Genomic DNA, 72,089 nt, shown 5'->3' with positions numbered 1-72,089 from the left:
AATAATAAATGTGTACGTCTCCCACGGGAGACAAGACATTATGAAAGGAGAGTCAATTGAACCCACAATGAGAAGACCCTAGCACTAGGAATGTTATAAAAAAATCCCAGGAATGTGCGAAGTTGTGTTACACTCCAAAAAGGATATTGACACGAGGGATTTGGATCCCAAGATTATGTGGCTGAATAAGAGTAGAGAACTTATGGGGTTAATACCATGGGGACTTAAATCTCCCTAATAGTGAATCATATACATGATGACTAGAGATGTGAAACATGTGTTCCTCAAATTGCTAAATTCAAAAGGGTGTCGATATGTGTTTTGGAAAGTGTTTAGTAGTAAAGAGGAATTGTGAGAATGTTCACACGGGAAATAAAGTGGTTTCTTAAAATCCTATAAGACTTATAATGAGGAAAGAGGGTGGCTAAGAAAGGTCTGAGCACGATGTTACTTCACATATTGAGGCAATATCATGCAGGTTGATGTTATCAGGGTCTGCGCGCAAGTTAGTAGATGTTATTCATTTGAAACAGATGGTCCCATAAGAAAACTGACCTAGTAATGTCTTTTGTTGAGAAAAAGATGCAAGTACTAATAAGATTGTAACCGTATAAAGGAAAATTTTGTAGAACTCAATTCCTAGGAGGTCATATAGAAGAGAAATCTGACATAGATGCTCCACTAATGATGAAATGTGGCAAGATGATCGTTTATGGCTATAGGCAACTCAAGAATCATGAGAAAAACAATCTAACACATGACTTAGGACTTGCGGCTGTGATTTTACATTAAAAGTTTGGCGTCATTAATTATATGGGGTCCAGGTGGACATATTCACAGACCAAAGGATCCTTCAATATATTTGCAAATAGAAGAAATTAAATCTAAGGTAGAGAAGATGGCTTGAGTTACGTAAGGGTTACGATATCAATATTCTATATCATCAGGGGAAGCCAATGTTGTGGCGGATACTCTAAGCCGGAAATCTATGGGTAGTTTGGCTCACTTGGAGGCATGTCAAAGGCCGTTGTCCAAGGAAGTTCATCGTTTGGCTAGTTTGGGAGTTTGTATTGTAGACTCTAATGAAGGAGGGGTAATTGTACAAAATAGGGCTGAATCATCGCCTGTTGTGGAAGTCAAAGAGAAGCAATACAACGATCCATTTTTGGTGCAATTGAAGGAGGGGATTCTAAAACATAAAATAATGGTTTTTCTTTTGGCATGGATGATGGTACACTAAGGTACGAGGGCGTCTATTTGTTCCAAATGTGGGTGGTCTCCGGGAAAGAATTATGACTGAACCTCACACCTCTAGGTATTCCGTGCACCCAGGTTCTACGAAAATGTATCTTGATCTCAAGGAAGTCTATTGGTGGAATGATATGAAGAAGAATGTGGCAGACTTTGTGGCAAGATGTCCAAATTGTCAGCAAGTAAAGGCCGAACACCAGAGGCCCGGTGGGTTGGCACAGAACATAGAAATTCCAATGTGGAAGTGGTAGATGATCAATATGTACTTTGTGGTAGGATTATCGTGCACTCCGTGCAAGTTTGACTCAATTTGGGTGATTGTGGATCGACTCACAAAGTCATCACACTTTTTGCCGGTTAAGTCTACCGACACAGCGGAGCAGTATGCTCAGTTGTATATCAAAGAAATAGTCCGGTTGCATGGCACCCCAGTTTCCATCATTTCTGATCGGGGAGCACAATTCACGGCTAATTTTTGGAAGAAATTTCGGCAAGGTTTAGGTACTCAGGTGAATCTTAGTACAGCCTTTCACCTACAGACTGACGTGCAGTCAGAGTGGACTATTCAGACGCTTGAAGATATGTTGCATGCTTGTGTTCTAGACTTCAAAGGTAGATGGGATGATCATTTACCACTCATAAAATTTGCATACAATAATAGCTATCATGTAGCATTCAAATGGCACCGTTCGAGGCTTTATATGGTAAGAGATGTAGATCTCCCATTGGGCGGTTCGAAATTAGGGAAGTAGAGTTGATAGGGCCAGACCTCGTGCATTAGGCTATGAAAAAAGTTAAAATCATAAAAGAGAGGTTGAAAACTGCTCAGAGTCATCAGAAATCCTATTCGGATGTTCATCGTAGGGATTTAGAGTTCAAAGAAAATGATTGGGTATTCTTGAAAGTTTCCCCCATCAAGGGGTGTAATGCGATTCAGTAAGAAAGGAAAATTAAGTCCGAGGTATGTCGGACCATACAAAATCATTCAGAGGATCAGTGAGGTGGTGTACAAGCTTGAGCTACCACCTGAGATGTCATTAGTACACCCGGTGTTTCATATGTCCATGCTAAAGAAAGTAGTTGGAGACCCGATAGTCATTGTTCCAATTGAGACTATTGAGGTTAATGAAGAATTTACTTATGAAGAGATTCTGGTTTCTATTATTGACCGTCAAGTCCGAAAGTTGAGAATTAAAGAAATTACATCTGTAAAAGTGTTATGGAAAAATGAACAGGTTGAAAAGGCTACTTGGGAGGCCGAATAAGAAATGGAGAAAAGAAAGTATCCTTATTTGTTTGAATAGCCATGTATTTATAAAGTTGTGATCTATGAAAAATATTCTAAGAGTTGCTTTCTATGAATTTTGTATCATTTGAACAATTTGCGTTAACGGTGTTCCTTTTCGGAAATATATTGGTTATGAGGGCACAATTGGTGTTTATTTGTATGATGTTACATCGTTGGATTATGTATATGTTGTTAAGATTAGTTTCTGGGGTTCTCTGGCAGGTAGACAGGCCCAGTTACAGGGAAAACTCTGCCGAAATATTTACGAATTTGTAAAGATAGCCAAATTTTAAGGGCCATAAGTAAGTTAAAATTTTGGAAAGGAAGTATGAGATCGATGTAGTCATGTGTTCCTATGTATAATGGTTGGAGGTATAAGGATAACTCTATTCTTATAAGTGACTTGTGAAACATTCGAGGACGAATGTTCTTAAGTTGGGGAGGGTGTAACACCCCGGAAAATTTCGAAGTACTTAAGTGCTATTAAGAAAATTGATATGCGCTAATTATATTATTTTGTGTGCAGACGAGAACTATTAATGGGATGGATATCAATTGGATATAATAATAAGTGTACGAGTCATATTATAAGTTATGTGGGGTCTAGGGAGAGCCCTAAGTCCAAGTCAAGTTGGAAATTTCATGATAGACTAAAGTTCCAAATGAGTATGCACAAGACCGAACTTTTGGACTCCACATATATATAATTGGTTGTGTGATTTAATACCTATAAAATAAAATATCTTTGAGTCTATTTTCTAACGCTTCAAACCGTTTGTCATTTGGACATTCCTACAAGAAGTTATGACCAAATTACCAAAGGCTGGCGGAGGAGCCTGTAGATGCGAAGCATCCGAGACCGCGTCCGAAAGAGAGGCTGGCGGTGAAGTGCTGCCATAGCGTCCAGGACCGCATCCGAGCTTCAAAGAGGAGTGAAGTGGGGATGCGAATCATCCAGGGCCGTATCCAAAACCCAAAAATCTGGGCCTATAAATATAAGGTCGGGTAAAGAGGGTATTTTGTGTATTTGGGGGTTAGGGTTCTTGAAGTGAAGGGGCGATTTTGAGCTCAAATCAAGTCCAATCGACAAAGTTAAGTTGTTAATGATGTTTTGGGTTGATTATTACTCAATATACATGAGTTCTAACATCATTCTTACATCCAAATACAAGATTTCATCATCAAATCTTCAAGAACACAAAAATCACCAAAGTTGTGATTTTTCAAGATTGATCTACTAGAGGTAATTCCAATGCTTCAAACTCGTTTATTATGAGTAGTTATAAGTATTTGAAGCATTTTTTTACAAGTTTTAATGGTTGAAAGATTGGATTATAAAACTCTAGTTCATGGCATGAATAGTACTTTTGAGAAACTAAGAGAGAAGATGAATGGTAATCTTGGCGATGAAATTTATGAATACAATGAATCTATGGGATTTGTTACTAATATTGGTCTCATTGGATGTTGTTATTGTATATTGAAGTTGATTAGTGTAGTGCATCGTTGTAGTATCATTAAGGGAAGAATTTGAGGTATGTTGGCTAAACTTTCTCTCTTAGAATTGAATTCCATAATGTTTCCGTAAGATCAAGTATGATTGGCTCAAGATTCCTAACTCCTACATTCCGGGTTATTCCCTATAAATTTGATTATCCCGAATGAGCCTTATGTCGAAATATAGATGTTCAAAGTATGGGTTTTGTATTGATATGTTATGGCTTTGAGTCGTGTTTCAATGAAAGATAGTATGCCAAATTGTGTGAGAAAACTCAATATGATTAAGACTCTTAATTGCTCATATGTGTACCTAAATCCTTGATTGGAAATGTCTTACTGTTGATAATATATAAAGTTGTGAAAGAAGTATGAAATGTGATGATTGATTAAGTGAAAGTTTTACTTGTGGCCAATGGAGCCAATGAAATGAAATAATGTGAGAAAGGTTATAAAATGAGCCTTGATTCAACTATTCTGAATTGACTTCGAAAATAGAATTGCCTAAAATCCTATAAACTCAAGTTATGCTCATATGTGGCTGTTTTAACATACGTTATGATTTGTGAGTATCTTCAATGTGTTTTGCGTTCTTACATATTCGTGAGTGGAAATTGTGTATTGCCCTTTGTGGGGGGAAAATATGTCAAGAATAAATGGTGTGTTATTTGCTGATGATTTAAACTTGTGCATCAATTGCCAATCATTTTACTCCACTTCTCGGAAAGAAATCTATGGTGCTTAAATTGGTAATTTCTAATGAACTTAAAGTTGTTATTTCCGGAATATTATATGTATGTTGATATTTATGATGATGATACATGAGAGGGAAGAAATAAAAGTGTGGAATAACAAATATGGCCACCGTGCCTTGAATAAAGAATCTTGTGAATGGCCAAAAGAGCCCAGGAAATATTGTTGTTATTATTGGTTGAAAATACTAGTGGAGATTTATACAATATGGAAGATGATGAGGTAAATTCATTTATACCTATGTTATGTTTGTGAATTATTCCCCTTATTTGGGATGAGATTGATGTGATAAAATTATTCCTCTTAATTGGGATAATAGTGATTGATATAAAAGGGTTGATGTCTCAAATAAGACAGCCTAGCTGATCGGGTCATGATCGGACACCATGTCGCACACATGGTGGTGATTGTGCTTGAAATTTTAATTGAAATTGAGATTTTGGTTGATGTCTTCAAATAAGACAGCGTAGATGATCGGGTTGTGATCGGACTCCGTGCTAAAATTACGGTGGTATTGGTATTGATAGTAATTGTGGTTGATTCTCTAATGAGATAGCTTAGCTGATCGGGTCGTGGTCGGACTCCGTGTTAAAGACGGTGGTATTGATATTGAGAGTAATTGTGGTTGATGTCTCTAATGAGATAGCCTAGCCGATCGGGTCGTGATCGGACTTCTTACTGAGAATACGACGGTACTGGTATTGTGAATAATGATATTGTGGACAATGGTATATTGATGCTAAAGAAATCTCCCAATGTGAGATATGGAAATTAATTTGAACATTGTCTTGATCTTAAATTGAGGTTTGATGTTGATTAAGGTTTTCATTAATATTATGATAATCTTGTTTGTATTATTTGTCATTCTATTTAGAGGGTGTTTAGTTATACATACTAGTGCTATTCGACAGTACTAACGTCCCTTTTGCCGGGGGCGCTGCATCTTTCAATGGATGCAGGTGGTTCCACAACAGGAGATATTGTTAAGTGATAGCACTGCACCTTGTTCCCAGTTGACTTGGTGAGCCCCACTTCATCCCTGGGTCTTGTATCTTTTGTACCTTGTGTATTCCGTTTGAGTTATAGCCGGGGACTTGTTGCCGGCATTATCATTGTAGTCTTCTTTATCTATAGAGGCTCCATAGACATAGTGTGGGTTGTGTATTGGTGCCGGAAAAGACAAAATATGTTATGTTGTGGTTGTATTACTTGTCCATTTGAGACATTAAAAATGATAAAGCTATTGGAAATGAATTGGTATTATAGACGTGAACACCATTTTGTCTAATTAATGAATATATGTATTATCTCCATTCGCGGATGAGTTTGGGTAGAATGAAATCTAACAGGCTTGCTCGGTCAGGTTCATTCGATTGAGCGCAGGTCGCTCTCCTCGATTTTGGGGCGTGACATATAGTCCAGACTCTCGATGTCGATTTTGACACCATCACCACTTCTTTGGTGGCCAAAGGCAACGGTCCAGGACTGAAATCGGCCACAAAGTCATCCAAAATGTGTGACTTGATCGCAGTCCGGGGTTTTTACTCTATGTCAAATTCACTCATTTTGATTACCCACTTGGCCAGTCGACCTGAAAGTTCAGGTTTGTGAAGGATATTCCGCAGAGGAAAGGTTGTTACCATGGCATTGGAAATAAGGCCTAAGCTTTCGAGCGAAAACTATGAGAGCTAAGACCAATTTTTCGAGGTGTGGGTAGTGAGTTTCTGCTCTCGTTAAAATTTTACTAACATAATTGATAGAAAATTGCCTACCTTCATGTTCATGGAATAAAACGACGCTTACCGCTACCTCCGAGACCGCTAAGTAAATCAACAACTGTTCGCCTTCCTCCGATTTTGATAGTAACGAAGGGCTCAATAATACCTTTTCAAATCTTTCAAAGCCTCCTGGCATTCCGGAGTCCATTCGAAGTTGTTCTTCTTTTTCAGATGTGAGAAGAAGTGATGACATTTTTCCGAAGACCGAAAAATGAACCTGCTTAAAGCGGCCAGTCTTCCTGTTAGCATGTGAATCTCTTTCATATTTGATAGTTGGTCGGCAATGTCCTCGATGGCTTTAATTTTATCGGGATTGACTTCGATTCCCCTTTGTGTCACTAGGAACCCCAAGAACTTACCGTAGCCGACTCCGAATATATACTTTTCGGAGTTAAGCTTCATGTTATGCTTCCTTAGGATGTCAAAGGTTTCTTGGAGGTGTGTAAGATGATCACCTGCGTTCAAAGACGTAATCATCATATCATCTATGTAAACTTTCATTGTTTTTCCTATTTGTTTTTCAAACATTTTATTCACAAGCCTCTGATAAGTGGCTCCGGCATTCTTAAACCCGAAAGGCATCACTTATAGCAATATGTGCCAACGTTGTTATAAACGAAGTTTTTCATGATCTTCCGGGTTCATTTTGATTTGGTTGTACCCGGAATAGGCATTGAGAAAGCTCATCAACTCGTACCCGACCGATGCATTAATTATTTGATCAATGTTTGGCAATGAGAACGAGTCTTTTGGGCATGCCTTATTCAGATCCTTATAATCTACGCATATGCAAAATTTATTATTCTTTTTTTGGACTACTACTACATTAGCTATTGAGTTAGGGTACTTTACCTCCCGGATTGAACCGATATCAAGCAATCGAGTTACCTCTTCTTTGACAAACCTATTTTTGACCTCGGCAATAGGGCATTTCTTCTGCCTTATCGAAAACCGAGATAGCATTCATGTCCCTTGCCGCCAGTTGATATCCTCTTATTTGTTTAATTCCCTTTGGAGTTGGGAATTTCAGAAGTTGATGGTATATTGACAGCACAACCTTCATCTCGTGTTGCCATGGTCTTTCAAGAATAATGTTGTAGCCCATATCGCCGTCTACTACTTCAAATAAGGTCGTCTTCATTACCCCTTCGGCATTCGTGGGCAGTAGAATCTCCCCTCGGGTAGTCACGCTTGCAAATTTGAACCCAACGAGGATCTTTGTGGCCGGAATGATGTTCCGGTTAACTTGACTTGTTCCAGCACTCAGGGCATCATTGTGCGGAAGTAGGAGTCCATCATCGTCCTCTTCCGTAAAGGTGATATCATCCTCGGTGACTTCTCAGAGTCTTTTGCTATGGTTTACCGATACCTTTGTCTTTTTTGCGGCTAAGAAGGTTACACCATTGATCTCGTTTCCTTCGTAAATCATGTTGATCGTCAGACGAGGAGGGTCTTCTCCCATCTTTGAGGGCTCCGCATTATCTCAATCGCGACCGTAGTTATTTTTAGCCCGGTCGCTTAGGAACTCTCTAAGATGGCCATTTTTCCAACAACTCGCGCAAATTCCCCAGTTCGGTGGCCGTTGGTCTCATGATACTCACACCATATATTAGGATCCCTCTGACTAGGGTTGGATCTTATCGGCCTCGAGAACAGTGCTTTCTTAATGTTCCTCATCACCGATACTAGTTCCACCACACTGACATTGAAGTTGTACTCTAACAGTCTGGGGTAGGTGGAATCGTAGAAACCTGACGTTGCTCTATCCTGCAACAATCTATTATTTCGACCACAGTTATCTCTCCTATCGATAGCGAACCTTCCACGGAACAGAAACCTCTGCCGCATCCTTCAGCCCTGTTGTAGGGAAAAAACTAACATTTAGTCGACCGTCAATCTGCGTCAATATCATCCTTCAACTTTTCCTTATTCTTCTCTTGGTCCCGACCCTTGATTGACATCGGGAACCCGAGCTGGTCATACTCTATTCTTATCTTCGATTCGTAGCGGTTGTGGATATCCGCCCATGTTGTTTCCTAAATTCGAGAAGACTTTCTTTCAGTTTTTAGGAAGTGACAGAGCTCCTCAGGTTCGGCCCCTTAGTAAAATTATTTCCCTCATAAACCGCATGAGTTCGATTTTTAAGGGATCATTTTTATTATTGTTACTAGATCCGTTGTCGTTCCCCCCGGCCCTGTCAAAGCCGAACTCACCACTCGGGGTGTTGTTATTAACCCTTTGTGCTGTTTGGTTTGCGGGAGAAACGGGAGGAAATGGACCTTTTCCATTCGCATTGTTGGAAGCACCCGGCAATTCTTGCCTCAACTCTGTCATGACCTGATCTTGTCGCGAGAGATGGCCCATAATAGCCTTTTGTTGTTCCCTCAGGATTCTCACTGTTTCTACAATGTGCTCATCTTTAATGTCATCAGGGGTGGCCTCCCAAACATGTCGTGGATATTTTCCGCCATGGACCGGCATGTCTTTATGCCCCTCGTTGCGGGTATCGATGATCGAATCTTCATGTTTAGGGTGATTTCCTTAGGCCTCAACGTTGTGCGTGATGTTGACATCATTATCTGCCATTTTTTATAATTTTTTGCTAAGAAACAAAGAATTAAACAGGTTAGTAATAGATGCAAGGATCAACCCAATTACACAACTGTCTATGTCACACGGTGGGCGCCAAATCGTTTATCCGTAAAACGATACAATTTAATTTGTACCGTGGTTTATAGACAAGCGAATCGATTTTATCCTAAAATGATAAATAAATCAAATAAAATGCAATACTTAGTTTTAGAATCGAGATAAGGCAACAAATAGCGTGGTTCCAGGAGCATAGCTTCCGAAGGCAGTCATACAAATATCAATAGACAAGAAATAAAGTATTATTGAGCTCTTGAATAGTATATAACATAAGTTTATAAGAAAATTCCTATCCTTACAATGACTGTTGAAGTCACTATTTATAGTTTTCCCTAGGGAACAAGGTCCTAGGATCAAGCTCCTCTTAAATGACAATTATATTATTGAAGAATGTGTAACAGCAGGCTATGAATGCCAAAATACTCTATAACGGACTGTGTATTTAATACTGCAGAATATTCTTCATTGTATGCTATTGGGTGACAGACATTCGTTTGTCTTCACTAGCAATATTCCCTTTGGGGGCTTCTCGGTGCCAGCCGAAATAGTTGCCCCCGATCTTGATTTCCACCTGTTTCGCTTTCCATCTGTCTCTGATTCCACGTGTCGCTCTATTATATGAGTATTTAATATGAACCGATTTTACCCTATATATGAACAATAAAATAAGCTACAATAGGATTTGCAATATGATACCTCTTAGACATTTTTAGAGGGTGCAAATTCCTTACATATTCTGAAACCCTCTTGTTTACAATATTTGCTTTCGGGTGTAAATTTTCTTCTATGGATTTTATAGTTTCTTTTTTTATTCCTTACAGCTTTGAGAAGGGATCCAACACTTAGTAGTATGTAAATTTCTTTTTACATGCAACCACTGGATGCAATTATATGAATACCTTTTAGTTAATTTATAAAAGAAAAAGAAAAAAATAAAACTAAATATTGTGAATTCTTGGATGTTTTGCTTTAGCAACATTTTAGGTGATAGAGCAAAATGGAAAATAAAACATGTTGAGGAGCCCAGTCAAGTGAGATGTTATTGCTGAGGTGAACTGAAGGAAAACACTGTTTCATATTTTGCTTCGGAAGGCATGTGAAACTCTCGTCTTATATGCAATTTGGATGGTCTTATGTTTCATATTTTGCTTCGGAAGGCATGTGAAACTCTCGTCTTATATGCAATTTGGATAGTCTTGTGCACCTTACTTTGTTAGATGCTAAGCAAAGGTTAGGTGCTCAAGTTATAGAGTTTTCACTCTCCTTGAAAATTGGTTATGTGGTTTTAGCTTGTCTGTTTAATTTTGGGGTCATGATACTCTCAATCTCCCTCCGTTTGTCATTCTAAACTTCTATTTGTTGGGAAGAGTGTCAGGCTAATAGAAGAGAAAAATATATTTAGAGAAAAATAATAAATTGCATAAGACAAAACAAGACAAGATTTATGTGATTCGACAATTTTTGCCTACTCCACGGTCACACACAGAGTAACTTTATTGATATTGAGAAAGATGTGAGGTATGCTTTACAACTGACGAAGGGGATGCCGATTTATAGGCAAAACGTTTGCTAAAAAAGGTTTCAGCGAATGTGAATACGCGACAGGACGTCACCGCAAACTGCGCGCCCAATTCTTTCTTTCGCATTTGCAGCCCACCAACTTTGACTTTTTCTTTCTTCACTCATTTTCTTGTTTTTTCTCTTTGTCTTTTTCTACTTATTTTTTTCCTCTTTCTTTTATTTCTTAACCATATTCCAACAATAAAAACAACAACTATTCTCTAATGTGACGCCTTCACATTATTAGTTTTAGCGGCCAAGTGAGGCAATGCACATCCTCAGTTTGTCAACACCGACAACTTTGGTTAACATATCTGATAGATTCTTCGATCCGGTTATCTTCTGTAGGGAAAGAGTTCCTTCACTTATCAACTCTCGGATATGATGATACCTTAACTGGATATGCTTCGATCTTACATGAAACACTCGATATTTGGCAAGATGAATTGCACTCTGGCTATCGCTGAAAAGCTCACAATTGTCCTGCTCTTTACCTAACTCTTTAAGCAAATTTTCCATCCAAATCATCTCTTTTCCAACTTCTGAGATTGCCATATACTCTGCTTCAGTGGTAGATAGAGCACCCAAGGTGAACACACAACAGTACCACCCAAGGTGAACACACAACCTGTGGTACTTTTTCAACTATCTAGATCACCGCCTAAATTTGCATCAGCAAAACCTTGTAAGATAATATTGCTTCTTTTAAAACAAAGTGCTATACCTGAGGTGCCTTTGAGATATCGCAATATCCATTTTACACCTTCCCAGTGCTCTTTTCCTGGATCTGACATGTATCACTTACAACTCCAATTGCATGGGCTATGCCAGATCTTGTACAAACCATAACATACATCAAACTTCCTATTGCTGAAGCATATAGAACTTTGGACATGTACTTCCTTATTCATATGTCTTAGGCGATTGGTACTTTGACAGATTAAGATGGCTTTTGAGTGGAGTGCTTCTGGTCTTTGCATCATGAAGACTGAATCTGCTTAGTTCCTTCTGTATGTATTTTCTTGAGACAACTTTAAGGTTCCTTCAGACCTGTTTCTGTTAATCCTCACCCCCAAGCATTTACTTAGTTGGTCCTAAGTCTTTCATTTCAAACTTCTCTGCCAGTTGTTGCTTAACCCTGTTGATCTCATTTATTCTAGATCCTGCAATTAGTATATCATCAATGTACAACAATAAAATAATATAAGATTTATCAAGATTTTTGATATAACAATAATGGTCCATCTCACATTGTGTGAAACCATTGTTATGCATGAATCCATCAAATTTCTTGTACCATTGTCGGGAAGCTTGTTTCAAACCGTACAAACTCTTCTTCAACTTACACACAAGGTTTTCTTTACCAGAAACTTGAAAACCTTCAGGTTGCTTCATATAGATGTCGTCTTCAAGGTCACCATGCAAGAAAGCAGTTTTTACATCTAGCTACTCCAAATGTAAATTTTCTGCAGCTACGATACTTAGCATCAACCTGATAGTAGTTAATTTACCTATAGGAGAAAATATCTCGGTATAGTCAATTCCTTCATTCTGCTGAAAGCCTTTTTCTACTAATCATGCTTTGTATCTATTCTTACCATCATGCTCTTCTTTGACCGTGTACACCCACTTATTCTGTAATGCCTTCTTTCCTTTTGGTAACTCTGTAAATGTCCATATTTTATTCTTTTGGAGAAAATTCATCTCTTCTTTCATGGCTGTCTTCCACTTATCAGATTTTGTCACCTGCATTGCTTCTACAAAATGCTATGGTTCTCTACTATCAATCAGAAGTAAATAGTGGAAAGAGTGAGTTAACCTATCTCGAGTATTTGTGATTGTTTTAGATCTCTTTAATGTAGTTTTAGGAGCAACTGATCTCGAATTTGATTCAAGTCCTGACTCCAGATCTGATTTCGCATCTGATTCTATCTCTTGTCTTGGTTCTGATCTATATTCAGCTTCTGGTTCTGCATCTTCAATTTCAGAATAAGTTGTAATCTCTCTAGCCACTTCATTTTATGAGATGTCTTGTAACTCAACTGTTTCAGATGTCTGTCTGCTGGTGCTGGCTGGTTCTACTTGATAAGTAGGAATTTTGACTACTTATTAGCGCCTTTTTGCTTTTGTTTTAGTCCAAAAGTGCTTAATTGTATTCTTGAAAACTGATAAAATATGCTTAATTGTAGGAATATTAGAAGATGAGCTCCAAAGATGAAATCCACTCCAAGAAGGAGTAATATCAACTTAAGGACAAACATAACACAAAAGCTCAAAGTGCGGTCCGTAGAATACCATCTACGACCGCTTGTCATGAAGCAATTCCATCAGAGAAGGTTGCAAGATGCGGACCGCATATGAAATTGTGCGGCAGGAGAAACTGGGTAAAAGCCAAAGTTCAGAGAACATGTATCTCAAGTTCAACAAGAGTGCGGACCGCACAATTATTGTGCGGTTGCAGAAGAGCATGATGCGGCCGCAGAAATATTCGTGCTATCTGTAGAAAGAGATAAGTGCGGCCGCAGTTCAAAATTGTGCGGCCGCAGGTTTCCAATCCTGCCAGGCCGAAGCAAAGTGCAGACCACATATGAAATTGTGCGGCCACAGAACCTCCAAAAGGGCATCTTTGTCCGATAATTCCAACACTGTATAAATAGAAGAGTTTCACTTTTTAGGTCAAGTTTTGACATCAGCTGCTACAGTAGATAATTTCTTTTACTCTTTTTAGTAGTTTTTGCTATTTTGAGCTTTTTGAATATTGATTTCATTATTTTAATTATCAATATGGGTTTAATTATCATTTTTTCTTCTTTTTCTTCTAATTTAACCATGAGTAGCTAGATTATCACTAGGGTTGTGACCCAACCTTAGTGTGTAAACTTAATGGGTATTTGATTTATTACTTGTTTGTGGTTGTGTGTTGATTATGTTTTTGCTTCTATTTGAAGAATTAATGGTTGCAAATATTATTTCATGCCTATTTGACTTGGTCTCTACTTGAGAAAGAGAGACTTAGTATAGAAAAACATGGCTAGCAAGAAATTGGGCCAATCGAGAGATTGATAAGCCCAATTAAAGTGTTGAACCTAGAGATAGTAAAATCCGACTTGAGCTTATTATCAACCGTTTTGTTCAACACCTATTTGGACTTGTGAAAGACAAATTGGGCAAAATCACTCTCTGACCGCGAGGTAATGAGTGGGTACTCGAGTGTTGATAGCTATAATACACCCCCAACCAATAAAACAAGCTTTAAAGTTTACAACCCATTAGGCAAATACCTAGGTGAAGGTCATAGCCCTAGGCCTTTTATATCATTTCAAAAACAACCAAAAAACAGTTTCCTAGTTTTATTCTTTAAATCGCAATCATAGTTCAATTTATATTTTCAAACAAAACCAAATATTGAAGAAGTGCAAATTTAGATATACAAGCTCACGCGCTAAGATATATACTACTGACACTCATTCACATAGCTCCATGCGGAATTCGACCCCGACTCTTGTTTGGTATTACTATTGCATCGACCATTTTCATATCCTCAAATAGAGCAGTGAAATTGGACGAGATAACTACTCCAAGCTTGTCCTTGTGCACCACATTTTCATTGAATGTGATATTCCTGTGTTTTAAGATCTTTTTATTTTGATCATAGCAAAATCGATAACCAAAATTATCATCATCACAACCAATAAAGAAATATTTCTTGGCTTTAGGATCAAGCATATCTCTATCATTGGAGTTTACATACAATGTTCTCTTCTTGAAGCCTCGTTCTACAATCAAATTTCCTTTAGTTATCTTTAATGATTCATTACCGAATACTGTCGTGTGTCCTTCACTGTCAATCTGACCCATGGATATCAGATTTTTCTTGAGGCAAGGAACATGTCAGACATAGTGTTCCTTGTAAAGTCTTTATATGAACTTCACCTTTCCCGACAATATCCAAAGGTTCGTCGTCTGCTAGATACATTTTTCCGAATTTTCCAGCAATATAATTATGCAATAATTCCTTGCATAAGGTAGAGTGTAAGGATGCACCTGAGTCTAGAATCCAAGATTCGACTGGACTGTCTGCACAACAAATTAGTGCATCACCTACGTGTTCACAATTATATTTGCTTAATTTTCATCCTTTTTCTTTGGTTCTCTACACTACTACTGTAGTGACTTTTTTTTTATCGCAATTCCAATAGTTAATGTCTTTGAGAGTTTTGGATTTCCCTCTTCTCATTGACTTTGATCTGCTACGACCATGACTTTGTCCTCTTTGGTTTCTTCTCCCCCTGCTTTTGGTATTAAAAGCAAATCCCAGGGAGTCATTTGAATCTCTTCGGCGAATATCTTCCCTTAGAACCAAGTCTCTAATATCATCCAATTTGAGTTTGGTACTTTCCGGTGAACTACTAACTGCAATTACTGTCGCAGACCAACTCTCCGGTAGAGATGATAGTAGAATCAATGCCCTGACTTTGTTATCAAATATTATATTAACAGAACTCAACTAAGTTAATATTATATTAAACTCATTGATATGTTTCGTAACAGATCTATCTTCTGTCATTTTCAAGTTGAACAATCGACACATCAAATAGACTTTATTTGAAGTAGATGGCTTTTCGTACATATTTGATAACGCTTAATCAGGCATGCGCTGGTCTTCTCGTTAATAATGTTGAACGCCACATTTCGTGTCAGCGACAAATGAATTACACCAATAGTTTGGCGATCTAATCGATCCCAATCTGCTTTGGCCATATTCTCTGGTTTTACCCCGGTCAAAAGTAAGTATAATTTTTTCTGTTACAAATATTCCTCTATTTGTATTTTCCAGAGTTCAAAATATTTGTCATTGAATTTTTCAATCTTAACCTTCCTTTCTTCCGATGTCATTTTTTCACATTTTTTTATGTGAATAGTAACCGAAAATAGTAGTGTGTAGGAAAAAATGCCTCAACCTTATAAGGTAGACAACAATCACTATTGGTGAACAGTACTATCACTATTAATGAATAGTACTTCACTATTGTGAATAGTGTTAATATTGATGATCATTAATGTCGCACTATTCTTGTGAATAATATATGCACCACTACCATGCTTCTACCATAATTATACTGTCTGTGCTCTGATACTAGTTGTTGGAAAGCATGCCAGGCTAATAGAAGGGAAAAATATAGATGAAGAGAAAAGCAGTAAATTTTACAAGACAAAATAAAATTTACGTGGTTCGGTAATTTTTACCCACTCCACGGCCACACACAGAATAACTTTGTTGATATTGAGGGAGAAAGAAGATTGTGAATGATGATTTACAACTGAAGAAGGGAATGCCTATTTATAGACAGAACGTCTGCTGAAAAACGATTCAGCGAATGTGAATACGCGGCAGAACGACACCACAAATTGCGAGCCCAATTCTTTCTTTCACATTTGCAGCCCACTAACTTTGACCTTTTCTTTCTTCTCTCGTTTTCTTTCTTTTTATTCACTACTAAAGAAACGAAAAAAACCGACCGCCAAAACCGACCGATGTTGGTCGATAATTGGCGAAAATCGACCGAAAACCGATCGATTCGTGGCAGTCGGTAATCGTAAGGTCGGTAGAGCTAACTGGCCAACTTTGGTAGGTATTTTCAACCGATTTCGGTCGCTCAATTAAATTCCAAGAAAGAAATAATTGCCGAAAAAAACGGTCGAAGTCGGTTGGTATTTCTTGACCGAGGTCGGTTAGTATTTTAATTATGTAATTAAAAAATACATCATTCAAGAACCGAACCAGGGTCTGTACTGTGGCAAGATACTATTCTACCACTAGACCATTGGTGCATTTTATTTTAAGACTGTCTTTTATTTTATTTATACTCTTTAATTACATTTTTGCGCGAAAATAACCGACCGATGTCGGTCGATTTTTATTAAAAAATAAAATTACCGACTGAATTATGTCAGTTTTTAAAAATGACCGGCCGAATTAACCGACCGATTTCGGTCGGTTTTTTAATATTAATTCTAATTTATTTTAAATGAAAAACCAACCAAAGTTGGTCGATTTCTTGAAAAATAAATTTGCGGGACGCTAAAATAGTTTCCCGCATTTTTGCGCCAAAGAAAACCGACCAAAGTTGTTCGGTTTCATAAGACAAAAATATTAAAAAATAAAATATTTTGTAAAACCGACCGACTTCGGTCGGTTTTTCGGCCGATTGTTTGACCGTCGGTCGACCGCGACCGATTGTTGCCGAATTTCTAGTAGTGATTCTTGCTTTTCTTTTGTCATTTTCTACTTCTTTTTGTCCTCTTTCTTTTCGTAAATAGGGTTTGTTCCAATCAGTATCTAGGTGAGATGAATTTATGGAAAGTGTGTTACTATTAGTTACAGTAATAGACAGGGGGTAATTGAGGCGTTATATTGGGTTAATGCGGGGTGGGCTAAGAATTTCACATTGATCTTGGAAGCAATAAAAAAAATCCTTCATCTTTTTACTTTCTATTTTATTGTTGCGCTTAGTTGAGAGATCTTTGCTTGTTTTAGATCCTTTGGAAGCTGCGAAGTCGTTGCTAATTTTAGCCCTCATATTTTTGCTTTGCATTTAATTTTATGTTGTATAATATTCTCTTCTTCTAGCAATACCCGCCTTACTTGAGATTACGATGTTTTAAGCAATGTTTCTTTCTTCCGACTTGCAAGGCTTTTGATTACTAAATTTTTTGGATTTGTTGGGATTTGAAAATAAGTTTTAGGATTCATTCTGCCAGGCCAGATCCCTAAGTAGGTTGTGCATATGCAACAACAAATACTCAGGCAGGTAACTTTTAACCCCTCTTTCTCAAAAAGAATAACTTTTAAATCCTCGTTGTGTCTGGTGTGCTCACGTGTAGATGCTGATAATATATTTGTAATGCCAGCCCGCTTGAGGAGTGAATTCAGACATTCTAACATGTTGAGATTAATTTTGTCTCGATTTAAGTTATCATGTCTTTTCTTAATTTGTTCTACTGAATTGAAGAATCAGATAATTAAGTTATCTTCTCAATTGTTTTTTTCCCCTTGGTTCACTGCTTCTCCAATCACATGTCAGCTCCTTTACAGCCAGGCAATCAGATAAATATTATGAAATAATGATCTAAGGAGTTCAAGTCTTATATATAGTGATTCTACCTGAAGATCTAATACTTGGATTATACATCATTATACTGCTATTTCTGTAAAAGACTGGATCGGAGAGCACATACAAATTACAATGGCTATAACAAAAGTGATCCTTAAATATCCTGGTTCTGGAAGGTACGTGTACATACATGTTTGTCCGAAACCAAAGTGTGATTCTTTTGGACTCAAGCAACACAAATAGGTTAAAAAACAATTGGGCACCATTTTATATATAGCGCGGTTATTCACCGCTTTATACCTTAACAGCAGTTTTATCCGTTAAGATATAGCGCAGTGAATAACCGCGCTATATATAAAATATGGCTCCACCAATAATTCATCTGCACTTAACTGACCCACCAATAATTCATATGGGTATAGCGCCTATTATGTATGCGCTATACATCAAATAATTGTACCCCCAGACTAGTTTTTTTCTTATTTAGGGAGTTTCAGAATTTGGTAAACATCCATTAAGGATCCTTCAAGTCTTCCAAAATATTTATTCGTTAAGTTATTTTGCATTTTGTCATAATGTCCGAAAAGCAAAAAATTAGGGTTTCATTATATTGGGGAGGTGAGGTTGTGGCGGAGAATAACTTAGTACGCTATAGTTGTTCTACACAGTTTCATGTAAAGTTGGCACTTATAACGGGGTACGATAGATTAGTATCGTTGTTATGTAAAAAAGTAAGTGTGAGCAAACATTCAGTGAATATTAAAGTAACCGGAAGATATTCGTATTCTGTTACTCCGCAAGGGGTTGCTTGTTATGCTGAGTTTAACATCGAAGATGATGAAACTCTAACAGATTTTTTGAGGACTCCGGATGAACACCAGAAACTTCTTGTGATAAAAATATTAAAAATGTACGTCAACGCTGAAGACGTTGGCAATAATAAGGTTTCACAAAATAGGGATATCCCTGAATCATCGGGTGGTTTTTTTGGAGCAGTTTTATCCGAAAAGATTCCAGGTGAAAGAGTTTGGCCAAATCTAAACTTATCTCCACGGGCGAATGAAGAGTAAGGACATAATTTATCCCCAGGTTTACATAATCCACAAGTCGAGTGGTAAACTTCAATTTTCCTTTATGTTACGAAGTTTATTTTTATGTATTGAATTTGTATTAAAACTCGTATATTCCACAGGGAGTACCAGCCAGATATGAATTTTACAAGTTATGAACCAACAGACAGTTGGAACATACCTAGTTTTGGTGTGTTGGATCATGATGGTCATGGGATATCGACACATTATGATTTGTAAGTGAAGTGATAAAGTTTATATGTAAAGTTTGGATGAATTTGAGAAACTCATTATTTTATTGGTTGTGCAGTGAAAACGAGCAACGTGAAGGTCCTGTCCTTACTCAATTGCCCGAAGACGACATATTTAATCGGGATTTAGAAGATGCGCAGAGTCAGGAAGATGATAGTGATTATAACAACAATGCTGGTGAGTCTGGAGATGACACACCCTTCCCTGATGAGGGTGATGATGATGAGGACGAGAATGATGAACCTGATTTGACGAGGGAGCATGCTCCATCTCCCGTTAGACCAAGAGTGTACGAGTCCCATGTGCCATTTCATTCAAGGGTGATTCCCTACCATGATCAGTTGCCAAGTATGCCGGGTGTGGATGTCCTCACAAGGGATCTTGATAAAATTCGGACAACAATGTGGGATGAATCTAGAACAACGATGCTGTCAACGGGCATGCTTTTTGCTGATAAAGCGCGCCTAAGCAGGGCGGTGCGAATGTACAGCATAAAAGAGTGTCGTGAGATCATGGTTCATGAGTCATCTCCGAAAGTATACAAGGTTATTTATCGTAGATGGTTTCAAGGTTGTAATTGGATGCTGCGTGCGAGAAAGTTGAAAATAAATATGTGGATTATGGGGAAATACATTGGCACCTACAGTTGTGAAATAGACACATTCAGTGGGAATCATTTTAACTTGAATGTTGACTTGATTTCTCTTGTCTTTATTCCACACATTGAAGCGTCCAAAAGGTACAAGATCAAAGAGTGTATAACATATGTCCACCAGGTATATGGATGTACCATTACCAAAAGAAAGGCATTTCTCGGGCGTAAACGTGCGTTTGAAATTATTTATGGTAACTGGGATAAGACATTTGTCGCTCTACCCAGGTACATGGCTACATTGCAACACTTTAACCCCGTGATTTTTGTTGAATGGAAGCTTGAGCGGAGTTCGGGTATACCAGAATAGATCAAATATGTGTTCTGGGCATTTAAATAAGCCATTGATGGTTTTGTACATTGTCGGCCGGTAATATCCATAGATGACATTCATGTCTATGGAAAGTTTGATATTAAGTTGTTGATAGTCGTTTCTGTAGATTCTAATGGAAGTATATTTCCCCTAGCATTTGCTATTTGTGCCAATGAAAGCCAAGAGACATGGACATTATTTTTGAACCACTTGAAGGAGCACGTTGTCAAATAACGTTCAGGTATTTGTCTAATATCTGATCGACATGGCGGTATTTTAAGTTCTGTACAGAATTTGCGTGCATGGCAGGAACCGTATGCCTACCACCGTTACTGTGTTAGGCACTTGAAGGACAACTTCCAGAGGGATTATCTGAACAAGGACTTGCATGATTTCATGTAGATGGCTGCAACAGATCACCAAGAGTGTAAATTCAGGAGGCGAATGGAATTAATTAGGCAGGAAGACCCAGAAGCCTATCGTTGGTTGATGCGACATGAGCTTGACAAGTGGACTTTGCATGCGGATGGTGGTAGAAGATGGGGAATTCTAACTACAAATGTGTCATAGTCTTTCAATGGGTTATTGAAGTCTGCACGTGGATTTCTGGTCACTGCCATGGTGCGGATGTGATTCAAGCAGATGGCGGAGAGGTTTGTTGGAAGATATAGAGGCGCATCGTCATTGATGGAAAGGGGTGTTGAAGATATAGAGCACAGTGGCATTCTTTTTTACAGTATTGCAGCAAGCGGTGTCTCATTATCGGGCACGTCTCAATGTCTCGGCAGCAAGTTTAGTAGCCCGACGGACATACCCATGCAAAGTTGTTGCTCCCTCACCGGTATACTGCAGCATCTGCAGTCCCAACTAGAAGAACTAATGTAAGCCAATAGCCTGCATAACATGTAAACTATTAATTACGTAAGGATAATGTAACGCTATAAGTAAGTATAACAACTAACATACCAGTGCCTCATGCCTGCCGGCGTATGGAATGTACCGACCTCCAGCGCGATGAATGGGATTCCCGACGAGAAGTCGGGTAACGCTGCGATACCAACCCATATACTCATGCTCACCATCCGTACGCTCAGGTGCAGGGGGTGGATGAATTAGGTTATACCTCTCGTCCCAAACCTCAATCTGGGCCTCTAGCCAGGCCACGTATGTCTGGTCAACCCTAGAACGATCATCCTGCTGATAATATGTCCTAATCCAAGTGGGTGGAATAAGTACAAGTTGCGGTCGACCAAACTGACGAATGACTTGCTCTGTGGCATGATGCTCAACAATATCGAGACATATCAGTGGGATGGAAGAGCTCCACATAGCTCGGCCACGAGAGCAATAATCGGGCAAACCAGCTATGAGCGCGTCGCCGTATGGCCTCCATACGAACTATTAATTAAACATATGATTCGTCAGTAAACGCAACAGATATAAAGCGAGGCCAAGTAAACTTAAGTATACATGTACTTACGCGCCTTCAAGCAAATCCAACAAATCCCTGTAATAGGGGAGATGATGTCGGGCCTCGAACTCGCGTCCGTAGCCTCGCCTATCAACCCACCTCCAAGAAAAAGGGAGAAACGGTGGAGGTAGTGCATCCAGAGCCATCGGTGGTAGAGGTGGTTGGAACTGCAGGAACCGCTCCCAGGACCAAACCTAATATAAATTGTGGACGTAAAATTTAAAAGTATTTTTTTACTATGTATGTTATAATCATGAAAAGAATTGACTATGTTTTCACCTGCAACAGCGGTAAAAATCCGGCAACGTCTCTCTGGGTTCCCATGCATGCCGTACACATCTGCCTATACATGTAACCTAGAAAAGATGCACCCCAGCTGTAACCAGGTAAATCATCTAGCTGCTCCACATGATGTAGAAATCTCAAGCTGACTAGGTTTCCCGAAGTGTTCAGGAACAATACACCACCAAACATCAGTAGCAACAACAATCTCGTGTGCCGGTCGATATCCTGCGCCGATGAAGCATTCGTAATATCCGCATCCATCGTCTCCTACGCTGGCTGGAAACCGGTGAGTCGTTGCAACATATGCAGGTAATGCACTCCCCTTTAGTCTCTAAGAGCATGCAGGTAAGCTACATGTAATCCATCAACCGGCAACCCGAAGAGCACCTTCACATCCTCAAGCGTGATGGTAGCCTCGCCGATGGGTAGATAAAATGTGTGCATCTCCGGTCACCACCTCTCTATCATAGCCGTGATCAACGCCCAGTCGAACTGCAACCGGCCGGTCTCTATGATCCTGTAGAAACCCGTATTCTGAAAGCATCTAACTATATAAGGGTGGAGTGGGTGATCCCTAATGAACTCCCACATATCGTCTATATGTCTGGGGCGGAATGTCTGGAACAAACACTGCCCATCACAGATGTATGAAGACCTATGGTTGCCTTGTAGCAACAGTAGCTCTCGAGATGCAGGTCCGGGATGCACAGGGGGAACCTCCATGGCGATGTCTGTAAATTGAACAATATTAATTAAAGTATTTTTCTTTTTGATTGCTTAACGTCTTTAAATATATTGCAATATCTTTTATATTAATATTTAATTGATATTTTTACTATATTATTACTTAAGTTGATACATTTTCTATATTATTATTTTATATGTTAATTTATTATTTTATATAATAGGTTATTATTTTATATATTAGTTTATTATTTTATATGTTAGTTAATTATTCTATAATTTAGTTTATTATTTTATACGTTAGTTTATTATTTTATATATTTGTTTATTATTTTATATCTTAGTTTATTATTTTGTATGTTATTTTATTATTTTATATATTAGTTTATTACTTTCTATGTTTGTTTCTTATTTTATATGTTAGTTTATTATTTTATAACTATACATGATATAATTAATAAGTCTTCATATAAAAATACTTAGTTTGACAAATATTGTTATTTTTATGTTATTTTTTTATATTTGTTGACTAACATTTGAGAGAGTTTGTGTTTGAACTATCATCTTTTTTTCAAATATTTTTGGGATTAACAGATAATTAAATGATTAATTTCAATAACTACAAAGATACTATTCTAAAGGGCACTACATTTTACTACGCTAAAGGGCACCAGATTACAATTACAGGCACTACATTATAATTACGGGCACAACATAACACTAAAGGGCACTAAACAATAATAAAGTCACATATTAATATATGTACAACAGTAAAATCTAAATAACATTAATTATTAATAAAATAACAATTTATCAATTTTATTAATCTTTTAGCACATAAATAATCTAATCCGGATAAAAATAATAAATTAATTTAATCACAAAATAATCACAAAAATACATATACCATAGTGGTAAATAACTAATAAATTTTTTTTATAACAACTAATAACATTAATTATTCATAAAATAATAATTTATCTATTTTACTAATTGTTTACTACAACAATAATCTAATCCGGATAAAAAATAATAAATTAATTAAATCACAAAACAATCACGAAAAAACATAGATCACAGTAAAAAACAACTAATACGCCTTTTTTATACATGAGTTATAACAAAAAGTAAGTCGGAATACCTCGATTTAAAATTTTTTGAAAGGTGAGGAATTGATGATTTGGGGGCCGAAACGAGCAATCCACTACGCGATAACGCCTTATATCCGATGTAAACTTGCTACAATACCGAGATGTTACACTTTTTGTGGGACGTGTGGGCTCCACTTAGTTTTATTTCTTTAAAAATGGAGGGGGGGGGGGAGGGGGGGATTTTTTGGTTTGGGGTCTGCTGGTTCACGTCTAGTGGGGAAGGAGATGACAAGGTTTTTTTTATATAGATATAGCGAGCATATATAGTATAGCGCCTTATATATGCGCGTTATACCTCCCGCCCATTTTAAGTTCAAATATAGCGCGGTTATTCACCGCGCTATATCTTAACGAATAACACCTGCCGTTAAGGTATAGCGCGGTGAATAACCGCGCTATATGTAAAATGATGCCCAATTTTTTTTTAACCTATATATGTTGCTTGAATCCAAAAGAACCACACTTTGGTTCCGGACTTCGCGTATACTAAGAGCCCGTTTGGACATAAGAACTTTTTCACTTTTTTTCGAAAAAAATTCACTTTTTTCCGAAACCAGCGTATGGTCATAAAATTTTTAATTTTTACTTGAAAATAAATTTTGGAATTTTTTGAAAATTTGAAAAACTCCAAAAAGTAATTTTTCAAATTTTTTACTCAGATCACTCACAAAACTTAAAAAAAACTCAAATTATATTTATGTCCAAATACAACTCTAATTTTCAAATACTATTTTCACTTAAAAAAAAATTTCACTTTTTTTTTTAAATTTTACAATTATTATGTCCAAACGCCCACTAAGTATGTATTTACTATTGACAAGTCTACACCTCTGCCCTTTCAATCTCCACTTTCTTAGCTCTATTCTTTTCAAACTTAAATAAATGGGCCGCTCCGCATTTTTAAAGTTTTCTTTTCTATTTCTGCACATAGTTAGGCATATGTCCGCTGAGCAGAGAAATGTGCCTCTCTCTTCTTCTCGACTTCAGTTAAGTCTCTACTTGTTGAGGGTTTTAGTGATTTAGCTTCTAGACTTTACATCTACAGAACCTTGGAGTCTCATATGGTTATCTTCTTGTAAATTGATGTAGGAAATGGCTACCTTCTGAAACTTGACTTCTCTAAGGTCTTTTTTTTCTTTTTTTCTTTTCCCTTATCAGAGAATGACTCTGCAAAATTAGGGACCTTATGCAATTCGTCGAATTGGTGAATGACTTGTGACAGGTGAAAATGTAGAACATTAACTAAATTAGTCCATGGATTGATTTGAGAATTGATACAAACCAGATTAAATAATTCCAAAGAGAATTATTTAATTATTTACTCTAATTAATCCCAAATACCCTAAGAGAATAACCTCACAAGATCACTCCAAAGAAAGGGTTCACACAAGTGTTTCCTAATACTCACTCTCTTACAAAATACTCTATAATGAAATAAAGGAGGAGAAAGAAAAACAAGAGTGAAAAGCTCTTGAATTGGTGTGTTTGCAAATGAGGAGAAACTCCTCTATTTATAGCAAGAAATCCTTGGCTTAATAATGGATATTATGTCATGGTAAATGTCATGATCCACAAATTTTGTTATAATGGATATTATATCATGACAAATGTCATGAAAATTTGGCCATATTACAAATCTCCACTTTGGCCTAATTTCGGCTTATATATAGTAAATTTTCTCCACATTCTCCGCAAAAACCCTAATAGGCAAAATCATTCTTTGTAAATGCCAATCAAGCTGACACTGGAAGAGGTTTTGTGAACATGTCAGCAGGATTGTCTCTAGTGTTGATCTTCTGAACAGAGACTTTTTCTTCAGCAATGGTTTCTCGAATGAAATGATACTTTATATCAATGTGCTTTATCCTCTCATGATACATTTGATTTTTAGTCAAGTGAATGACACTTTGACTATCACAGAAAATGGTAATACCACCTTGGTGTAAACTGAGTTCCGCAAATAGACCCTTCAACCATAAAGCTTCTTTGATCGCCTCGGTTACTGCCATATATTCTGCTTCGGTAGTAGATAAAGCTACTACATGTTGTAAAGTAGCTTTCCAACTAATAGCGCAACCACCGATGCAAAATACATAGCCTGTCAGTGATCTTTTTTTGTCAAGATCACCTGCATAATCTGAGTCTACAAAACCAACCAAAGTGTTAGTATTTCTCCCAAACTCTAAACATGTGTTTGAAGTACCTTACAAGTATCTAAGAATCTATTTCACAGCATGCCAATGTGCTTTACCAGGGCAAGCCATATACCGGTTTACCACGCTCACTGCTTGTAAAATGTCTGGACGTGTACAAACCATTGCATACATAATACTGCCGACTGCACTGGAATAAGGAACTTGTGCCATGTACCTCTCTTCTTCCTCTAACTGCGGGGATTGAGCAGCTGATAACTTAAAATGAACATCAAGAGGGGTACTAACTGGTTTAGCATCTTTCATGCCAAACCTCTCCAAGACTTTTTCCAAGTACTTCTTCTGGGTCAGAAATAGCCTGTTGGCTTTTCGATCTCTTTGATCTCCATGCCAAGGATTTTCTTAGCTACTCCCAAATCTTTCATCTCAAATTCACTTTTCAGCTGACTTTTCAAATTGTGAATTTCTGTTAAATCTTTAGCAGCAATGAGCATGTCATCAACATATAATAATAGGTACACAAATGAACCATCATTTAACTTCCGGAAGTAAACACAACTATCATACATGCTCCTCGAATAACCATGACCCAACATAAATGAATCAAACCTTTTATACCATTGTCTTGGAGACTGCTTTAATCTATACAAAAATTTCTTCAACAAGCAAACATGATCTTTTTTTCCTTCAATTTCAAATCCTTCGGGTTGATGCATGTATATTTGTTCCTCAAGTTCGCCATGTAAGAAAGCTGTCTTAACATCAAGTTGTTCTAATTCCAAATCATACATGGCAATGAAGGCAAGCAAGACACGAATAGAGCTATGTTTAACAACAGGTGAGAAAATATCATTAAAATCAACTCCTTGTACCTGACTATAGCCTTTTGCAACTAATCGTGCCATATACCTCGCATCTTCAACCCCTGGAATGCCATCCTTTTTCTTGAAGACCCATTTGCAACCAACAATTCTTTTTCCTGATGGCGGCTTCACAAGAGACCAAGTACCATTCTTGTGGAGAGACCCAATTTATTCATTCATTGCAATCAGCCATTTGGCTGAGTCAGCACCAGAAACTGCTTCTGAATATTTTGATGGTTCTCGAATTTCTTCAGTTTTCTGTGCAACTGAAAAAGCAAATGCAACATAATCTCCAAACCTTAATGGTTTTTTACCTTCTCTTCTTGGTCTATGTTTGGCTATAGAATACTCCTCTTCTTCTAGTTCAACTTCAGGAGTTCAACTTCAGGAATTTCAGCTTCTGTCTCAACTTCAGGAGTTTTAACTGTATTTTGCTCCAAAGTTGATGAGCTTGGCTCAGAAGGAATGCCAATCTCAATCTCCACCTGGTTCTGTGTACACTTTCCTTTATCTGTATCACAAGAACTAGAAGACACTTTTCTAGAATGCAACTTATCACGACCCGGAATTTCCCACCGACGGGACCGTGATGGCGCCTAACATTTCACTTGCTAGGCAAGCCAACGTTAAAGAATTATTAAACCAATTCCTTATTTCCATTCAGTAATTAACAATACTTAACTAAGATAAAATATATTAAGTGCGAAATATCATAAAAACTGTATTAATTACTACCACCCGGATTTGGAGTCACAATTCACGAGCATTCTAGAATTTACTACAAGTAATAGTCTGAAGGAAATAGAACTGTTTGAATGAAAGAAACAGTAGAACATAAAATGTAGACGAGGACTTCAAGGTCCGTGAACGCCGACAGATCTACCTTGAGTCTCCGGACAGTGGACCAATAGCAAAATCTCAATCAACCCAAACCGATATCAAAATCTGCACAGAAAGTGCAGAATGCAGTATCAGTACAACCGACCCCATGTACTGGTAAGTGTCGAGCCTAACCTCGACGAAGTAGTGACGAGGCTAAGGCAAGGCACCTACAAATCAACATGTACAATTCAACAGTATATATAAATAACAGAAATGAAGAACTAAACAGGAAATGTCGGGAGAGGAACATACTGAGGGGAATACAAGATGAAGAACTACAACAGAATGATCACTAGAGCAATCAATATACCATGAATCATCAGGAATAGTGAATACAGTGAAAAAAAATACACGGCATCACCCTTCGTGCTTTTACTCTCAATCTCACCATAAAACTCAATAGAAATGGCACGGCATCACCCTTCGTGCATTAACTCTCACATCATGGCACGACATTACCCTTCGTGCATTAACACTCACAATATGGTACGACATCACCCTTCGTGCGTTAACACTCACAATATGGCACGGCATCACCCTTCGTGCGTTAACACTCACAATATGGCACGGCATCACCATTCGTGCATTAACACTCACAATATGGCACGACATCACCCTTCATGCATTAACACTCACAATATGGCACGACATCACCCTTCGTGCATTAACACTCTCCCTTACCATAATGCAATGCATAAATAATAAAATGGAGATAGAATAACAAGTACAAACCTTGCTTCAACATTTGGTTCCATATCATCAATCTCAACTTTGAAATAAAAACTCAAATTTTACCAGAAAATCCGTAAACATGATAATGACGATCAATTTAACAACACTAGTATAACACATAGCAATTAGGCATATGAATGAGACAATATAAGAAAACAGGAGAAATATGGAAAAAACAGGTAAATTGGAGGCGCATAAGTGCTCGTTACCTCACATATACGCCGCTCTCATGAATTTCACTTAGCAAATAATCTAAGGTTCATAATTTCCTCAAGTCAGGGTTAGACACAATACTTACCTTGCTCCGAAGGCCACTTAATTCTCAATCACAGCTTTTCCTTTGGAATTCACCTCCAAACCACTCGAATCTATTCAAAAATGACTCAGTAATATCAAATATTTCTAAAGGAATCAATTACATTGCATAAATTTAGAATTCCTAAATTTTCCTCCAAAAAGTCAAAAATCGACCCCGGGCCCGCTTGGTCAAAACCCGAGGTTCGGACCAAAATTCATTTACCCATTCACTTCTGAGCCCAAATATATAATTGGTTTTGGAATCCGACCTCAATTTGAGGTCTAAATCCCCAAATTTCGAAATTCCTAAGTTCTACCCAAAAATCCCTAATTCCACCATGAAAATCCTAGATTCTAGGTTGAAATCTTGTAAAAAGGTGTAAAAGATTGAAAGAAATAAGTTATGAATCATTTACCTATGATTTGGGGAAGAAATAGCCTTTGGAAAATCGCCTCTTGAAGTTTAGGTTTTGAAAAATAGGAGAATGAATGAAAAATCTTGTCTAAGTCCAAAGTTATCAGCTGCAGATGTCGCATTTGCGACCAGAGCTTCGGAAATGCGAAGGGACTATCACAATTGCGAAGCCTTCACAATCCTGCTGCCCTTCGCAAATGCGAGGAAAGTGTCACAATTGCGATCGCTGACCTCGCAAATGCGGACAAAAGATCGCATTTGCGATCCATACCCCTCCCAGACTCCCTTCGCAAATGCGAAGAAAAGTTCGCAATTGCGAACACAGGCTGGCCCAGCTTCTCTTTGCATTTGCGATGAGAAGTTCGCAAATGCGACCTTAACACTGATCGCAAATGCCAACCCTGACCTCGCATTTGCGAGGTCTGAGGCCTGCAACACAGCTGAAGCACACCAGCTATTTTTCTAAGTCCAAATCACTCCGTCGCCTATCCAAAACTCACCCGAGCCCTCGGGGCTCCAAACCAAACATGCACGCAAGTCTAAAAATATCATACAAATTTTCTCGCGCGATCAAATCGCCAAAATAACACCTAGAACTATGAATTTAGTACCAAATTAAATAAAATTTTCAAGAATACTTTAAAATTTTTATTTTCTCAACTGGACGTCCAAATCACGTCAAATCAACTCCGTTTCTCACCAAATTTCACAGACAAGTCTAAAATATCATAATGAACCTGTAACGGGCTCCGAAACCAAAATACAGACCCGATACTAACAATGCCAAATATCAATCAATTCTTTAAAAATAATAATTTCCAGACTTTTAATTTTCATCAAAAATTCATAACTCAAGCTAGGGACCTCCAAATTCAATTTCGGGCATACGCCCATGTCCCATAATTTGATACGGACCTACCGGGACCATCAAAGCACGGATCCGAGCATGTTTACCAAAAATGTTGACCGAAGTCAACTAAAATTAATTTTTAAGGCAAAAATTCTTATTTTCATTAGTTTTCAACATAAAAGATTTTTGGAAACCTGCCGGACTGCGCACGTAAATCGAGGAGGGTAAAAATGAGATTTTTACGGATTAAGAGCGCAGATTTGATTTCTAAAACATAAGATGATATTTTGGGTCATCACATTCTCCACCACTAAAATAACCGTTCGTCCGCGAACGGACATAGAAAAGTACCTGGGCTGGTAAAAAGGTGGGGATATCTACTCCGCATATCGGACTCGGACTCCCAAGTAGCTGCCTCAATAGGCTGACCTCTCCATTGCACTCGAACTGAAGGGTAACTCTTTGATCTCAACTGGCAAACTTGCCGGGCTAGAATTGCCACCGGCTTCTCCTCGTAAGTCAAATCCTTGTCCAACTGGACAGAGCTGAAATCTAACACATGGGACAGATCGCCATGATACTTTCAAAGCATGGACACATGGAATACCGGATGAACAACTGCTAAACTAGGTGGCAACGCAAGCCTGTAAGCCACCTCTCCCACTCTCTCCAGGATCTCAAAAGGTCCGATATACCTAGGGCTCAACTTTCCCTTTGCTCTAATTTTTCATCATTTACATGCATGCATGCATGGCAACCAAATATCTTTAAATCAGAATAATTGGCAGGAGTACCTGACCACACTTCCTCTGGAGTCTTAAAGTTCAAAGGAGCAGAAGGAGCACGGTTGGCAATATAACAAGCTGTAGAGATAACTTCTGCCCAAAAGGCGTTTGTCAACCCAGCATTTGAAATCATGCAACGAGTCCTTTCCAAAAGAGTTCTATTCATTCTTTCTGCCACACCATTTTGCTGAGGTGTCATTCTCACAGTACGATGTCGAGCAATTCCTTCATTCTTACAAAATTCGTTGAATTCATCATTACAAAATTCCAAGCCATTATCAGTTCTAAGCCACTTAACCTGTGTTTCCTGCTTTCTTCTCAATCAAAATTTTCCATTGTTTGAAATTTAAGAAAACATCACTTTTATTTTTCAGGAAATAAACCCAAACTTTCCTTGAATAATCATCAATGAAAGTTAACATATACCTGGTACCACCTTTTGATGGGGTACGTGAAGGACCCCAAAGATCTGAATGAATGTAATCCAAAGTACCTTTTGTTCTATGAATCGCTGGAGATTTGAAGCTGACTCTTTTCTGCTTTCCGAACACACAATGTTCACAGAACTCTATATTTTCGGTACTTTGGCCACATAAGAGACCTCTTTTGCTGAGGATGGAAAGACCTTTTTCACTCATATACCCCAATCGCATATGCCATAATTTGGTGATGTCAGAATCTGATTTATTTGATATTGAAGCTGCAGCAGCACCTGTAACAGTAGATCTCAAAAGAGTATACAATGTACCAGATTTGTATGCTTTCATGATCACAAGAGTACCATGAGAAATTTTCAGAACTCCACCTTCAACTGTGTACTTGCACCCAAGAGATTCTAGAGTGCCCAAAGAGATGAGACTTTTCTTCAAGTCAGGAACATGTCTAACATCGGTGAGAGTTCTCACCACGCCATTGTGCATTTTGATTCGGACTGTACCTTTTTCAATAACTTTGCAGGCAGCATTGTTGCCCATCAAGATAACTCCACCTCCAATAGATTTATATGTGGTAAATAAATCCCGACTAGGACACATATGATAAGAACAACCCGAATCTAAAATCCACTCATTGTTAGATTTAAAACTATTATTAGTTGCTAAAAAAGTAGTTCCCTCAGTCTCATCAGCAGCTACACTTGCTTCGGCAGTGTCACTATTTTTGTGCTCATTTTTCTTTTCTGTATGCTTTTCTTTGTTTTTCAATTTAAAGCATTCAGAAATAATGTGACCTTTCTTATGACAATATTTGCACATGATATTTCCGTATCTGGATTTTGACCTTGATTTAGGTTTCTCACTACTTGAATCTTTCTTATTGGATCTACCTCTTATGAATAAGCCTTCCCCTTGGTTCCCACTAGTTTTTCCAGTAATATCTCTATCTATTTGTTCTTTTGATTTCAAAATAGATTTGATATCTTTATAAGAGATATTATCCTTTCTATAAAGCATAGTATCTCTTATATGTTTAAACGAATGGGGTAAGGAAACAAGCAATAACATAACTTGATCCTCATCTTTGATTTCAGCATCTATGTTACTTAAATCCATAAGAAGAGAATCAAAAGTATCAAGATAAGTAAGTATAGAGGTACCTTCAGCCATACGAAAAATGTAGAGTTTTTGCTTTAGGTAAAGCCTATTTTTTACTGTTCTTTTCATATATAGGGTTTTAAGCTTTTCCCATATGCCTTTGGCTGAACTTTCTGCTGCAATTTCATGCAAAACCTCATTTGAAAGATTTAAAATAATACCTGCTTTTTTCTTTTTGTCTATAACGGCAAACTCCTCGTCCGTCATTTTATCCGGCATCTTCTCTTTTCCTTGCAGTGCCAAATCTAATCCATCCTGAATTAGGATAGCTTCCATCTTTAATTGTCACGTTCGGAAGTTTGCACTTCGGTCAAATTTTTCAACATGAGACTTTGTTAGTCATTTTGGCTATTTAAACTAACCTGGTTAGATCTGGCTCTGATATCAATTTGTTAGGATCGGAAACCCGGGTAGTGAGAAATTTAGCCAAACAACGGTATAATGACAATAACAAAGATAATGAAAGTTGATAATAACGACAATTAAAGAATATAAAGAAGACACAAATTTAACGTGGTTCTGTCAAGGTGACCTACGTCCACAAGCGGAGATGAGCAATTTCACTATACCAACAAGAGTACAAAAGAGAGTACAAAATTAGAGTAAATACTCTAATTAATCCCAAATACCCCAAGAGAATAACCTCACAAGATCACTCCAAAGAAAGGGTTCACACAAGTGTTTCCCAACACTCACTCTCTTACAAAATACTCTATAATGAAATAAAGGAGGAGAAAGAAAGACAAGAGTGAAAAGCTCTTGAATTGGTGTGTTTGCAAATGAGGAGAAACTCCTCTATTTATAGCAAGAAATCCTTGGCCTAATAATGGATATTATGTCATGGCAAATGTCATAAAAATTTGGCCATATTACATTCTCATTTAGAGGAACTTGATCCTAAGACTTGTTTCCCTAAGCAGAACTATAAATAACGGGGTTAACAACCATTATAAGGGCATGAAATATTTTGCACACAAAAACTGTACTTCACTATTCTACACTGAATCTAAGTAATTTTATCATCGCTCTGACATTATCACTGTTCTTGCTTCAAGAAAGCCCGAGCTCAGACTCAGGCTTGTTATTTTTTTTATTTTCAATTGTTAATCTTATTTTTGTCTTATTTCTTTATCATTTTATAGATCAAATTGATTCGCTTGTCTATAAACCACATTACAAATTCAACTTTACCGTTTTACGAGTAAATATAACTCGTCCCACCAAAGCTTAGGCCGATGAAAATATATCACCTTATCTTTCTTGTATCTCTACTAAACTTCAAACTTTTAGATTCATACCCACTTCAATGATCATTAAACTTGACTGATTCGTTTTAACAATTCCTCGTCGACTTTGATTTTATCAAAGCCTTTGCTCTTTGGTGGGCACATCATAAAAATTACAAAATTATGATTGTCAACTTCGTCGACTTTAATTTTATTTTATCAAAGCCTTTGCTCCACTACAAGAAGGAGAGAATACAATGATATTTATTTAGTGACATTTGAAATAAATATTAGGGAAAAAAGTATTTCATGACATTTATAAAATAATGTCATAAAAACAACGATATTTGATACAAAATATCGTATAAACAATGACATTTATGAAATAATGTCATAAAAACAACGACATTTGATACAAAATGTCGTAAAAATAATGACATTTGATACAAAAATATCGTAATAATAATGACGCATGATATAAAATGTTATAAAAACGACATTTGATACAAAATGTCAAAATATTATGACTTTTATTTTAAGTGTCATATTAGTAGTTGCGACTATCAATATTCACATCTAATGTTGGAAATTTTATTATATTTTTTAATTGTTAAATAATTCTTTGTATAATAAAATAAGTCATTCTTTATATTTAATTAGTGATAGTAAATGTCGACAAAAAACTGGTTAAAAATATTGACATTTAACGATAATGCCAGAATAGTGTAAAAAAACGATAACGACCGAATAGCTTTTACTTTTGATTTTTAATCCCAATAAATAGAATTTAGTGACATTTAGAACTAAAAATGAAAATTAGGAACTCTTAATAAAGACCTCACTTTAATACTTTTCTCTCAAAACTCTAACAGCCTCTTGCCTTTCCTCAGGATTGTTCTTGGATTCCAAGGGAAAGTCCAGATGTCCATCTGCAAAGTCAAGAAAATATAGAATTGGGAAAGACATCAACAAGGTATTATGAATTTTAGGATTATTATCAACTTCTCATTTATTTATATTTTAACTAGTTACAGGGTCAACAAGTTTGGATTTATAGATCAGTGACATAGATTGTGAAACCTGGGCGGCAATCTATTTCAAGCTAAGGAAGGCCTCTGCTAGCCGATCAATCTGGAGAAGTTGGCCCCTTTCGATGTTTTTCCAGTGAATATGATGGTAAGTTCGATTATTATGGAAGACTTGGTTTCACAAAAACTCTCCAACACTATATCTAGAGATGGACGTGGGCAAGATTGAAAATGCTTGAAACCAAGTTTGGAGAAAGATCCTGCTGATTATCATTTTCCTTAGACTAAAGACGATCTTAACTTGTTTTTAGAGATGTATAAAAAAAAAGTTATATTTGCTTGAGAACAACTATGCATTGTTACTTAATTATACTTTGTTGTTGTTTACAAAAGGAATATGCAAAAGTGGTTACTTGTTTCATTTTTGTGGTATGTGATGTTCTCAAGTATCAAATACTAGTTATTTCATCACAAAGAATTTCATAATGTTTTAATATAAAAATTAAAAATAGAAAAACTATTGACAGGACATATTTTCCGATATTTCTATTTTATGTCGTAAGGAAGACGAGTCGAGAGTACATGTTATTGACATTTGATAAAATGTGATAAATCAAATGTCACTAATTATTCCCCGACACTAATTTAAATGTCAGAAAATTCCTGACATAGAAATTTTCGACATTTATTTTAAGTGTAAAATAAATATCGATTTTGTGACATTTATGTGATTAATAGCGACATTTATAAGTTGTCATAGCCTTGTTTTCTTGTAGTGAGCTCTTTGGTGGGCACATTATAAAAATTGCAAATTATGATTGTCAACTTCGTCTGAAATCTTTATCTACTCATACATCATTGTCATTCGCAATATAAGTAAAGGAAAATGAAATTCTATGAAAGTAGAAATTTTGTATCTCAATATCTCGGTCATTTTCTTCTTATTTCTATATATGAAACCCCTTTACTCAATTCATTCTTTTCCATTTTCCAAAACCATGAAGCATAAATAAGTTGGTGTGTTTTCTTTCCAACTCCCCTATTTATTATCCTTTGTGCTAATAATCTTGATTGATTTGAAAAATTGATACAAACCAGATGAAATAACTCACAGAAATAATTTTAATGATTATTTATTTTTTAACGTTGGTGCTCGTCAAGTTTGCGCATATCTTATACCATTATCTGCTACCTTCCACCTATACAAGTAATGAGTAACTCTTCCCAACAAAGCTCAGAATTTTTTTTTATCTCTATTGAGATTTAAACTTAAAAATTAGTTGAGTTGACTACTTTTTGGGCTGGCCGTTAGAGTTAGCCAAATTTTAAATTGTAATGGCAAAGTAATCACTAATCCGATTAAATTGACGTTTTGCCCCAACTAAAACACGGAACAAAACTCCAGCAAGCGATACTGGAGTTCAATTTTTTGACAAGTGAAACCCGAGTAACTTATGCTGAAATTCAAAATTTTGTTGAACTTTCAAACCCAGGAACGATTCCTAACTTTTGAACCTTTACTGGTGCAAAATCTAGGAATGATTCTTGATATTTAAACTTTACTAGAGCAAAATACAAGAATAATTCCTGATTTTTGAATTCCTATTGTACTTTAGTTTTGGACCTTTACTAGTGAAAAATTCAAAATCCATGAACGATTCCAATTTTTGAATCTTTACTAGTGCAAAATTCCGGAACAATTCATGATTTTTGAATTCACATTATATTTAAGCAATTTTTAACCTTTAAATACAAAATATATGATAGATTGCTGATTTTTGAACCTTTACTAGTGCAAAATCCAAAACATTCCATGAACGATTCATGATTTTTGAATTCACATTATGCTTCAACAATTTTTAACCTTCAAATACAAAATACAGGATAGATTACTGGTATTTGGACCGTTAACAGTGCAAAATTCACAACAATTCAAGAACAATTCATGATTTTTGAATTCATATTATATTTCAGCAATTTGTTACCTTTAAATCCAAAATCGGGGATAGATTACTAGCTTTTGAACCTTTTCAAGTGCAAAATCAAGGAAAATTTAGGAACGATTAATGGTTTTTGAATACATATTATACTTTAACATGCTGCTTCAGGTCATTCAAATTCCATGAACAAATCCTGGATTTTGAACTTGCTAATATTCAAAGTCTTAGAATGCTTTGGTATTTTAGATAGGGATATTTTTGTCCACTACTTTGCTAATGTACTATTTAAATATGTTAAACTAAGCCGACCTAAAATGTAGCTATATATATCAAAATTTTCACAATTTAAACACATTTTAAGATTTACACCCATTTAATTTACCATTGACATTCATTTTAATGATTCCTCGTCGACTTTGATTTTTTCAAAGCGTTTTGCTCTTTGGTTGGCACGTTATTAAAAAGAAATAAAACTACTATTGTCAACATCATCGAGATTATTATCTAGTCATGCCTCATTGTCATTCGCACTCTCACAAAAAGAAAACAAAATTGTAGTGAGATATTATGCTGAATATAATTGGTTGATGATTAATAAGAGAGAAATTCAAAAATAGTCAGATTTACGAGTGGTAATTGAAAAATAGTCACAATTTTAAAAGTAATCGAAATTTAGCCATTTTTTTGTAAAGATAAATTTGAATGAAAACACTGTTCAAAATCTGTAAAATATTCTCGCATAATATACTGGAGTTCGAATTTTTTACATGTGAACTTCCAGCATAATATACTGGAGTTCCAGCATAATATACTCGTCCAGCATAATATGCTGGAAGTTCATATACAAGGTGCTCCAATCTCCAGTATATTATGCTGGAACTTTTCCTCGTGTTGGAGTTCCAGCATAATGCTGGAAGTTCATACATAGGTGCACCAATCTCCAGTATATTATGCTGGAACTTTTCGTGTTGCAGCAAAATAGTGGCTATTTTTCAATGACTTTGCAAACGCTGACGATTTTTGAATTACCAATTCGAAAATTTGCTAGCCCGTGCTATTTTTATGAGAAACCTAACTTGAGCCCAATAGCTGATCTCAGGCCCATGCAGGGCTAGAGAGAGGAAAGGCATTTTTTTTCTAATTTATATCTAATCAATTTTAGTGGCTTGGCTAAGTGGGATAGCTTTGTTTTATAACCATTTGGTATTCACTGCTCACTATAATCCCGATTAATTCAATTTCGCTCTTTTTACCAAAAATTCTTCATCCTTAGGGATCGAACACACGACCTCATGTTAAAGATCTTGGGCAGAAGAAACCTATCTTATATTCCACTAAATTCCTTGATGGTAGGTCATTTGTTTTACGTAGTTCTATATATGAAACCCTTTGAATACGTTCTTTTACATTATCTTTCAAAACCATGCAGCATAAGCAAGTTCCTCTGTTTTCTTTCCAACTTCCTTGTTTCTTTTCTTTTGTGCTAATCTTGACATTAGCCACTGCTCAAATTATAATCATTTCTCCTCCTCCTCCTACCACCACTCCACCACCCACCAAAAGCCCACCACCACCTACCAACACCACCCCACCACCTACCAACACCACCACCCCCACAACCACCATAACGAAAGCTGCCAATATTACAAAACCAGGATGTCAAAAACAGTGCGGAAATCTTACAGTTCCATATCCATTTGGAATTGGTTTAGGATCAGATTGTGCCATAGACCCAAGTTTCGAAATCAACTGTGACACTAAAACAACAGGTTCTCCGATGCCACTTCTAGGGAACATCAAAGTCTATGACATCTCCGACTCTGAAATGCGCATATCAAGTGTCTTAAATCGGAGATGTTACTCATCTACTGGAGTTTTGATCCTAGATCAACCTGCGTGGATGACTTTAGGAAGCTCGAGTCCTTACAGTTTCTCTTCCCTGAACAGGTACTTAAGAATGTTAACATATACTATAATAATTAATAAATAACACATGGCAAATGGGCGAGTTAAATCAAACCTGAGCGAATCAAAATATGTCCAATCAATAAATGAGTCATGATCCGACCTACCCAAAGTTTGCTTAAGACAAATAACGAGTCATAACTTAGCACTCCAACAAGAACCTCCCTTCTATTCTATTTTACTTTTGGAAGAAAAAATGTGAAAAGAATATTGTACCTTTCTTAAATTATTAGCTTATTAGGTATGTTTGGATTTGGATTACAATTGACCTAATGGGATTGCACTACTTTGGCTTGTTTTGACCCAATAATTTGAGTTCAATCCGTTGAGTCAAGTAAACGAATTGGTAATTATCCGATCCGTTTGGGAACAATGAGTTGATTTTGCAATCTCTTTATGCAGATTCACTGTCGTTGGTTGTGATGAAGCTGCTATAATAGTTGGAGACGACTTCGCTAATGGCTGCCCCACTGTCTGTACTACCTCCGGTGATGTAATTGAGGGAAGATGTATGGGTGCTGGTTGCTGCCAAATAACAATGCCAAAAGGCTTGAAATATTTCAACACATCTATGCAAAGCTCGAAATTAAATCACACTGCTGTTTGGTCGTATAGTAAATGTGGCTACGCATTTCTTGGTGAGGCAAGTCGCTTCGAATTCAAGGGTTTACAGGATCTCAGTGATCTCAATTTTGTAAAGAAGATTAAGGATAATGTTCCCATTGTGCTAGATTGGGCTATCGGAAATCTTACTTGTGTTGAAGCACAAAAACAACACGATTATGCTTGCCTGGATAATAGCCAGTGTGTTGATTCTGACACTGACATTGGGGGCTACCGCTGCAGCTGTAACTCCGGATATGAAGGCAATCCATACATCGGTTCAGGCTGCCAAGGTAACACGATTTCTACTTTCACACAATGTTTTCAACTTCTTTTTGTTTTTGGCAAGTTTGTCTTTTTCTTTTTCAAGACTATTAATACTATTTCAATTTAGACGACACACTTTTATTATTAGTATTGGACTATATATATATATATATACATATTTTTACTTTTTCTTCAGTTGCGCCTTTTTCATTAAAGTTCACGCTTTAGTTGCGCTTAAAGCCCCAACGGCGCTTAAAGATTTTTTTACGCTTTACGCTTTTGGTCACCATAAACACTCCTATAACATTACTCAATTTCAGATACACCCCGATATTTATAAATTAAACACGTATGTACTATAAAAATCCTACACAAATATTAATATCCTTAGTGACGCGCTAAAGTTTCTAATTTCAAACCTAAAATAGTTTAGGAATGGACAAAGTTGCCCTTATCTCCATTCTCATCGACATACACACCCGCTCCATCCCTGGTAGCGTTAGAGGTGTCCTCTGTAACACGACTGAGTCTTTTTTCTACTAAAGTTTTTGGAATATGAGCAACACAATGTAATTTCTGCAGAGAGTGGATTCCCATCCTCGCAGTACTCTTCATATTTGCAATTCCTGATTATCTAGGCATGAGGCAACAAAATGTAACAGTTTGAAATTGCAACCGTATAATATTTTTAAGTGTACTACTATAATTTATTTCAAAAAAAAGAAATTAGTTGACTATTTTGAGGTGAATCGGTCTAGCAATGAGGTTGCCAACTACTTATTTATAAAGTATTGTTTAAAGATTCAAAGCTCTATAAATGTTGCTTAGCTTTAAAATATTTAAGCTATATGATAAAAATACGATTTAACATCAATTAGTCTCATCGTAAGTGGAAAAGACCAAGAAATAGTGGAAAAGAAATAACGCTATTTAAATAATCCTAGTTGCCAGTGAACAAAATAATGCTGGAACTTTCATTAAACGAATTCAGGTCTTACTTTAGGATATATATATTCACAGCTTCTGCAATTAAATATGTGAAAAAGAAAGATAAAAAGGACAAATTATTATTTTTTATCCACTAGCACAAGTAATGAATAACTTTGTCCATGAGACATTTGTGATAAATACAACAAAAACAGAGCAATTTGAATATATATATATATATATATATATATATATATATATATATATATATATATATATATATATATATATATATATATATGATCTTCATGATTTTCAATCCACTTCATTGACTGGCCGGCCACACTCAGGGGTGAATGTAGTGTTGAACCTAATTTTCGACGCGAGATAAAAATTTATATGTAAAAATTATTAAAAATTATAAAATAGTAGATATGAACCCATAACTTTAAAAATATAATGGGTTTAATGCTAAAAATCTTAAAGTTACCCATAAGATTTAAATCATGTATCCGCCTCCGGCCACACTCTTGGGTGCTGAAGCATCCGGATTAATATGACTATATGTTCTTTGTTTTGTACGCCAGATATTGATGAATGTGCAGATCCAAACACCAATTCGTGTGAAAAGATTTGCATAAATATGCCGGGGAGTTACAACTGTACCTGTCCAAAAGGATACAGCGGTGATGGCAGAAAGAATGGTCGTGGCTGTATTGCACCGAACTCGAACTCTGAATTCCCATGGATCAAATTTTCTGTAGGTAAGTTTCTCATATATTAAACTTGTCTTTACTTGCATATTGTAAATACAGTATTTTCTAAGTTATGAAATGACTAGAAAAGATGCAATTTTTGTTTTTAACTATTATTATGGCATCGGATATTTCACTACAGTAAAGGAGAGGGACAGAACAGGCAAACTGATAGCACACGATAAATATGAAAAAAGTCCACGCCTTTCTATATATTTTGCTATTTCCATCGTAGACCAACTTGAGTTTCTGTAGAACTATACTACTCCCTATGACACATTTCTATATTTAGTAACACTTTTAATTTAAAAAAATTTCTTTTATTCTTAATAAGATGATTTCTAGCCACATAAATTGCTATAGTTTGTGTAAAACACAAGTTTAAAATATCTTCATTTATTTCTTAAACTCCTCAGTCAAACACCTTCACATAAATTGAGATATATGGAGTATTTCTTTTGTGATTCATGCTCCATATAAGCGGTATTTTTGTTGCACTAGAATTTTTCATCTTCTATAAGAACCAAAAGTATTTGTATCATAGTTCTGACCTAGTCTTCTATAGCCAAGAATGATGTTGAGTAGCATAAACAAGGATTGCATAATTATTCGTTGTAAACAAACTTCAGTGGGAATATAATATTTTCTGTCTAAAAGTCAAATGCTTATCTTGTGAAATCACTATATATTTGAATTAGTTTTCAAAAAGAATAGATGAAAGTACAGCTCAATAGCTCATAACTTATAGGATAGTATATGTATAATATTTACAAGTTGTCAATATTCATGCATGCTTCTTTTCTTATATTGTTTACCCGAAAAATCGGATAATGTTAAATTTATGTATGATTCTAAGAATACGTAATACCTTTTGATATAAAGATAACAAAACAAGTATTTTGATTATGAGAATGACAATGATGAACAGAAAGAATGAATAAGATCCAGTAAAACAAGCACGAGGAGATATCTTTGTATATGAGAAAAGATCTTTTTGTTCCAATCTATACCGTGTATTCAGTGTGTCCATAACTTACAAGGATTTCCCCTTTTATAGTAGAGGATCATTACAACAAATAATAAAATAAAGCATATAGTGGAGGACCCATGATGATTTGTCTCTTCCTCGATTCCCGCCAAGATTCTCTCTCTTGGTGCGGTTGCAACGGCTCTTGTCTCTGAGCTCGATACTGGCTCGAACTCATTACTGGGTCGAGCCTTTCGGTCTTGGCTCGAGTTTGACCTTCGGGATGGGTGTCACGCATTTTCGACCTCAAAGCAGTGCCTTGCAGATCGATTCGGTCACGGGCTCGATAAGGTTATCGAGCCGATGCCTCGAGCAACCTTCGGACTCGAGGCTCGTTAGTACTGACTTCGGAGCTCACTCCCAAAATCTCACTCCGACTTCTTACCACTTGAACTCGATCGAACGTAGGAAGGCCGAAATCTATTTCGATCGTATACAGATAGTCCCCTCGTTTCTCACGAAGGATGCGGTGAGAATCGATGTGATTTTTGGTGGTTCGATCGGGTCATAAGCCGACGTTTTAACAGGGATCGATTATGACGTATGTGATAGTTGTCCCATCGATTTAGCCTTTCAAGGTATTTAATGCTTGTCAGATGGCGGTCGGCCACCTCTGATATTGAACCATCATGATGCGAGCCTATAAATAGCACTTCCATCTAACATTTACCACTTTTACACATTCACTCCCCCAAATTCTCTCATATTTTCTTTCTATCTCGTCGCTACCAGAGTTTTGGTATCGTCAATTTTTCACTTTCCTTTGTCTTTCTTCCTCTCATATCAATGGCCAAAACTTCAAAAACTGTACCTCGGAAGGAGAAAACTTCTTCTTCACGGCCGTCCAGTGACAAGGCGCCGGTGGAGCCGTCCACTTATGACTACGTTCCCGGCCCGTGTACTCTAAAGATCGATTTCAATGTTGATAATCCTTCGTCCGTCCTGGGTCGATGCGAGCATGTGTCGATGTATATGTGCTCTATAACGAAGGTTCATCTCGAGGCCGTTAGAAAAGACTGCAACTGGGTTCCGAGGTTGTGTTTCAAATTCCATCCCCTGAAGAGAGCGTCATCACCCATGTGGAGGGGTTTTTAAGTATTTACACTTATCCCTTCACATTGGGTACGGTCGACCCGGTGATCATTGATTTTTGCAAAAGATATCAGGTCACCCTCGGTCAAATTCATCCCTCTCTATGGTGTATAGTAATCCTACTTCGCTTCTTCTCCATCAAAGCCGAGGGGCTGGATTTTTCCGTGAATCACCTCATACGGTTGTATCAGCCTCAAATTTTTCGAGGATTAATCAGACTTCATCGTCATGCATTGAAGGCTTTGATGTCGAGCATCGACGAAGACAAGGATCGGGGTTGGATGGAGCGTTATATTCGGGTGAGGACCCGTGACCTTATTCCGGAAGAGAAGATATCGTTCCCCAAAGAATGGAATTTCGACCGTAAGTGATTCTCATAAGACGTTGCTTTTCGTATCCTTTCCCGATTTTTTCTGATGTCTCTTCCCGATATGCAGCTGCCCCTTGGATGCCACAAGCGGTGCCCGACCTCGAGGATTGGGTTCGGAAGTTAGTCTCGACTTCCTCTTATGCCGAACGCGCTTGGCGTGATTTGGCAAAAGGTATATGGGAGGCCAAGAACCATGGTAAGGTTTTACTTCTCGTTTCCTTTGAAGTGTTATTTGTGCTCCATTCGTTACCGATTTCCTTTCATGTAGGTGTAACCAAGGATGCCGCTTTGAGGCCTTTGAGCGGTGAAGAAGGAACCAAGTCCCCGGTCCCGAAACCGGGGAAAGATAATAAGCGAAAAGTTGCCTCTCGGTCCAAGTGAAAAATTGCTCTTCCGATTGACTCGGTCCAATGACTGAGAGAAGAAGAAGAAGGCGAAGAAGAAGAAGAAGAAGAAGAAGAAGAAGAAGAAGGAGGAGGAGGAGGAAGAGGAGGTGCCTCGGCTTTGGTGATCCGATCTGTGAGAGCTATTGAGGTCACCAAAGCTCCTGAGCCGAGGGCGGCTGAACCGATCGGGGTTGGCCCCGAGATCCCGAGTCTTGATCGGAATGCCCCGAGTGATTTGCTTGGGGTTATGATAGTGGGTTGTTCGCCTTCCCTTCCTACCTTTTCTAAGGAGGCGTTAAAGGAAGCTCGAGAATTGAAGACCCCCAATATGGGCGGAGGCTCTAGTGTAGGGGATCCCTTTCGGGATTGCTTTACTGGAGTCGAAGATGCCTCCGATATTGGGGACGCTTCTCTCCTACTAGAAAAGGCCCAACATTTCATTACTCGGGTAACAATTTTACTATACTTGGTTTCTTTGTTCTTTTTCGAATTTGACTCGTGCACTTTCTCTACTGTGTAGGCCATTAGTAGGTTTCAAGTCGACCTTAGCCAGTGTGAGGTCGAGCTTCAGAAGGTCTTGGGGGAGAGAGATGCCTTGCCGATTCTTTGCAGCCAAAATGACGAGGCTATAAAGGACCTCCAAGCAGATTTGGCTAAGGCTCGTGAAGAAGAGGCCGAACTTGATAAGCAGGTGAGCCTCATTATGTTAAGTATGGGTTTGACTCGACTGTGGAAGTTAACCCTTCGTTGTCTCAGCTGCAGCAAAAGGTTGAAAAGATCTAGTCACTTCGGGAAGAAGTCGATCAAATCAAAGCTGAATGTAATCGGTGGAAGGAGACTATCGACCGCCTGGCTGCAAAAAAAGAGACCATTTTGACCAACTTATTATCGGCCGATGTTCAGCTTTGAAACGTTAAGCAAAAGGGTTCGGCTCAAGCTAAGAGGATCGAGGATCTTGAAGCTCGGCTTGCTGAAGCCAAGGTGGAGGTTGAGTCATCGAAAATCTTGGTGGATAATTCCATTATCATGTATCGGGCTGATGCCGAGGCTGCTGAGATAGAGGCACGAGAGGCGGCGGATACTGCCGACACTCGAGCACATTGGATTGCCAAACTTGCTAAATGTAGGTCTCGGAGGGAGACCCTCGAGGAGATAAACTCTCGAGGTTTCGACCTTACTGAAGAAATAAAAAAGGCTAAAGACCTCAAAGCTGAAGCCTTGGCTTCTGATGGCGATGATGATGACGGTAGCAAGAGCAGATCCGAGGATGGGGGAGAGCCTGACAGAGAAGCAAACGCCCCTAAGGATGATCAGGAAGCTTAGTTCATAATTTTTTATGTTTGTAATCAATCATGTAGAAATTTTTGTATATAGACAACTTGGCCGATTTGTGAAGACTTTATACGTGCCTTACAAATGTTTTCACAAGGATCTTAACAATTCAATCAAATTTCGACTTCGTAGTCTCTATGATTGATTGTTCGAAGTGACGTAGCCCTTAGGCTTACTAGTTGAGTCAATGATTCGAACTTGAAGAAATATAATCCGTAGGCGTAATAGTCGAGTGAGTGCTTGCTTGAACTCGAAATGAAAGTAGCCCGCAGGCTTTAATCGTCGAGTGAATGATTCGAACTCGAAGTAATGTAACCCTTGGGCGTAATGGTCGAGTGAGTGCTTACTCGAACTCGAAATAAAAGTAGCCTGTAGGCTTTAATCGTCGAGTGAATGATTCGAACTCGAAGTAATGTAGCCCGTGGGCGTAATGGTTGAGTGAGTGCTTGCTCGAACTCGAAATAAAAGTAGCCCGTATGCTTTAGTCATCGAGTGAATGATTCGAACTCGAATTAATGTAGCCCGTGGGCGTAATGGTCGAGTTAGTGCTCGCTCGAACTCGAAATAAAAGTAGCCCATAGGCTTTAGTCGTCGAGTGAATGATTCGAACTCGAAGTAATGTATTCCGTGGGCCTAATGGTTGAATGAGTGATTGCTCGAACTCGAAATTAAAGTAGCCCGTAGGCTTTAATCGTCGAGTGGATGATTCGAACTCGAAGTAATGTAGCCCGTGGGTGTAATGGTCGAGTGAGTACTTGCTCGAACTCGAAATTAAAGTAGCCTGTAGGTTTTAATTGTCGAGTGGACGATTCGAACTCGAAGTAATATAGCCCGTGGGCGTAATGGTCGAGTGAGTGCTTGCTCGAACTCAAAATGGAAGTAGCCCGTAGGCTTTAGTCGTCGAGTGAATGATTCGAACTCGAAGTAACGTAGCTCGTGGGCGTAATGGTCGAGTTTGTCTTAATTCTGATTGCATAATAAATCTCCAAATAGAGGAATTTTTCTTGGATATAAGTCATTATACATGTGTTCATGTTTCGCATCTGGATTCGGGCCAACGACCCCGAAAGCACATTTTTCGGGGTTGAGCTTCATGTTGTATTTTCTCAAAATCTCGAACGTTTCCTGCAAATGGGCCAAATGGTCCTCTGCGCGCAGGGACTTAACTAGCATGTCATCAATATAAACTTCCATTGATTTACCTATTTATTCTTCGAACATTTTATTTACTAGGCGTTGGTAAGTAGCCCCCGCATTTTTTAGCCCGAAGGGCATCACATTATAACAATATGTTCCATATTTGGTGACAAATGAAGTTTTTTCCTGGTCCTACGGGTTCATCTGGATTTGATTATACCCGGAATAGGCATCGAGAAAAGTGAGGATCTCGTGGTCGGCCGTGGCATCGATCATGCGATCGATGTTGGGCAGCGGAAAGGAATCTTTGGGGCATGCTTTGTTCAAATCCTTATAGTACACACACATTCTAAGTTTGTTCCCTTTTTTAGGCACTACAACCACATTGGCTAACCATTCAGGATATTTCACCTCCCGAATGGACCCTATCTTGAGAAGCTTGGTTACCTCGTCCTTTATGAATGCGTGCTTTTCCTCGGACTGGGGTCTTATTTTTTGCTTCACCGGTCTAAACCTAGGGTCAAAGCTTAGCCGATGCATCATTATGTCTGGTGGGATCCGTGTTATATCTAAATGGGACCAGGCAAAACAATCAATGTTATCGATAAGAAATCAAACAAGTTTCTTCCTGAGTTTGGGGCTCAACCCCGTTCTCAGGTATACCTTTCGTTCGGGCCAGTGCTCGATTAGTATGACTTGCTCCAGTTCCTCAATTGTAGATTTGGTGGCATCAGAATCATAGGGGATCACGAAGGATCGAGGGATCCTCTGATCATCATCTTCTTCGATCTTCTGGTTATCTGGCTGGGTCGAAGCCGACGTCTGTGATTGCTATTTGGTGTTCCATTCTCCTTCTGAGCACGATCCCTTTATCGGCGAAGGCGAGGATATTGATTTTGCTTGCTCGACGGCTAACATTTCCTTTGCGGCCGGTTGTTCTCCGTACACTATTTTGACACCTCTCGATGTTCGAAATTTGAGGACCTGGTGTAGGGTTGAAGGTATAGCTCTCATGTTGTGGATCCATGGCCTTCCGAAAAGGGCATTGTATCTCATATCACCTTCGATCACGTGCAACTTTGTTTCCTAGATGGTTTTGGCCACGTTTATTGGTAGGAATATCTCGCAGGTGGTGGTTTCACATGCCATATTGAATCCGTTTAGAACCAGAGTTGCGGGCACGATCTGGTCCTGCAGGCCGAGCTGTTCTACGACTTTCAATCTGATGATGTTGGCCGAGCTACCTGGATCGATTAACACACGCTTAATTTTAGTTTTATTCATGAGTATGGATATTACCAGTGCATCGTTATGAGGTTGGACGACTCCTTCTGCATCTTCATCCTCGAAGGACAAAGTCCCCATGGGTGCATAATCTTGAGTCCGAGATTGCTTTTCCCTCACAATCGATGTTTTAGTGCGTTTAAGCACCGGTCTCTGAGGGGTATCGACGCCGCCAATGATCATGTGAATGATGTGCTGCGGTTCTTCTTGCTCATTTTGCTTGTCGAAATCCCTGTTTTTAAAATGGTTCTTCGCTCTATCACTCAGAAATTCTCGAAGGTGCCCTTTGTTAAATAAGCGGGCAACTTCCTCTCTTAGTTGCCTGCAATCTTCCGTTCTGTGGTCATAGGTGCCATGATATTCACACATTTGATTGGGATTCTTTTGGGCAGGATCGGTTTGCATGGGTCGAGGCCATTTAGTGTCTTTGATGCATCTGATAGCCGACACGATGGCGGATGCACCAACGCTGAAGTTATATTCTGATAATCGAGGTGCTTCTATAGGATCGACATATTTATCAAAGCCTCTCTTGCTCATAAGTCCCCGAGAAATTTTCCCTCGATCAATCCTTCGATTGTTCCGAACTGTATTGCGTGATGAACCGTTGTTCATCCGATCTGCGACGTACGGTTGATATCGGTCTCTGTTTGACCTTTGTTCTCTATCGATCTCCCTTTGGTTTTTAGTAGCTGTCCTGTTCTGATGCACGGGTCCATACGGGGCTCCCAACTGATCATCCTCGACCCAAATCTTCGATTGATATCGGTTGTGTATATCTGCCCAAGTTATTGCTGGATACTCGATCAAATTTTGTTTCAGCCGACGTGATGCTGTCAAACTTAGCTCCTTCAACCCTTGGGTGAAGGCTTGTATGGCCCAATCGTCTGTGACCGGTGGCAATTCCATGCGTTCCTTTTGAAATCGGGATACGAATTCCCTCAGCGTTTCATTACCCCTTTGCTTTACTTTGAAGAGGTCTGACTTCCTTGTTGCAACCTTTATGGCACCAGCATGTGCCTTTACGAACGAATCTGCTAACATGGCAAAAGAATCGATGGAATTTGGTGGTAAATTGTAATACCATATCATTGCTCCCTTCGAGAGGGTCTCCCCAAACTTTTTCAACAACACGGATTCGATCTCATCGTCCTCCAAATCGTTACCTTTGATGGCACATATGTAAGAGGTGACATGTTCGTTAGGATCGGTCGTACCGTTATATTTGGGAATTTCGGGCATACAGAATGTTTTGGGGATTAGTTTTGGTGCCGCACTCGAGGGAAAAGCCTTTTGTATGAATTTTTTCGAATCAAGCCCTTTTATCAGTGGAGCCCCCAGGATTTGATCGACCATGGCATTGTATGTTTCCACTCTCTTGTCATTGGCTTCGACTCGTTTTGTGAGTTCCTCGAGCAATTTAGTAATTTCGGGAGTGGTCCCAGATTCTTGCTCGTTTGATTTCACTATGGCGGGCTCCGTTCTGGAGGTGATTTCTCAAAGCGGATTGGAATCCGGCCTGCTTTGTATATGAGTTTGGCTCTGTAACCTAGCTATCGCAACTTGTTGGGTTTGTAGCATCTCGAAGATCATACGCAAGCTGGCCCCGATTTCCCCCGCGTTATGGGTGTCTCGGGCTACGGATCGAGTACCGCCCTGAATGCTTCTTTCCGGTTCATAACGCTGATTCGCCTCCAGAGGTATTTGTGAATTGACATCTAATGGTACTTCGGCTCGAATTTGGGTACTTCGATTCGAGCCTAAGTGCCATCGTCAACTGGCCTTCCGGCCCCGGGTGACAAGTTGTTGGTTTCATCTTGAAGGCCGACTTCGTGGTCGATAGGTAAAGCCATTGCTGATTTGAGTTTGTAGGTTGGTGTGTACTGTAGATTTATACCAAACAATCACTGTTATCCTTATCCCCACGGTGGGCGCCAAACTGTTTACCCGAAAAATTGGATAATGTTAAATTTATGTATGGTTTTAAGGATACGTAATACCCTTTGATATAAAGATAACAATACAAGTATTTTGATTATGAGAATGACAATGATGAACAGAAAGAATGAATAAGATCCAGTAAAACAAGCACAATGAGATATCTTTGTATATGAGAAAAGATCTTTTTGTTCCAATCTATACCGTATATTCAGTGTGTCCATAGCTTACAAGGATTCCCCCTTTTATAGTAGAGGGTCATTACAAAAAATAATAAAATAAAGCATATAGTGGAGGACCCATGATGATTTGTCTCTTCCTCGATTCCCGCCAAGATTCTCTCTCTTGGTGCGGTTGCAACGACTCTTGTCTGTGAGCTCGATACTGGCTCGAACTCGTTACTAGGTCGAGCCCTTCGGTCTTGGCTCGCGTTCGACCTTCGGGATGGGCGTCGCGCATTTCCGACCTCGAAGCAGTGCCTTGCGGATCGATTCGGTCATGGGCTCGATAAGGTTATCGAGTCGATGCCTCGAGCAACCTTCGGCCTCGAGGCTCGTTAGTACTGACTTCGGAGCTCACTCCCAAAATCTCACTCCGACTTCTTACCACTTGAACTCGATCGAACGTAAAAAGGCCAAAATCTATTTCAACCGCATACATATATCATGAAGCCCCCTCATCGCTTTACGTCTTTAATCCATCTTTAATCCATCCGAATAGCTTAAATCTCACTCTTTCTATTACAAATAAAGAAGGGTTAAATGTTTTCTTATAAACAACACAGGTATGGGAGTTGGTTTTGTGTCCCTAGTGGTTGGGACAACTTGGCTCTATTTCAGCATCAAGAAAAGAAACCTCATTAAACTTCGGGAGAAATTCTTCCAGCAAAATGGTGGTTTGCTCTTGAAACAACGAATCTCTTCTAACGAGGGTGGAGTGGAAGCAACCAAAATTTTTACTGCTGAAGAGTTGAAGAAGGCTACAAACAACTATGCCAATGATAGAATTCTTGGTCGTGGTGGAAATGGAATTGTCTATAAAGGTATACTACATGATAATCGCATAGTTGCAATTAAGAAATCTAAGTTTGTGGACGAGGATCAGGTTGAACAATTCATCAATGAGGTACTTATTCTTACTCAAGTCAATCACAGAAACGTTGTGAGACTCTTTGGATGTTGTTTGGAAGCTGAAGTTCCTTTACTGGTCTATGAATATGTATCTCATGGGACTCTTTATGAGCATATCCATAACCAAAATGGAGCTCCTTGGTTATCTTGGCAAAATCGGTTAAGAGTTGCTACTGAGATAGCAAGTGCACTTGCTTACCTTCATTCATCCGCGTTAATGCCCATAATTCACAGAGATGTCAAGTCTGCTAATTTATTATTGGATGATGTTTACACTGCAAAAGTGGCAGATTTTGGAGCTTCAAGATTAATTCCACTTGATCAAACACATCTTGCTACATTGGTTCAAGGGACATTAGGTTATTTGGATCCTGAATATTTCCGCACTAGTCAATTGACTGAGAAAAGTGATGTTTATAGTTTTGGAGTAGTTCTTGCGGAACTTTTGACAGGAATAAAGCCTATTTCTAGGGACAAAAATAACGAGGACAAAAATTTGGCGGAGTATTTTGTTTTGTCCATGAGAAAGAATCAATTGTTTCAAATTCTTGATCGCAGAGTGGTAAGAGAAGGAAGCCTCGAGCAACTTCAAAAGGTAGCTGAGTTAGTGAAGAATTGCCTTCACTTGCACGGAGAAAATAGGCCTACGATGAAAGAAGTAGCAATGGAACTTGAAAGTTTAAGAAAGTTTACCAAAAATAACCCTTGGTCTAATGCAGAGAATGAAGATGAATCATCAGATCTTTATACAATTCAATTTGACTCTAATACAAGTATCAACAACTTATCTGGACAATACAATTCCAACTCCAACACAAATAGAACTAGCAATTTTTCCGGACAATATAGTGCGGATAGTTCTTCATTTATATTTAATAGAAATATCCCGCGCTGATCCAAACCAGAAGGCTAAAATATGATGATTGATGAAGATTTTCTGCAGTTGTACGTTCTTTCCTTCTTGTCTTTATTCAATGTTGAATTTTCTGATGTAATATGTTTGATTTTTGATTTGTTTTTTTCTCTTGAGAGTCAAAGTCCGACTAAACTTGTTAATCAAATGTGTTGTTTCTCATTTTTATATGAGAAAAAATTGTTGTTTATGGTATCTTTGTATATCATTTTAATTATTTATTGAAAACTAAATTGATTTATGTTCGATTTAGGAATACAAAGATGTGTTTGCTTGATCTAATTAAGGTCTCTCAGTTTAGGGTAACTCCTTTTCAGTTTATCATTTGTTACAGGCTTACAGCAATTCATCAACTTAATTGGTGTCTGCTCTTACAGAGTTGATGCAGTTTACAATAACCAAGAGGCAAGAGCATAGAAAGCAGGACGACAAAGTTGTTTTCTTGACAACATTTTAGCTAGGAAAGTGAGGAGAAATATAAATGTACAACAATAGTATAAAAAACAAACTTTCTCATAATAAAACGACAACAACAATAACAACAACAAAAACCTAGTAAAATCTCACAAGTGGGGCCTAAGGAGGGTAGTGAGTATGAAGATCTTACCCCTACCCACCCGGAGGAATAGAGAGGTTGTTTCCGATAGACTCTCGGCTCAAGAAGATGAAAAGAGACAATAAATCCGTTACAACAACAGAAACCAGAAAAATAATATCAGCATCATAAAAGACAGAAAATAGATGAAAAAGTAATAACAATAACCAGTAATAATGACACAAAAAACTATTATTATCTCATAATAAAACGAGAAACAATATATTTAAAAGCTAGCTTCAGTAGGAATTTGACTCTCAAGGCAATAGAATCCTTGACGGAAAAGTTTTCTATGCAAACCAAAATTCAAAGAGAAAGGTACAAATTAAAAGCAAAAAAAATTACATCAGAAAATTCAACATTGAAGAAAGACGAGAAGGAAAGAACGTACAACTGCAGAAAATCTTCATCAATCATCATATTGCCCTTCTGTTTTGGATCAATGGGATATTTGTATTCGGAGTACTATACATCAATGAAGAACTATCCGAACTATATTGTCCAGAAAAGTTGCTGCTATTTGTGTTGGAGTTGGAACTATATTGTCCAGAGAAATTGTCGATACCCGTATTAGAGTCAATTGGAATTGTATAAAGATCTGATACTTCATCTTCATTCTCTTCATGTCCATGTCCGTTAGGCCAAGGGTTATTTTTGGTGAACTTTCTTAAACTTTCAAGTTCCATTGCTACTTCTTTCATCGTAGGCCTATTTTCTCCGTGCAAGTGAAGGCAACTCTTCACAAGTTCAGCCACCTTTTGAAGTTGCTCGAGGCTTCCTTCCCTTACTACTCTGCGATCAAGAATTTGAAACAATTGATTCTTTCTCATGGACAAAACAAAATATTCTGCCAAATTTTTGTCCTCGTCATTTCTGTCCCTCGAAATAGGTTTCATTCCTGTCAAAAGTTCTGCAAGGACTACTCCGAAACTATAAACATCACTTTTCTCTGTCAGTTGACTTGTGCGAAAATATTCAGGATCCAAGTACCCTAATGTCCCTTGAACCAATGTAGCGAGATGTGTTTGATCAAGAGGGATTAATCTGGAAGCTCCAAAATCTGCCACTTTCGCAGTGTAAACATCATCCAATAATAAGTTGGCAGACTTGACATCTCTGTGAATTATAGGCATTGCCGCGGATGAATGAAGATAAGCAAGTGCACTTGCTGTCTCAGTAGCAACTCTTAGCCGATTTTGCCAAGATAACCAAGGCGCTCCATTTTGGTTGTGGATATGCTCGTAAAGAGTTCCATGAGATACATATTCATAAACCAATAAAGGAACTGCAGCTTCCAAGCAACATCCAAAGAGTCTCACTACGTTTCTGTGGTTGACTTGAGTAAGAATAAGTACCTCATTGATGAACTGTTCAACTTGATCCTCGTCCACAAACTTAGATTTTTTAATCGCAACTATGCGATTATCAGGTAAAATACCTTTATAGACAATTCCATTTCCACCCCGACCAAGAATTCTATCATTCGCATAGTTGTTTGTAGCCTTCTTCAACTCTTCAGCGGTAAAAATTTTGGTTGCTTCCACACCACCCTCGTCAGAAGAGATCCGTTGTTTCAATAGCAAACCACCATTTTGCTGGAAGAATTTTTCCCGAAGTTTAATGAGTTTTCTTTTCTTGATGCTGAAATAGAGCCAAGTTGTCCCAACCACTAGGGACATAAAACCAACTCCCATACCTGTGTTTGTATAAAAAAATTAAAATTAAATCCCTCTTTATTGCAATTAGAAAGAGCGGGGATTTTAGCAATTTGGACTGATTAAAGCTTCATGATCTAAGAGAATGGACATGTATGCTCCTTTACTGTGTGGTATCAGTTTGGCTGTTCTGTCTCTTTCTTTAATTCTTTTTATATTTCTTTTAGTTACTGGGACGGGTCACAGGTGTGTCTAAAGATTAGCGAAATATCCAACGACATCCTAATCAATAGTTACTAAAGAAGAAAATTGCATCTTTCCTAGTCATTCCCTAACTTTGAAAATACTATGTATCACATGTGAGTAGAGACGAGTTTAATTTCTGGGAAACTTACCTACAGAAAACTTAATCCATGGGAATTCAGAGTTCGAGCTTGGCGCAATACAGCCACGACCATTTTTTTTGCCATCACCGGTGTATCCTTCTGGACAAGAACAATTGTAACTCCCCGGCGTGTTTATGCAAATAGTTTCACATGAATTTGCATTTGGATCTGCACATTCATCAATATCTGACATGCAAAACACAGAAAATAAAGTCATATTTATCGCTGACGATTTGTCTTTTTTTATCTGTTTTTCTTTTTACACATTTACTAGCAAAAGTTGTCTAGAAAGACGTGAAATTGTTGAACGAATAATTCCAGCATTATTTTGTGCACTTATGGCAACTAGGACTATTTAATTAAGCTTGGCAACTAGGAACATTTAAACAGCTCTCAGATCTTGTTAAATGTGTTTTGCTCTGCCTTGCTCCTTTTCAATGTATCTTGACCTTTTCCACTTAAGATAACGAAACAAGTTGATGTTAAACCATATTCTTTATCATGTTTAAGGTACTAAATTATATGTACCTTGGAATCTTTAAACATTACTCTATGAAATAAGTTACTAACTAACAACCTCACTGCTAGACCAATGCAACTCAAAATAGTTTATTCAATTAAAATTACAGCGGCGTTGTCTCTCATGCATAAAGTCCTACTTATCTATAACATTATTAATATTCCATATATTTTCGTATAAGCTAGTAACAAATTACTATAAGCTGATGAAGAACAATTCGAATTCAACTTTTAAAAGTATTAAGTGAGATTTTAAAAAATAGAGGGGATCAAACTACCTCCTCCCCCACAAAAGAAAGAAAAAACAAAAAAGTAGAAAAATAGAAAGGAAAAAAAAAAGACTCGGCAATTTATATCTATTAAGTCAAACTTTGGTAAGAGGGATGAATTACTTATAAGCTAAGTTGGTCGGACTCGGGTGTGGATATCCGATACGGGTACAGATCCGAGAGTCGAATTCGGCAAAATCTAAATTTTAAGATTCGTGGGGTGCGGATCCGGAATTCCGGATATGGATATGATTGCTCGGATTCGGCTAAGAAAATTCATAATTATAAAAATATTCTAAATTTTTATAGAAGCAACGAATATGAGACAAAAGGACTATAATATTGAAGGTATGTCATTTCCCATATTTAAATTTGTTTTATCTTTTATTTGAGAAATCAAAATCTCAAATTTCCCCCCAAATTTGTCTATGGAATCCAGTCAAAGTATCTGAAGTTGGTTGACAATCCCAAACTTATCTCGCACCCACACCCGTCCCAGTGTCGTGTTAAGACGAGTTCGTCATAAATAATAAAGAGTTAGTGCAACTTAGGTGATAAGTCCAATCCAGGTTTGAACCCAAAGAGCAAACATAGAACTGCTACCTTAATACAAAAAAGAGTAATACTATTTTCTTATTAGTCCGTTCAGAAAACAACGCACTTTAATTTCTAAAGTCAGGAAAAATTTAACTTGAACATCCCATTTTGTATAGTGACAAACTTTTATAGCCATACAAATTTATGACATGCTTAAAAGTTTAAAACTTTTCATGTCCACACGAAAGTCATGACATATTTAAGACCACAAGTTTAAAAAAAGTTTTCATTTCATTCTTAAGTTCCGTAATCAATAAAACGATATCATATAAATTGAAATAGAAGAAATATCTACTAAGTCAAACTTCAATGAAAGGGATGTATTAGGGATTACTAAGCTTCACCTCCAATGTCACGTCAGGTCCAGGTTTGAATCGAAAGAGCAAATTGAGAACTACTATTGATTTTCTAGTAAAAAAAAAAACAATTCTTCTATAAGCAAAAAGGAAGTTCAAACATGTGAGAAATCAAGTTACCTAGGCAGCCAGAGCCAATGTATGGATTGCCTTGGTATCCGGAGTTACAGTTGCACCTATAACCACCAAGGCCAGTATCAGAATCAACGCAGCGACTATTTTCCAGGCAAGCATAATCGTTGCGTTTCTGTGCTTCAACACAAGTTAGATTTCCAATAGCCCAATCTAGCACAATGGGAACATTATCCATAATCTTCTTAACAAAATTAACATCACTGAGATCCTGTACACCCCTGAATTCGAAGCGACTCGCCTCACCAAGAAATGCATAGCCACATGGATTAAACGACCAAGATCCGCTGTGATTTTTCGTGCTTATCATAGACGTATTGAAATATTTCAAGCCTTTTGGTATTGTTATTTGGCAGCAACCAAAACCCATACATTTTCCTTCAACTACTTCCCTTGAGCTACTACAGAGAGCGGGGCAACCATTAGCGAAGTTACGTCCATTTATTATACCACCATCATCACAACCAACCACAGTGAATCTGCCCAGGTGAATTTACAATCAGTAAGTTTAGATGTAAACAGATGGCCAAATCAACTCATTTTTAGTAATCCTATCAATTTAAAACGGGTTGATTGATAGCATTTTTGTTGGCTTGATCCACTGGATTTCAATCTAATTTAATTTGGGTCAAAACGAGTTAAACTAGTATAACCCCACATGTCAAACTGCAATCCAAATTTAGACATACAAAATCAGATTTGAGATTGAAAATTATGTAAACATAGGAAGAATATAAACTACCCCTCTATTTCAATTTATGTGAACTTATTTTGACTGAGCATAAAATTTATAAAAGAAATGATTTTTTTTTAAAACTTGTGGCTCTAAACAAGTTATAATATTTGTGTGACTATAAAGTGGAGAGTAATAATTTAAGAGAAAACATTGGTTTTCTTTTCACCTTTTCTTTCAAAACAAAAAAATTAAAAAACGATGGGAGGTTGGATCATGTTAGACGGGTTAGCTTATGACCCATTATGTTTTTGACGCATCTTAATTCACCAATTTAGGCTCTCGTTTGGCCATAGATTTTAGTTTATTTTTTCAATTTTTTTAAAAAAATTGATTGTTTATGAAATATGATCATGTTTTGAGGAAAAAAACTTCAAAAATTTTCAAATTCTCAAAAATTGGTGTAGGATAGTTTTTGGGTGAATTTTTTTTTTTCCCACTCACAAAACTTCTAACTTTTTTCAAATAAAATGCATGTCCAAACACAACTTTAATATTCAAAAATTATTTTTCAACACAACTTTAAAAACTCTTTTTTCAAGTTTCAATCAAATCTATGTCCAAATGGTAGCTAGGTCTAAGCTAACTTCGATTGATTGAGCATGGCATATTTACTGATTTGACCCATTTATACCCGCCCAAGTTCAAATGAACGAGTCCATTTGCCACATATGAGCATTTTAAAAACAATCATGGTGCATATATATGATTGGAGCAGAAAACTATAGGTTCAGTTCTGGATAGGCCTACTACCTGTTGAGAGAAGAGAAACTGTAAGGACTTGATCTTCCTAAATTCATCCAAGCAAGATCATCTTGAAGCAAAGCTCCTGTTGATGAGAAACACTTCATATTTATGGTATTTGATATTCGCATTTCAGCATCTGAGATGTCGTAGACTTGGATGTTCCATATGAAGGGTGTTTGAGAACCTGTTGCATTTGTGACACAGTTGATCTCGAAACTTGCGTCTAAGGCACAACCAGATCCTAAGCCAATCCCAAATGGATATGGAACTGTAAGATTTCCACACTGTTTCGGACATCCTGGTTTTGTGATGTTAACAGCTTTGGTGATTGTGGTGGTCGGAGAGGTGGTGTTGGTTGGCGGCGAAGTGGTGTTGGTGGGTGGAGAAGTGGCGGGACTGGTGGTGGGAGGAGGAGGAGAAGGGGTGTTAGTGGTGGTAAATTGGGCGGTGGCTAATGTCGAGATTAGCAAAAAGAAAAAGAAACAGGGAAGTTGGAAAGAAATCTGAGCAACTTGCTTTTGCTGCATGGTTGTGGGAGATATAATAACGTAAAAGAACGTATTGAGTAACGGGTATCATATATAGAACTAAGAAGAAAATGGCTTACCAACTAAAATTTGTGATAAAGTATTCATTTATTTTTAAGAAAGGTTTGGGGCTCTAATTATGGAGTCGCTTCGGTTAAGGAGTACTTTACCTCTTAATATGGGATATTTCGATGCAAATCCGAACGTAGTTGGTATATCGAGTGGGAAACCAAAAAAAGAAAAGAAGAAGAAAATGACTTTAGATACTGAGATGCAAAGTTGAGTGGTTATTATTCCCTCTGTACATTTTTAGTTATTTATTTTAATTTTGCACTCTTTTTAAGAAAAAAATAAATGAAGCATGTATTTTATAATTTTACCTATAATAATGATAGCATTTTCAAAAGTTTTGACAAATGATTTAGGGAATAAGTAGTTAATGATAAGGGTAAAATGAGAAAAAAAAATCTGTTTAGTATAGTGGACAACTAAAAGTAAACGGATGAGTATAATTTAAAAATAATTGTTTTCTTTTTGTATATTGCGAATGTCAATGAGGCATACTAGTAAAAATGTCGACGACGCTGACAATCGTAATTTTGACTTTTTAATAATGTGCCCACCAAACAGCAAAGACTTTGACAAAATCAAAGTCGACAAGGAATCATTAAAGTGAATGCAGGTTAGTGATTCAATGGATACGAATCCTCGATATCGGGTCGAAATTTGAGCAGAGAAAGAAAAATTTCTGTTTGAGTTAATACAGTAAAATAATCGAGATGTGAGCTAAACTAATCTAAATACTAAATAAAGAAATGATTAAAGCGAGTTCTGGGGATTATTTTATCTGGTTTGTATCAATTTCAAACTAATCCATGGACTACGTTTAGTCAACGTTCTACTTTTTAACCTTTGTGTCACAGCAAGTCATGCACCATTTCGAAGCATTGTATAAGGTCCCTAATTTTGCACACTCATACTCTGACCATTATGACAGTACATATTGCCTGGCAATTTGCCATTTTGCAGTTTTATATATTGCTCTTAATATAATGTAGGATTGATACAATTTTCTTGTCCAAAAATTGTTTGAGTAGGACCTGTAGTCTGCAGTTTGCACTTCTTATTAAACTACGATATAACTCAATTTCCTCATTTTTCCGAATGTGTTATTTCTTCTAGAATTTTTTTTGTACACACACATGTCCTCTTCGTACACACTCGCAAATCCTTTGATTCTATTTGTTGCCATTTCAAACTTTACGGCCTCTAGATAGAAAACAAAGTAGTACGTAGGGTAAATGACTATATAACTAAAAGTACACGTACAATGGGCGTAAAATGGTTATTAAGATCTTCTCTGAAAGTAGTACGTAAGAATCTGTGTATAGGGTGTCTTGTAATTATTTCCTTTTTCCTCCTAAGGTTTTGTATACGGTTAAAGTCGGGCCCACCCGACGTTACTATTTGACAGAGACCGGGAGGTTGTATCGAAAGACGGCCTCGTAACGGAACAGACTAAATTACGAGGATAAGGTACCGAGTTCAGAATCGAGGTACCTGTCGAGATCGAGGCTAATAGCGATCGAAACCAAATGAGACAAACATCGAGTAAAATCGAAGATAGCACAATAACAGAAAGGCGAGATATCCGTGACTGGTCGAAGATCATGGCGTAAATTTCGGAACGGATCAAATCAGAAACGGTTAATTAGCTAATCATGAGATTTTCTTCTGTAATTAGAATTATACCATAAGTAGAATTCCTCTACTATTTAAAGGGGGTTCTAATCATTTGTAAGACACATTATTGACAGATATCAAAGCAATATATTTCTCTTTCTCATTTATACTATTGTTCATCGACTTGTTATATTTTAATTGTTCTTACATCAACCAGTTCGAGGGTATCCAAACTCGAGGGCTGAGTTCCATTCTAACACTGCTTTGCTTTACTTTATAGTTCATTTCTGTTATTAATCTTCATATTTATCAATTGGTATTAAGTGACATCACGTGTCCTTAGAACCACATTATAAATTTAATTGTTATCTAATTTTAAGGGTAAATAGTTTGGCGCCCATCGTGGGGCCAAGGATAGTAGTGGTTGCTTAATACTGATTCCGATAACACACACTGCTTTACATTTGTTCTCGTAAGAATCTTTATTTTCAGGATAAACATGTCAAACTCACAAGTAGCGCCTACACATGGTGACAATGGCCTCAGATTTAACTGGAAAAAATGACAATATAGTCGCCCCTGGGATCGAGGCGCCTCAGGCTGACCTCGAGGGAGCACCAATTGCAAATCCCGTCGATGTCAGTTCACATATCACCCTAAATTTAAATTTAGGCGTTGATCCCGAAGGTAGCTTATGCAGGGAAGTTCGATCAGGTGGTCGAGGTACGCAGAGCGGAGAAGATGGTGGAGTTAGCCTCCAATTGATATTCGAAATGTTACAGGCTCAACAAGCCGCTATAGCACAACTACAAAATCAGCACCGAATACCAAGTAGGATCGAACCAGAAGTCGTCCACAAGACCGAGCCTGTGCCGGAAAGGTCGAACGCCAACAAATCAGAGACTAACCCCGCCATTATGAAAATGCTCGAGGAGCTCACTAAACAGATTGAATCAGGAGAAAACAAAATCGAGGCAAATGACAAGAAAGTAGAGACAAACAACTCCCGGGTTTGACCAAATACCGGGGGCACCGCCGATTCTAAAGGGTATGGATTCAAAGAAATTCGTACAGAAGCCTTTCCCTCCAAGTGCGGCACCGAAACCCATTCTGAAAAAATTCCGAATGCCAGAAATTCCTAAGTACAATGGGACCACCGACCCTAATGAGCATGTCACTTCTTATACATGCGCAATAAAAGGGAATGACTTGGAAGACGATGAGATTGAATCTGTTCTACTGAAGAAATTTGGAGAAACTTTGTCGAAAGGAGCAATGATATGGTACCACAATTTGCCGCCTAATTCCATCGATTCCTTCGCCATGCTTGCAAACTCCTTCGTAAAGGCACATGCCGGAGCAATAAAGGTTGCGACTAGGAAGTCGGACCTCTTCAAGGTGAAACAAAAAAATAATGAAATATTGAGGGAATTCGTATCTCGATTCCAGATAGAATGCATGGAACTACCACTGGTCACAGACGATTGGGCTGTTCAAGCCTTTACTCAAGGTTTGAACGAACGAAGTAACGAAGTTCGTTGGCATCACGACAGCTAAAGCAGAATTTAATTGAATATCCAGTGGTATCTTGGGCCGATGTACATAATCGGTACCAGTCAACGATTAGGGTCGAGGATGATCAATTGGGGACCCCTTCCGGTTCCGTTTATCCAAATAGGCCTGTCGGCAGAACTCAAAGCGATATCGACAGAAAACTCCCGTCGAACAGAGATCGGTATCAACCATACAACGCAGATCGTAGAAACAGCGGTCCAGGACACAATCCTATCCGAAATGATCGAAGAAACGATCGTGGATAGAGCTCTCGAGGGATTATGAGCAAAATTGGCTTCGATAAATATGCCGATCCCACAAAAGCACCACGATTATCAGAATAAAACTTCAGCATCGACGCATCAAGTATTGTGTCAGCCATTGGGAGAATTAAAGATACTAGATGGCCCAAACCCCTACAAACTGATCCATCCCAAAGAAACCCCAATCAAATATGAAAATACCATGGTACACATGGTCATAGAACCGAAAACTACATACAACTAAGGGAGGAGGTGACCCGTCTATTCAACAAGGGTCACCTTCGAGAATTCTTGAGCGACCAAGCTAAAAATCATTTCAGAGATAGGGATGCAAACAGGAAAAACGATCAGGAAGAACCACAACACATGATTCACATGATAGTTGGTGGGGTCGAGATTCCACAAGGGCCTGTGTTCAAACGCACTAAAGTATCAATCACCCGGGAAAAACGAACTCGAGACTATGTGCCATAAGGTACTTTATCATTCAATGATGAGGAAGCAGAAGGGGTCTCACAACCCCACAATGATGATTTGGTAATCTCTATCCTTATGAATAAAATTCAGGTTAAACGTGTTTTAATTGATTTAGGAAGCTCGACCAATATTATTCGATCGAGGGTCGTGGAGCAGCTCGGCATACAAGATCAAATCGTACCCGCAGCTCGGATTCCCAATGGCTTCAATATGGCGAGTGAAACAACTAAAGGTGAAATCATCCTACTAGTAAATGTAGCCGGAACTATTCAATAAACAAAGTTCCATGTGATTGAGGGCGATATGAGATACAACGCACTGCTCAGAAGACCCTGGATTCACAACATGAGGACGGTCCCCTCAACCCTTTACCAAATGTTGAAGTTCCCAACACCGGATGGAGTAAAAATGGTGTATGGGGAACATCATGCTGCCAAAGAGATGTTCACAGTCGACGAAGTAATACCGGTATCGGCGCTTTCGTCAATAAAGGGATCGGAGTCCAAAGGAAAACAGGAAGCTAAATATCAACCACAGTCACCAGCCTCGAGTTAGTCGGAGAAGCAGGGAACGGACGAGGACGATGACTACTGGACCCCTCGATCCTTCATAATCCCCGAGGATTCTGACGCCACCAATCGACAGTCGAAGAGCTGGAGTAAGTCATATTGATCGAGCATCTACCCGATCGAAAGGTATACCTGAGTACGGGGTTAACCCCCGAGCTCAGGGAAAAACTAATTAAATTTCTTATCAATAATATGGATTGTTTTGCTAGGTCCCACCTAGATATGACAGGGATCCTGCCGGAGATCACTACACATCGACTGAGCTTGGACCCGAAGTTTCGCCCGGTAAAACAAAAGAGAAGGCCCTAATCCGAGGTAAAACACGCATTCATCAAGGACGAGGTAGCCAAACTTCTCAAAATAGGATCCATTCGGGAAGTAAAATATCCTGAATGGTTAGCAAACGTAGTCGTAGTCCTTAAAAAGGGAAATATACTTCGAATGTGCGTAGAATATAAAGATTTAAACAATATATGTCCTAAAGACTCTTTTCCTCTGCCGAATATCGACCGCATGATCGATGCCACGACTAGCCACGAGATTCTTAGTTTTCTCGATGCCTACTCCGGGTACAATAAAATACAAATGAACCCGGAGGATCAGGAAAAGACTTCGTTCATCACTAAGTACGACACTTATTGTTACAATGCAATGCCGTTTGGACTAAAAAATGTTGGTGCCATTTATCAACACTTAGTAAATCGAATGTTCAAAGAACAAATAGGTAAATCAATGGAGGTTTATATTGACGATATGCTAGTTAAGTCCCTGCGAGCAGAGGACCATTTGATACATTTGCAGGAGACCTTCGATATACTAAGGAAATACTACATGAAACTCAACCCGAAGAAATGTGCATTCGGGGTCGGCTCGGGCAAGTTCCTCGACTTTATGGTATCAAATCGGGGGATCGAAATCAACCCCGATAAGATCAAGGCAATCAAAGACATCACAGTCGTGAACAATGTTAAGGTCGTACAAAGATTAATAGGGCGCATAGCCGCCCTAGGACGATTCATCTCGAGGTCTTCAGATAGAAGTCATAGGTTCTTCTCACTGCTAAAAAAGAAGAACAATTTTGCATGGACCCCGGAAACCCAACAAGCATTGGAAGAATTAAAGTGGTACCTCTCGAGCCCGCCGTTGCTTCATACTCCGAAAGAGGATGAACAACTCTAGGGGGAACGGACAGGCCAAATCGACAAACAAGACTATCATTCAAAATCTAAAGAAAATATTGAACAACGCTAAGGGAAAATGGAGAGAAATATTGCCCGAAGTCCTTTAGGCGTATCGAACAACGTCAAAATCCAGTACTAGGGCAACACTGTTCTCTTTAGTATATGGCGTCGAAGCTCTTATCCCGGTTGAAGTCGGGGAACCTAGCGTCAGGTTTTGATATGCAACGAAAGAGTTAAATCACGAGGCTATGAATACAAGCCTCGAATTGCTAGATGAAAAATGGGAAGCCGTCCTCGTTCGAATGGCCGCACAGAAAAAGCGGATCGAAAGGTACTACAATCGAAGAGCCAATCTTTGACACTTTAAAATCGGGGACTTGGTTTGAGGAACGTCACCCTCAATACTCGAGACCCAAACGAAGGAAAACTTGGCCCGAATTGGGAGAGACCGTATCAGGTCCTCGATATCATCGGAATGGGATCCTACAAACTTGACACGATGAACGACGAATAATTACCAAACAATTAGAACATATCACTCCTCAAATGATATTACTGCTAAGGTACGACCTTATCCATTTTTGTTTATATTTTATACTAACCATTTGCAGGTGTTTAATCGAAGACACCAAAGGATTTTTCAAACACAATGTCCTTAGGTCTGAAAGCACGTGTTGCACTCTTTTTTCCTTAGACGGATTGTTTTCCAAATGGGTTTTTCCGGCGAGATTTTTAATGAGGCAACCATTATTCGTGCTAACTTAGAGCAATTCAATAGTATCTGAAGCTCTTTTACAATCAACCTCGAATACTGGGAGGCATCACCCTCGGATAGTTACAAGGAAAATACTTCGTGTCAATAGGGTCTCGATAGGTAAAGGACCAAACGGTCAAATGAACCGTGTCCATGTAGATTACTCGAGCCCTAATGGCAAAACATGTACGCATGTATAATCTATTGAAAGAAGTATTTTTCCTTACAAGATGTTCCATGCCTTAGAGAAATTTATACTTTACAATTTCATACTTATGATCTATTGTGGAAACTGGCTTAAGGGCCGATCACAACTGAAGTTCAAACAATTTACCCTATACTCGGGGACTGCCGTCCAAAAAATCGATATGATCGAATTACTAAACCTCGAAATCGTAAGACCTTAAAAAGAAAATTCTCAATTTTATAGGCCACGGCCACCTCACTCGGGGACTGATACTTCAACTGAGTTCGAAGTATAGCAGGGAAACAAGCCTACAGGGCAAATCTCAAACTAAAGGCTATGGCCAAATTAACACGGTTTGGAGACGTCCGAATTCCGTTATAAAACAGGCCTTCAAATATTCTCATAAACCGGTTAAAAAAGGCAACCCTCGGATGAATTACTAAGGGTCTTGATAATATCGACCCTCGAATAACCCTAAGGGGTAGCGAATTGTTCGAACTCCCGGACAATTTTGTGCTAAGGCATAACAAAGCAAAGGATTTCGATAACACCAATCCTCGAAAAACATAATGTGTACAAATTTATCTCGTGCTAAGGCATGACAAATTTTTATAATTAATTTTTCAAGCCGAAAAAGGGGAAAAGCCATTCTTTTGAGGCCATATCGGCCTAACTCAAGAGCCTAGGAGCCATTTTATTTTTTTGAGTTCAAAAAATCGTCCTTACTCAACTAAAACCTAAGGGTCACTCTACTTCGAGTCCGCGCAAGTACTCACTCGATTTTAAAGACTACACTGGTCCGACTTTAGTCTAGTTGCCTAAAGTCCCAAACTTGGGAGCAAAATCTCCATAAGGCATGAATGAAATAGAATTTTCACGAGGCATGAAATAGAATAAAGACAAGTCAAAGAGAAAAAAGATCTTTTATCTATACGAAAATTTTTACAAGGACCGATCAGGGTCCCGCACAAAAAATCAAAAAAGAAAAGCCTAAGATTCCTAATTTTCCTCAAGGGTAGCTTGTTCTCCATCGAGGTCCTCCTTATTATCGGACCTGCTCTTGCTGCCATCATCATCATCATCATCGGAAGAGGTCAGCGCTCTAGCATCAGCTTCATACTCTTTAGCCTTTATTATCTCATCGGTAAGATTGAAACCTCGAGCATGGATCTCCTCGAGGGTTTCCCTCCGAGATTGGCATTTGGCGAGTTCAGCAATCCAATGTGCTCGAGTTTGAGTGGTCTCGGCTGCCTCTCCCGCTTGGACTTGAGCGGCTTCAGCATCGGATCGGTAGACAGCCACGATCACCTCTGCCTCGGCCTTTGCCTTTTCGGCTTTAGATTTGGCCTTTGCAAGTTCGAAAGCCAACCGAGCCTCGAGCTCCTCTATTTTCTTTGCCTGAGCTAAGCTATTCTCCTTAATGCCTCGAAGCTGACTTTCGACCGATGACAATTGGGCTCGAGCAGCCTCTTTTTCAGCAGCAAAGCGGTCCATACTTTCTTTTCACCCCAAGGTCTCCGCCTTCATCATGTTGACCTCCTCACGGAACTGCTCGATCCTCTTGATCTTCTGCTGCAGCTGTGAGATTGAAGTGTTAGCCACCGTTCCCGAATCGAGCCCATGAACTTTTAAGATTTTTATTACCTACTCGATCAGGTCGGTTTGATCTTGGTGAGCCTTGGCTAACTTGGCTCGGTGGTCCTTGATCTCCTCTTCTTTTTTCCCACTGAGAAGTTTAAGGGAATTTCTCTCCTCCGTGAGCCCTCGGAGGTCGGCATCGCATCAGCTCAGCTCTTCTCGGGACTTTGAAAATACCTCCTGATGGAGCGCCAAAGCCTATACAGAAAAAAGAAAGGAAATTAGATATGAAGAGAAAAAATAAACTAAGTATGATATCGACAAAGGGAGTTGGGACTCACCCGATTCAAGGCTTGTTGAGCCTCATCGAGAAGACTCGATGCTTCACTCAGGTCGGTAGCATCCTCGACCCCGATAAAGTAACCATAGAAGGGGTCATCCCCTCCATGGGCCTCGTCTACTTCGGGAGTCCTCGTAACTTGGGCCTCCCAAATTACCTCCTCGAAAAACGTAGGGAGAACCGGCGAGTCTCCAATATCTATTGCCCCAACTGAACCACTTGGGGCGTTTTCCTCGCTGCGAAGGGCCTCGAAGCCGGCCCCTTCAGGCATACCCACCTTTTTCTCATCTCGGCGGGAGGCATCTTTGATCTTCGATGACTCGGGGACTTTGCCCGAGTCCTTTTCCAAGACACCCTCGGCTCGAGGCGGAATCTCCTTAACCACTACCGACTCAGCGGCCTTTGGGGCCTCGATGGTTTTCTTCACTCGGGCCACCAGTTCCGAGCCATCGTCTTTATCTTCTTCTTCTTCTTCCTCCCTTAGCCATTGAATCACATCCGTAGGTAGGGCAACAATGTCTTTCTTCGGCTTACGAACTAGATTCTTCTTAGGCTTTGGATCCTCGGAGGTAGAGGTCCTTTTTAAGGAAGTGAAAGTAAAGTTTGAATCAATGAGAAATGGGTCTATTTATTGGATTCCCGGTGACGGTTCAAAGGCACTAATGGCCGACCACCAACTGACACTACTTGTGGAACTGTACCGACGGGACACTTCAGTCACTCCCGTCGCTTACGTCACGAGAATGATGTCATGACAGGCCGAGGTAGAAAATCGAAGGTTCAATTCGTTTCTTGTCATTTCACTCCAAAAAACGAGGAGACTATCTGTATACGGTTAAAATCGGACCCGCCCGATTTTACTATTTGACCGAGACCAGGAGGTTGCATCGAAGGACGGCCTCATAACGGAACAGACTAAATCACGAGGATAAGGTACCGAGTTCAGAATCGAGGTACCTGTCGAGATCGAGGCTAGTAGCGATCGAAGCTAAATGAGACAAACGTCGAGCAAGATCGAAGATAGCACAATAACAGAAAGGCAAGATATCCGTGACTGGTCGAGGATCATGGCGTAAATCTCGGAACAGATCAAATCAGAAACGGTTAATTAGCTAATTATGGGATTTCCTTCTGTAATTAGAATTATACCATAAGTGGAATTCCTCTACTATTTAAAGGACGGTTCTAATCATTTGTAAGACACATTGTTGACAGATATCAAAGCAATGTAATTCTCTTTCTCGTTTATACTATTGTTTATCGGCTTGTTATATTTTAATTGTTCTTACATCAACCAGTTTGAGGGTATCCAAACTCGAGGGCTGAGTTCCATTCTAACACTGGTTTGCTTTACTTTATAGTTCATTTCTATTATTAATCTGCATATATATTTATCGATTGGTATTAAGTGAAATCGCGTGTCCTTAAAACCACATTATAAGTTTAATTGTTATTCAATTTTAAGGGTAAACAGGTTTAGCATTTAGTATTTGCATTTGTTCATGCAACTTTAGAACCGAGTAACAACGTAAGATAGTTACGTATACAAATACCTGACTAGCTTATAAGACGTCACTTCTGCTCATAAGATGGAGACCCCAGGTTTAACATGAGTATGTAAAGACAAATAATTTCTTTATTAAAATAGGTAAAGGTTTCCAGATCAAAATGAAAAGCGGAAGAGCAAAAGAGTTTCTTAGGGCATGATAATACATAGAAATTAAGATTTATTCAGACTTAAAATTTAAATAAAAAATTCATGTAACTAGTTAAGAAAAAAAAAAAAGGTAACCCAAAGATGAACTCTTGTACGACTTAAAAGGAAGGAGAAACCATCAAGGGCTGTGGTCACTCTACTCTCAACAAGAGGTTGGGTTCGAGCATTAATAATAATGAAGAAAATCCTGATAGAGAGTGTTTCTCCCTTTAATGGGTCTTACGCGGCATGAATTTAATTAGTAGAAATTTTCTTTTCACGGCCGAACAGACATGGATCACAGGGAGAATCTCTGGATACAGATTGCAAATGCTTGAGTTTCAACTTATATGATATAGATAATGCCAGAGTGAATCTCATATTATCAAGGAGAATCCAGCATAGGCCTTACTTTATTGAAACTTAGACTTCACTAAAATATCGGTAGATTAATATATATTTTGTTGTGAAAATTACTGTAAAGTAAAGAAATTAGGAAAACAAATTTCTTGCTGTGTTTGTGTGGAAAGAATCATGTATTATTCTCCAAAGGGTACTGATCAAATGACAAGTATTGAAGTGTTTTTGTTACTATATTTTGTATCTGGATTTGCCATTCCAGCAACCGTCAAAGAGTATCTAAAAGAATAAAGTTGCTTATTCAAAGATATAGTACAAGAAAGGATCTACCAAATCAGATGTCGGTACACATTTCAAAATAGTTGTGTAAGAAAAATTTATATACAAATCAGATGTCGGTACACATTTCAAAATAGTTGTGTAAGAAAAATTTATATAATGTAGCTCATTTAATTAGATGTAAATCTTTTAATTAACCATAATTGATAATCTAGTAAAAATAGGTAATTAACTAACCTGCTATCACATATTAAAATGTACTGATAGTATAATTATTCTTTTTCAAAATGCCGGTGTACTTATTTAACTTAATCCATTTTAAAAGTATTATGCCTTATTCCCAACAATAGATGGAACTGAATTACATGGTGCACGTTATATTATTTTATATTATTAGTGTATTTACACAACTAATGAGAATTTCAAAACGATCAAAGTGTGACCTGAAAGGAAATATGTATGCCGTTTTCTCTTAACTCGAGTGTTTGAATATCTAGAGTCATAATAATAAATTTGGCTAATAGTTGACTCGTGCTCCATGGACGAAAAGAATGATAGAAATGTAGTTCATTGTTCTCCTTTTCAATGAAGATTTTTTCAGGGTCGACATTCAGGATTTCAACAAGAAATCGTACACATGATGATAAATTTACGAACGTTAGTACTGCAATAATAGGAAAATAAGTCTTAGCATGCTTTCATATATTGGTTAAACCTAAAATTTAGTTAATAGACTAAATCAATTAAATTTATAAGATTAGGCCACAAGCAAATGCTTCAATTCAATTAGGTCGATCTTTGCTACCGAAAAGTAGATGAACGAATCAAATAATTATAAATAGAGTAATGTCATAATAATAAAGATCAAAGTAAAGGGAATTCTTATTGATAGTTCTCCAAAAGATGTATACAATTGATCGAAGCTCTTAGAGCAGAATCAGTAGCCAAATTGATATAGTAACAACATGAGTGGGTAAACTTGAATGAGATACAATTGTGAGAGAAAGGGAGTATTTATATTATAAACTAGTATAATTGTCTCTTAAAATTACGCCCGTTATGAGCATTATCGGCTTGTTCCGTGCGTTACACTTGATGGATTTGTAATTGTTCAGGAGTTAATGCCAAATTCCAGATGTTTCGGAATTTGTTGAATTGAGGATCATCTTCTCGGGACAATATAGACTCTCCATATAATTTCTTCCACAATGATGTCGTCTGCTCCTGGTTAAGCTATTTCAGAAGGTTCTTCTTGATCGACCTTTCAATTCTTCAATCAAAGCTGACATGATTGACTTAGCGCTGAGAAAACACTTACCACATGTCGAACATTATGCTTGCCACATGGTATGATCGTATTTTACCAATACATATAGTCTTCTCACTTTAGTTGCTGAGAAATATCCGGGAAGTGAAAAGAATTTCAGGAGGGAAAAAGACAGACATGTCTGACACCTTTATTACAAATTTAACGCAACGTGTGCAGTTTTCACTTAATGCCCGAGATACTTGGCGAAATCTGATTGAAACACTATCATTTGAGGTTACCGAGGTAATGAAGATTCTGAATCTATAAGTACAAGAATCCTTCATTTACTTCTTGTAGTTCTTCAATCTTCCGAGTACTCTTCTTACTGCAATTTGCATAATTTTCAAAATCTTCTGTAATTTTCTCTATAACTTCCGCTTAGTTGATTGAGATTCTTCAACATTAAAACCAAGGAATCCCAGAACCGCGGCCTTTTATCGACTGAAATCCCTGCTTCACAAAGTCCCGATGCCATCATGAGTGTACGTACCATCATTGTTGACGAGTATGAAGAAACCTAACATTAAAGAGAAGAGAGAAGAAACCTTTATCTAAAAAGGATAACCGGGATCATGCCATTGGAAATCCTTTTCTGAGGAGCAAGAAAATGATAAGCAAGAGGTCACCCTCTCAGAACCCACTGTTTTAGAGATAATGCCTAAAAAGCTGAATTGTTTTAGCAGATTGTGTTCTTTGGCACAAGACAAAAAGAAATCAAAACACGCTCGTGAGTGAGTATGTGGCCATTATCCAGCCGGAGCACATTTTCCTTCTTCTAAAGGATTGCCACTGGGTGACAATGTCAACATTCACTCTGCTCAGGAAGATGAGCGAATTACCACCCACCGAGTTGGTTCTTCTTTTGTATATAAATACCTCTTTGCTCTCGGATTTCAACTAGCTATTGATCCTATCATCAAAGAAATATGCCGAATATTTAACATCTGCGTGGCTCAAATGGGTTCGAGTATTTGGAGACTCCTAGCATGCCTCTGTTTTTTATCAGCATTAACTAGAGAAGATTTCACTCTCAATATCTTCCCGACCTTTATTCTCCGAAACTATACCCGATGTAATGATCCAATTGGTTATTATGAGTTCTAGAACCCCTTTTCTACTATTTTTTTCCCATTTATTTAGTAATTTATAACGGGATGGGTGGAATGTGTCTCTGAAGGTTTAGAAACATTTTAGAGCAGTTGGTTGTCAACTAAATGCCTTTAAGTTAGAGTTGACCAAATCTATGGAGCAAGTCTCCCATTGCTTTCGCAAACCAGTGGGGACAACCCCCCCAAAAAAGGAGTTTTTTATTTCAGAGTAAATAGATTGGGAATCATGATTTGAAAGTTCCTATAGATTTATATGATAATTTTAGACTTAGGTTTATGCTCAGACACCGAGGGGCTCGGGGTGTGATTTGACACTATTGCATGAAATTCTAAATTTCAGCTATGGGTTCATTTTATCATTTGGGAGCTAGAGAGCATGTATTGAGGTAAGTTTAGGGTATTTTTATCCGCTTTATTGGGGTAAATAATTCTAACTCAAATTTATGATTATTACATGAATTTATCACTAAATCTAACATTGAAATATGAATTTGAACAAGAGAAAATGGAGTTTTCAACCAAAATTTAAGAGAGTGGATTTTGTGATTTTGAATACCGATTTGAACTCAAATTTGA

General features: G+C 38.0%; 3 protein-coding genes across 3 annotated transcripts; 1 reads left to right on the top strand and 2 right to left on the bottom strand.

Moving 5' to 3' along the window:
* Nucleotides 1-20,937: 20,937 nt before the first annotated feature.
* On the bottom strand, nucleotides 20,938-22,195 carry LOC142166393 (serine/threonine-protein phosphatase 7 long form homolog). The gene is made up of 3 exons (XM_075225546.1): nucleotides 21,929-22,195; nucleotides 21,145-21,576; nucleotides 20,938-21,033 (listed from the first exon to the last, which is right to left on the bottom strand). The coding sequence occupies exons 1-3, from the start codon at nucleotides 22,193-22,195 to the stop codon at nucleotides 20,938-20,940; spliced, it is 795 nt and encodes a 264-aa protein (XP_075081647.1).
* Nucleotides 22,196-37,955: 15,760 nt separating this feature from the next.
* LOC107776028 (wall-associated receptor kinase 2-like) lies at nucleotides 37,956-52,287 on the top strand. Its single transcript, XM_016595835.2, has 4 exons — nucleotides 37,956-38,479; nucleotides 38,900-39,393; nucleotides 40,882-41,058; nucleotides 50,400-52,287. Exons 1-4 carry the CDS (start codon nucleotides 37,956-37,958, stop codon nucleotides 51,638-51,640), a joined length of 2,436 nt encoding a protein of 811 aa, XP_016451321.1. The 3' UTR covers nucleotides 51,641-52,287.
* A 140-nt stretch (nucleotides 52,288-52,427) lies between these two features.
* On the bottom strand, nucleotides 52,428-58,297 carry LOC107776033 (wall-associated receptor kinase 2-like). Its single transcript, XM_016595846.2, has 4 exons — nucleotides 57,654-58,297; nucleotides 56,156-56,646; nucleotides 54,304-54,480; nucleotides 52,428-53,949 (listed from the first exon to the last, which is right to left on the bottom strand). The coding sequence occupies exons 1-4, from the start codon at nucleotides 58,172-58,174 to the stop codon at nucleotides 52,670-52,672; spliced, it is 2,469 nt and encodes an 822-aa protein (XP_016451332.1). The 5' UTR covers nucleotides 58,175-58,297; the 3' UTR covers nucleotides 52,428-52,669.
* Nucleotides 58,298-72,089: the final 13,792 nt, after the last annotated feature.

This window comes from Nicotiana tabacum, chromosome 2 (genome assembly GCF_000715075.1).
Source record: "Nicotiana tabacum cultivar K326 chromosome 2, ASM71507v2, whole genome shotgun sequence".
Classification (NCBI taxonomy): Eukaryota; Viridiplantae; Streptophyta; class Magnoliopsida; order Solanales; family Solanaceae; genus Nicotiana; species Nicotiana tabacum.
Note: the sequence above shows the minus strand (reverse complement) of the source record. Positions and strands in the feature narration are given on the sequence as shown.

What these genes read in the sequence shown, in the direction of transcription:
- LOC142166393 (XM_075225546.1), bottom strand. Translation starts at nt 22,195, where the DNA reads ATGGATGCGGATATTACGAATGCTTCATCGGCGCAGGATATCGACCGG. An exon ending in GATTTTTACCGCTGTTGCAG is followed by an intron (nt 21,577 to 21,928) that starts GTGAAAACATAG and finishes TTTAATTAATAG; the next exon opens with TTCGTATGGAGGCCATACGG. An exon ending in CCGGCAGGCATGAGGCACTG is followed by an intron (nt 21,034 to 21,144) that starts GTATGTTAGTTG and finishes TTGGGACTGCAG; the next exon opens with ATGCTGCAGTATACCGGTGA.
- LOC107776028 (XM_016595835.2), top strand. Translation starts at nt 37,956, where the DNA reads ATGCAGCATAAGCAAGTTCCTCTGTTTTCTTTCCAACTTCCTTGTTTC. An exon ending in CATCGGTTCAGGCTGCCAAG is followed by an intron (nt 39,394 to 40,881) that starts GTAACACGATTT and finishes TTTGTACGCCAG; the next exon opens with ATATTGATGAATGTGCAGAT. An exon ending in ATGGATCAAATTTTCTGTAG is followed by an intron (nt 41,059 to 50,399) that starts GTAAGTTTCTCA and finishes TAAACAACACAG; the next exon opens with GTATGGGAGTTGGTTTTGTG.
- LOC107776033 (XM_016595846.2), bottom strand. Translation starts at nt 58,174, where the DNA reads ATGCAGCAAAAGCAAGTTGCTCAGATTTCTTTCCAACTTCCCTGTTTC. An exon ending in AGTTTCTCTTCTCTCAACAG is followed by an intron (nt 56,647 to 57,653) that starts GTAGTAGGCCTA and finishes TCACCTGGGCAG; the next exon opens with ATTCACTGTGGTTGGTTGTG. An exon ending in CATTGGCTCTGGCTGCCTAG is followed by an intron (nt 54,481 to 56,155) that starts GTAACTTGATTT and finishes TTTGCATGTCAG; the next exon opens with ATATTGATGAATGTGCAGAT.